At 37.8% G+C, this 66,644-nt stretch overlaps 9 protein-coding genes and 1 non-coding gene across 13 annotated transcripts; 3 read left to right on the forward strand and 7 right to left on the reverse strand.

The window, feature by feature from the left end:
• Positions 1-1,550: 1,550 nt before the first annotated feature.
• On the forward strand, positions 1,551-3,418 carry LOC120008886 (uncharacterized hydrolase YugF-like). Its single transcript, XM_038859258.1, has 4 exons — positions 1,551-2,460; positions 2,565-2,657; positions 2,990-3,057; positions 3,142-3,418. Exons 1-4 carry the CDS (start codon positions 1,831-1,833, stop codon positions 3,269-3,271), a joined length of 921 nt encoding a protein of 306 aa, XP_038715186.1. The 5' UTR covers positions 1,551-1,830; the 3' UTR covers positions 3,272-3,418.
• A 1,147-nt stretch (positions 3,419-4,565) lies between these two features.
• On the forward strand, positions 4,566-7,929 carry LOC120008654 (melanoma-associated antigen 1). The gene is made up of 7 exons (XM_038859046.1): positions 4,566-4,998; positions 5,151-5,199; positions 5,282-5,528; positions 6,155-6,307; positions 6,630-6,735; positions 6,846-6,960; positions 7,444-7,929. The coding sequence occupies exons 2-7, from the start codon at positions 5,152-5,154 to the stop codon at positions 7,480-7,482; spliced, it is 708 nt and encodes a 235-aa protein (XP_038714974.1). The 5' UTR covers positions 4,566-4,998; position 5,151; the 3' UTR covers positions 7,483-7,929.
• Positions 7,930-8,178: 249 nt separating this feature from the next.
• On the reverse strand, positions 8,179-11,438 carry LOC120008610 (5'-adenylylsulfate reductase-like 4). The gene is made up of 4 exons (XM_038858983.1): positions 10,780-11,438; positions 9,768-9,955; positions 9,548-9,672; positions 8,179-8,919 (listed from the first exon to the last, which is right to left on the reverse strand). The coding sequence occupies exons 1-4, from the start codon at positions 10,978-10,980 to the stop codon at positions 8,465-8,467; spliced, it is 969 nt and encodes a 322-aa protein (XP_038714911.1). The 5' UTR covers positions 10,981-11,438; the 3' UTR covers positions 8,179-8,464.
• Positions 11,439-12,626: 1,188 nt separating this feature from the next.
• Positions 12,627-18,787, reverse strand: LOC120009359. 2 transcript variants are annotated; one of them, XM_038859916.1, is made up of 4 exons: positions 17,651-18,786; positions 16,322-16,463; positions 13,837-16,245; positions 12,627-12,758 (listed from the first exon to the last, which is right to left on the reverse strand). In XM_038859916.1, exons 1-4 carry the CDS (start codon positions 18,691-18,693, stop codon positions 12,753-12,755), a joined length of 3,600 nt encoding a protein of 1,199 aa, XP_038715844.1. In that variant the 5' UTR covers positions 18,694-18,786; the 3' UTR covers positions 12,627-12,752. The 2 variants fall into 2 exon arrangements, with proteins under 2 accessions (XP_038715844.1, XP_038715845.1); XM_038859917.1 differs by lacking the exon at positions 12,627-12,758 and having other exon boundaries at positions 14,109-14,256; positions 14,466-16,245; positions 17,651-18,787.
• A 1,354-nt stretch (positions 18,788-20,141) lies between these two features.
• On the reverse strand, positions 20,142-21,848 carry LOC120008534 (protein WHAT'S THIS FACTOR 1 homolog, chloroplastic). Its single transcript, XM_038858890.1, has one exon. The coding sequence runs from the start codon at positions 21,831-21,833 to the stop codon at positions 20,628-20,630; it is 1,206 nt and encodes a 401-aa protein (XP_038714818.1). The 5' UTR covers positions 21,834-21,848; the 3' UTR covers positions 20,142-20,627.
• Positions 21,849-22,289: 441 nt separating this feature from the next.
• TRNAY-GUA lies at positions 22,290-22,384 on the reverse strand. Its single transcript has 2 exons — positions 22,348-22,384; positions 22,290-22,325 (listed from the first exon to the last, which is right to left on the reverse strand). It is a non-coding gene; the product is annotated as a tRNA-Tyr (tRNA).
• Positions 22,385-23,705: 1,321 nt separating this feature from the next.
• Positions 23,706-29,909, reverse strand: LOC120009315 (probable pectin methyltransferase QUA2). Of its 2 annotated transcripts, XM_038859851.1 has the most exons (10): positions 29,616-29,905; positions 28,935-29,010; positions 28,271-28,808; positions 28,046-28,178; positions 27,417-27,657; positions 26,029-26,254; positions 25,679-25,857; positions 25,228-25,531; positions 24,716-24,854; positions 23,706-24,197 (listed from the first exon to the last, which is right to left on the reverse strand). In XM_038859851.1, the coding sequence occupies exons 2-10, from the start codon at positions 28,978-28,980 to the stop codon at positions 24,045-24,047; spliced, it is 1,959 nt and encodes a 652-aa protein (XP_038715779.1). In that variant the 5' UTR covers positions 28,981-29,010; positions 29,616-29,905; the 3' UTR covers positions 23,706-24,044. The 2 variants fall into 2 exon arrangements, with proteins under 2 accessions (XP_038715779.1, XP_038715778.1); XM_038859850.1 differs by having other exon boundaries at positions 28,271-29,010; positions 29,616-29,909.
• A 9,477-nt stretch (positions 29,910-39,386) lies between these two features.
• Positions 39,387-43,077, forward strand: LOC120009803 (RNA-binding protein 24). Its single transcript, XM_038860510.1, has 6 exons — positions 39,387-39,800; positions 39,890-40,013; positions 40,100-40,217; positions 41,510-41,549; positions 41,648-41,969; positions 42,746-43,077. The coding sequence occupies exons 1-6, from the start codon at positions 39,615-39,617 to the stop codon at positions 42,820-42,822; spliced, it is 867 nt and encodes a 288-aa protein (XP_038716438.1). The 5' UTR covers positions 39,387-39,614; the 3' UTR covers positions 42,823-43,077.
• A 2,086-nt stretch (positions 43,078-45,163) lies between these two features.
• LOC120009373 (putative disease resistance RPP13-like protein 1) lies at positions 45,164-49,535 on the reverse strand. The gene has a single exon (XM_038859939.1). It carries the CDS (start codon positions 49,427-49,429, stop codon positions 45,887-45,889), a length of 3,543 nt encoding a protein of 1,180 aa, XP_038715867.1. The 5' UTR covers positions 49,430-49,535; the 3' UTR covers positions 45,164-45,886.
• A 1,863-nt stretch (positions 49,536-51,398) lies between these two features.
• On the reverse strand, positions 51,399-57,783 carry LOC120009567 (uncharacterized WD repeat-containing protein C2A9.03-like). 2 transcript variants are annotated; one of them, XM_038860206.1, is made up of 6 exons: positions 57,483-57,783; positions 56,925-57,072; positions 56,614-56,781; positions 55,984-56,070; positions 53,050-53,184; positions 51,399-52,959 (listed from the first exon to the last, which is right to left on the reverse strand). In XM_038860206.1, the coding sequence occupies exons 2-6, from the start codon at positions 57,066-57,068 to the stop codon at positions 52,144-52,146; spliced, it is 1,350 nt and encodes a 449-aa protein (XP_038716134.1). In that variant the 5' UTR covers positions 57,069-57,072; positions 57,483-57,783; the 3' UTR covers positions 51,399-52,143. The 2 variants fall into 2 exon arrangements, with proteins under 2 accessions (XP_038716134.1, XP_038716135.1); XM_038860207.1 differs by lacking the exons at positions 55,984-56,070; positions 56,614-56,781; positions 56,925-57,072; positions 57,483-57,783 and adding an exon at positions 54,358-55,923 and having other exon boundaries at positions 51,770-52,959.
• Between the last annotated feature and the right edge of the window lie 8,861 nt (positions 57,784-66,644).

Below are 66,644 nucleotides of genomic sequence, written 5' to 3' on the forward strand. Positions count from 1 at the left end.
ATTAAGAGTCCTATTCTTACCTACATAAATTTCACCCCAATCTTATTTATAGACTATAGCAATAATGATGTGGACTGTTTTGGCGGAACTCAATCATGAGCTCATACCAAGTTTATCACAAAACTTAGAAAGCTCTTAATGAATTTTGCTGGATTTTTTTTTTGTCTGGGAATTTTGCTGGACTTACTTTCCCCAAACACACTCTAAATGTCGGCCTGGTCATCTATAGTTAGACCGTGAGCCGGGCCTTATTCAATTTGGATTGTTAGCGTCATTCAACCTAAGCCCATGACGAGGCCCATGCCCGGCCAACTATTTGGCCTTGAGGTTATACTATTCTAGGGTTAAGGGTTTCATCTTCTCCTATTTATGCACCGCACACTTGCACATTACAATACAGAGCGTCCTCGCTCTCTTCTCCTTCTGATTGATCGTTTTTGTGTCTTAACTGCGGAAATATTCGTGATTTATGTCAATCTGTGACTAGTGTTGATTGATTGCTTGATATGTTGCTGCTAATGATTTTTTTGCCTCCCCTTTCGGCTGCAAGAGCTTGAGATCTGTGGATCGATTTCTTGCTGGCTTTGTTCTGGAGGCATAAATAAATTCTCTGGAGGGTATTTTATGTCCAGACTATGCTCTCTTTTGCAGCTTCTCTGGCTACCCTGTTTTTGTTACATTCTAAATCTTTCCCCTTTTCTGCATAAACTTCTCTGTTTTTTGCGTAATTGAATAATTTTCTTTTCGTTTTCCTCTCTTATTCTAGGAAAATATGTTCTCCTTCATGACTTGGGAAAAAAATCATGGAAAACAAACAAGGAATTATAATGGGCGAGCGAGTGCGTACATGAATATTTAGTCCTTGGTCTTGGTTACCACAAGAGTCCCCATACCCATTCTCTTTAATTATTCAGAATTCAGATCCTAAGTTTGATTTCTTTTTAGTGTTGTGAACTTCATCTACTGAACAGAACAAAGCAAAGTCGACAAGAATTTATGGGACTACCTGCTGAGAGATTAAAGAAAATGATTCCCATACTTGATTGTGGGCTTGTAGCTCTCATATAAATTAATAAATGGTCAATTTTGGTAGCAAAGGCATTGATCTGGCATCATATATCTGTCTGCCATAATGTTAATGTTGGTTTTGAAGATAAATGTTTTGACTGTCAGCCATTGAAGGGTTGGTGGTAGCTCACCAAATTTATTCAGAGATGTAGTTGAACTGACTAATTTTATGAGTAGTTAATCACGTGCCATTTCTATGTTAGAGAGTCAAAAAAGAGTCCATCCATAATATTAACCAAATTTAGGTATGAATGATATAGTGGCCAAAAATCATCTGAATAATCCTATTCAGCGGGTCACGACCTCTTAATGGGTATGACTGCTAGAATTGAATCCTTACTACATCTTGCAACGAATAATCAGATTTGCTAATGGTCCGATTCAAATTTTTTTAATTGTAGATTCGAACACCTATAATCGAATAAAATTACATGATTAGCCAAGTTGATTAGGATTCAATTTCGACTTTAATACAATTAGTAATTCGACACTCCCACAATTAAAAAAATAGCGTGATCATGTATTTAATTTGTTACCCAAAATAGAATAAACACATCCTGGGGCCCAGATGTCAAGAGTCACAAGTTCAAACCCTTATCAGCCTTTACCTTCAGCTTTAATGGCACAAATCAGATTCACATATTAGTAATGCAAATTCATTTCGTCCTCTTTCTTCTTCACCTCCCTCTCTCGCCATAAAAACCAAACTGTGACTTATTTCACGCCAGAGTTCTTCCAATTTCGTTGAACCGACCCAAAAACATGTCCAGGTGCTTCAGCTTGACGGAGACCAAAAACTGGTGCCATAGATCCGCTTTCTCCAGATCGGGGCTCCGTTCCACCCTCACGGACTTCAAAGACGGCACCGTAATGCATTGCTGGGCCCCCAAGGCCCGAAAAGAATCCAAGCCCAATCTACTCCTCATACACGGCCTCGGCGCCAACGCAATGTGGCAGTGGGCTGACGTCATTCCCCACCTAACCCCTCACTTCAACATCTACGTGCCGGACCTCGTATTCTTCGGCGACTCCTACACGACTCGGCCGGAGCGGTCCGAGTCGTTCCAGGCTCGGTGCGTGATGCGAGTCATGGAGGCCCTCTCAGTGAAGAGGATGAGCCTGGCGGGGCTCAGTTACGGCGGGTTCGTCGGGTACAGTATGGCGGCGCAGTTTAGCGAGGCGATAGAGAGGGTAGTGATATGCTGTGCTGGGGTGTACATGGAGGAGAAGGACTTGGTTGACGGTGTGTTTCGAGTCTCTGATTTGGAGGAGGCTTGCCGGATTTTGGTGCCGCAAACGCCGGAGAAGCTTAAAGAGCTGTTGAGTTATACCTTCTATAAGCCGCCTCCTCTGCGATTGTTGCCGTCGTGCTTTCTCGACGATTTCATTGACGTAATCAAAACCAAACTCTTCTTATCATTGCAATTGGAGTAACTAGATTCATTGAATTCTCATCTTCAAATTTTTTATCAAAAAAAATATGTGGGTGGTAACAGGCCATGTGTACGGAATACGTGGAAGAGAAGAGGGATCTTGTGCGAGCTATCCCAAAAGGCAGAAAGCTTTCAGACTTACCAAAGATCTTTCAGGTAACTCGTCTTTTTTTAGGCTCTATTTGGTAGGGCGTGTGGCCAGCGGTACGGGTAAAGCCGGCCATAGTTACTTTTGGGCTAGGTCGGCTTTGGGTATGGGAAACGCTGAGCCACGCCCTGCGCCCAAGCACTTCGTAAATGACAGCATGATGTCCTTATTGGTAAACTAAGAGCTTATACTCTCTATGTGTAATTTATTTCACCAAACACATGCACAATGTATTTTACAGCATATATATACTCTGTCAATCATTAACCGAACGAACCCTTGGTTCTTTCTGACAATTCGGAGCAAGAACAATTGAATATTTTTTGGTCTTTTTATGCAGCCAACATTGTTGATTTGGGGAGAGCATGATCAAGTATTCCCCTTGGAATTAGGTTACAGATTAAAAGGGTTGGTCTCTAATTACGTGCGATTGATTTTGATTTGATTTACATATATGCTTGTTTTTCTTTCTAAATTTTGGTGGATTTGAAGGTTTCTGGGGGAGAATGCTCATTTGGTTGTGATCAAAAATGCTGGGCATGCCTTCAATGTAGAGAAGCCCAAGGAATTCAACCTGCACTTGAAATCTTTTCTGGTTGATTTGAAGATGCCCCCAACTTGAAAACTAGAAAACTGCAAGTGATCGAATTGTTAATGACCAGTTTGATCAACTCCAGGGGTGAAATCATTTTGTTTCTCTTCAAAATCATGCCTTTTGAGAATTGAGAGGAATATCAATATTCCACACCATCACCATGCTTTCTGATAATTACTTTGTTGAGCATGAAATGCCACATTTAACACAACAAGTGCTCCATTATTCATTACAGGGTGTGATGCGTGGGCCTTTATCAAACAACACCAAACAATTGCTATAAAAAAGAAACACCGACTAAACACGTGGTAGAAAAATGTGGATTCATTTTGTTTGACAAAACATGCCTTGTCTGAATTGTAGGCCATAAAAGGTCAGTCGAGAATACAAATAAGCCAAGAGAAGCACCTGTTGTAAAGTTGGTACTTCATTTTTTTATGTTTTTAGAAGCAAAGTTGGTACTTCATAGCAGTCAAAGCATGCAACAAGAGGAAAAGTTGTGAATTAGAATAGTATAACTTGAGCATGATGAAGGTTTCTACTTTGGTGTGGAGACTTTCTTTCTCCAACACTTCCCTCACACCAAATTCACCATATGACATGCGGGACTGGGATATTTAGTGTGGAGGCTTTCTCCAACACGTCTCTCTTTCACTCTATAGGCTTCTGAATTGTCGAATTGGGTGTGAGCCCTTGGACCTAGGGATGGCAAGGTTACGGGTTGATGTCGGATCGACATCACATCTTTACGAATATTTATATGTCCGGATGGATTATACCCTAATCCGGTTTGGATTTGGGACATACTTAATTGATCACCCGGATTGATTTAAATTCAGAAAAGTAATCAAATAATAACTTAATTCGGATTAGGGTTCGGACAACTAAACCAAACAAAATTTATGTATTTACACCAGGACCCAGTTTTAAACTGGATAAACTTTTAGCATTTGGACCTAAATTTTGGACATATAACATATGTCCATACTTAGTTTATTCTAAATCGGACAAATTTGGTCATCCGGATCAGACAAAATTTTGTCACCCCCTAATTACACATGCAGTGTGACGTTGATTGATGCAGTGGGGTCCACTTCATGCGGAAATTTAGTCACTTTTCCGAAATTTGTTTTGAGTCTTTTGACAAGTCAGTTTTGCTTTCCTAAGTAAAAACGAGTTGATATAACTTTTTGTCACCGAAAGATTAGACATTTTTCAATTTGATCATGCAAAGTTTAAATGTTTCAAAATGATCACCTGAAATTGTTTTTTGTTTCAATATGATAACTCAGTCAAATTTCTCACATTTTGTTCAGTAAAATTGCTTCTCTCCCAGAATGGGGCTCGTTAGATCTTCTTCCACCATGTCTTTGCTGCTGTTGACCTAATTGCCCAATTGATTGCAAATTGCAGCCCTTCTTCGCGTTCCAGCTACACGAATGGGGTAAGGATCATGGTGAATCGTGCAGATTTGGCATGAGCATTGAGATTACCAGTGAAGAGAGAGAAGGCTGGTGCTGTGCCGGAATGGGTCTCAATTACGTTTACTAAGGAATATGGATCTTGATTTTGAATGGGGTAAGGATCCGAGTTTCCCGCCTTGCTCCCTCTCCCATTTTCCCTTCCCTCAAATTTCTCGTTTTCCAATCAACAATCATACACCAGCGAATTAGGGTTTATCAGTCGCATAATCCCCGAACGGCCAACAGAAACATCAAAGCGGCCTAATCTTTGTTTCCCGCTCCACTGCGCAGGTAAAAATTTGTGTATACGCTTGGATTACCAATTATTCTTTGTCATTTGCCGATGGAATTAGGGCTTTATACTTTCTGATTTTCTTGATTAGGGCGGTTTTGATTTGCTTCTTATTACATGAAATTGAAAACCATGTCTTGTTCTGATGCAGGATGGCTACTGGAATTGAAGATTTATCTCAAGTTGATCTGTCTACAGAGGTATCATTCGTTCTACAGTGGAAGATATTGTATGATTTAGTTCATAATTTGTTGAGGGCTTTTTTTCCCCTCTCTATAACAGGAGAAGGACAAGCTTGTGGCAGAAGTAATCCGTTATGTTCTTTTTAAGACCCACCAGAATTCGGGTTGTCCGATTAAAAGAGAGGAGCTTACTCAGATTGTTACTAAAAACTACCATCAACGGAGTCTTCCTGCTCTTGTGATAAATGAGGCCATAAAGAAACTCTCCAGCATCTTTGGCTATGAAATGAGGGAGCTTCAAAGGTCCCGCCCTTCCAATGCGGCTCAGGGTCGCTCTTCCCAACAAAGTGAGCAGTTGCTGCTTTTCAATTTGTGAAACTTTAATTTTGTTGTATAGTATGTCTTAACTGTGCTGACTAACACCAAATTGATCATGAACACTTTGGTTCATTTCTATTGTTTGAAGGATCAATGTTTTTCTTCTGTATTCTATTGTGATTAGCACAAGGAATAATAGAGCCTGTCATGCATAGGCTAGATCATCTATCTTCTGCCTTTGTTATGTCCATATCTACTTGTGCTCCTGACGCACAACTAATAAAATGCTTTGATTTCTGACATATTTGATGAAGCTTGTGAGCTTCAGACCATTTAGCTAAATTTCAAACTAGTGCTGATTGCTCCAATTTGTGGCTATTTGCACTTGGTTTTCACTTTGACTCACCTTTTATCCTGGCACATTAAACTATCTACTTCTCTGTCACCGCTACTTTCCATCCCACATCACTTGGTCACCATCCCAGTCACAACTTCGTAGCTATTCCCACATAAACCATTGAAGAAACTATTATTTCACTTGCTTTAACATAATATTTACACAAAATGTGGAAACGCATGTTGGAACTCATAGGTAGTTAGGTACTGATCTATTCTTTTTCTTTTGAGGTAACAGTAGTTCTTCTGACTTTTCCAGGTAATGCTGATGCAAAATCCTATGTTATCATAAGTCAACTCCCCGCTGAAATATACGGGAAATACGTTGAGGATGTAAATACAGCTCATCTGACTGGATTTGCTTTTGTCGTAATTAGTATTGTGCACCTTGCTGGTGGCAAAATCCCGGAAGGTACACTCCATAGTTGAATTGTTTAACAACTACAATTTAGTAATAATATGCAGAGTACCCGACAGATGGTAAAGGATTAAGATTGGAGCCAGAAAATAAACTTACTTGTTGTCAACTTCCATATTTTAACATGTTTTCTTTCTGCTCTTTCAACTCGTAATTTTAATTTTATTACAAAAAGAAATCTGTCTTATGACCACTGCAGAAGGTTGGCTTTTACATTAAATAAATTAAGGATATTCATGAGAGCTGATATTTATTTGAAGCCATACCATCTTGCCATGTCTTTTAATGTGGCTTAAATGATTCTTCCATTGAGCAGAAACTCTTTGGCGTCATCTGCATAGGATGGGATTGCATGAAACTGATGAAAGTCATCCAGTTCTAGGAAACATCAAGCAGGCATTGGAAACCCTGGTGCTGCAAAGGTTAGAGTTTTCTCTAGGATGTGTTCTATATAGTGCTCGGAGTTGTGCATATCAGTTGCTCTGTGCACGATTATTTTTTCTCATCCTCACTCTAAAATTTCCATATATAGATATTTACAGAAAGGCAAACTTAGTGGCCCTGAAGGCAATACTTCTGGTTATGAGCTAGCCGAGAGAGCTCTAGATGGGCCGGTTAGTGAGAGAATTAAAGATTACGTATCGAAGGTATTGTTTAGAACTTTCAGAGTCAATGGTTTTGTGTTTTTGTTTCCGTTTTATGGCTATATTTTCTCATGAAAGCTATTATATCTGTCTGCTTGATAAGAAAATATGTCAACAAAACTCTTGATATTTGGCTATTAAATGAACCCAACTGTTAGCGCAGTTACACTTTCTAGATTTTCAGCTCCTAGCCTAAGGAAGAATATTCATTTTGCTACATTCAACTGTTTGAAAATATCTTAATAGAAAGTTTTCATTTGAACCTTTTTGGTAGCAGACATTTAACCGGAAAAGCTAGCTCCCACTCCATCCCGTTCCCTTGTAAACTATAAAAAATTGTTACCTATCAGTGCTATTGGATTCAACTGTAAACTGTTACTGATATGTAACTCATTCTTTCCATATATGCATTGAATTGAAACTGATTAACAAATTCACATGAATACATGATGGCACCTGAGATGCGAAGGAATTTTTTATTGGCAGATTGTCAAGAAAGATGTTGCTGCTGTGGATATCGATTAGTGTTCAAATGTTCAATGGTGAACCAACCAAATGGCGGTGAGATTTGACAGTTTGTTAACCAATCCTAGTTGCTCAAAGAAAGTTGCATGATGATTCAAATGTTCAATGCACAACAGGATTTTGAGATTTTCTGTATTGGCTAAGGGAAAAAAGGGCCAGGACTGGTGAGCAGTATGTAAGCAAGGGAGTGGTGCTGTATGTGGTATATTATGCTGGAAGCAGATTGTGTAAGGCAATAATAGACATTGCCAACATCAGATCATGTAATCATTTTTGCAAGACAGCTAGCTACCCGTAGTAGATTGTGGTGTGTATCAATTGACTGGGTTGGTGGCTGTATTTGGACCTTTTGATCAGTGTAGTGTAACTATTAACATCAAGATAATGTGATTTTGAGTTTTCATGAACGAGTGTGCCCTGAGTTGCAGAGAGGGAGAGAGAACCTTATAAAGGAATATCAATTGCGCTTCAGCTTTCATAACATGCGCATATATATATATGTGCGTGTGTATGTGTGTATGTATATATCATCCTCCTTGTATGAATGCACTGATTCACTGGTATTTACCACTAGTTATTCACAAATGCCTTGATCATCCTGGCAATTAGAGTTACATGATGCAAAACAGTACCTGAATCCATAAGTAGCTCTGGAGTACTTTAAACTACTTGAACGAATGAAGGAAATCGAAAAGCTTGAACAAATTCAAATCGAGTCCATTTATGCATTCACAAAGTACAGTCCAGGTATGTATTCAGGGGCCAATAATTTTTTTGCTTTCTCCAACATATGATCAAGAAGGAAATGAATTACTACAGTTCAGAACAAAGTAACATTTTTCACTTTGCTACATAGAATGGAATTTCATGTTATACCTCAGATCAGATGATTCTGAAAGCAAAACTACATTGGAAAGAAAATATGCTTCAAAACCTTTCAAAGGAACATCTAAATAATTTGTTCCCAATTCCAGAAAGGTTGTCAAGAACATTCACCTACCGGTCCAGACCTACCAGCGCTTGCATCCCCAATAGAGACTGTTGCAAGTGATTTTGACGCCCATACTCTAGCATTCATTGCTCCACCCTGAAAGTTCCTTAGCTTGCATGGCTCCTTTGCGTAATTCAACAATTGTTTTGCTCTATTCAGATAAGCCAGTGAATGCTCCAACAAGCTCTCCAGTCTCTCAAATTGAATGCTCCGTCTCCAAACAAATTGGGCAAATAACAGGAGCCTAGGAGAGACTAGGTAAAGCAATCTAAGAACCACAAAAGCCGTGGCCAACACCAAATAGGCCTCCTGCCTAAGCAAATTCACTGGAGATCTTGCCCAAAAAAAGGGGCAGCTTTCGACCTCAACATTATCATGCTTCTCCTGATTTGATGCTTGTCCAATTTTATCAAGGGATATGCTATCCAGGGATAGGGGCTCAACACCTACATACATGCACTATGCCCATTAGGTGAATACTGAATAGATTCTATCACATAATACATACAGAGAACGAACACTATATTCTGTAAGACTATGACATGTAAAACTAATCATAAATTGTGGATGCCTTACTTTCCATGCCTATGTATAACATTGAAAACAACATTTTCTATATTCACAAATTAGGAGACAGGAGGAAGCGCACAGACTAACAAAAAATCCCACACCAATCACCCTCCCTTAGATGTGCGAAAACATTTTTGACAGATTTGACAAACATTGATGTCATAAGTTCAAGTAATGGGAATCATCTCTCTGCAATGTTGATGTTAGATCACGTACATCTACCCTCTATAATCTCCATATTGGCCACACCCTTGTATGTTCCATTTTCTATTATATTTTGCAAAATGGACATGAGGATGAGAGTATGCCGGATAGCATATTCTCCCAGGGAAGAGAAGGGCGTTTGGAATGTTATAGAGATGCCTCAACACAAAAAACTTACCACCATCCCAAAATTGAGGGAATTAGGAGAGATTTAATTTAATTAAATTAAATTTTTGCTTATACGTAGAGTCCCTAAAAACCAACAGAGCCCATAAGTAGAGTCCCTAAAAGAAATCTTACCAGTAACATCACTGTAGAAAGCAATAAGAGAACCAAGAGTCCGGGGGCCATGATAGCGCACACGCATTGTGGAGTTCAAAAGAAAAAGAGTAGGAAACCCATGAACTCCATACTTTGACAGTATGCTGCAAAAAGCAATCAGCATCATTCTCAACCATCTACAAAATAAGTTAAATAACAACTACATTACAAATCTGCAGAGATAGGTTAATTTGCAAACCTTGGTCTGACAGCTGATTCTTCAACTGTAAAATGGGGAATTGATGGGTACAAAGATGAAAGGATAGACAAGCTTGGCCTAAAGGTCTTCGAAAAAGGACACCAAGAAGCATAGAACAGCAGAGCTATGTATTCATGTCTGTGCTTGTGGACCATATTTAGTGCCTTTTGCAGTAAAACTTCATCGCCCTTCAAAGCAGAAAAGTCTTCAGTTAGAGACTTGATTATTGAAACAAACAGTAATAGAGTGTATAACTAAAATACGAAGTCCATCTCCACAAATGTCAGCGAAGGTCATAACCCTGATAAACCTAAAGGTCATCTACGACATTACCACAATGACCTTCCCTGTCAGTTCCTAACATATCTATCCACAATAAACAGAATGTCTAGTAGCAAGTGGCAAAAGTAGCCAAGCCTAAAAAACAATTGCGGGCTACCATTACAACTGTCTTTTTCCTTGAGAAATATCAAATATCAACAGACAACAAAGCACAATATTTATCCCTGAAAAGGAAATTACTTCAGAAGAAGTCACCTCAATTGTGCCCAAACAGTGTTAAACCTCAACCTTCAAGCATAACAACATAATAACATAAGAAGACAAAATCCAGCCAGCCTACAAAGGATTTCACAAGAACAGGATTTCTCCATGATACACCACCCTGGAGGTAGCTTTGTTTAACTTTAAACATTAATAAACAGATACTGAAAAGCAAAGCCAAACGGAAGTTCCAACTCCAGATATCATCAAATTTTTTAAATTCTACTACTTGCAAATAACAATGCTACCTTTGAGCAGTAGCTCTCTTGCCTAAGTTACTCTAGTTTGTTCCTTACACTATCCACAAAAACCACATGTTCCCAATTCTAATTCATAATATACAATATGAAACCAGAGAGCGAATTTCATCTCTTACAAAAAATTTCGATGAAGGATTAATGGAAATATAGAAACTTCGATTAAAAAATGAAACAAAGAACGAAAGAAATAAGAAACCCAGTCTGCCCACCTCAATAACACCAGTGATATGGGCGAAATCAGCACCACCGTTTAGGTAGCAGTATCCCTCTCGATGGCCCAACATTGAATCCATGAGCGACTCCACCGGGCAAACCGAATCCCTAACTGGTTCCGACCCAAAAACGTCACATGTTAACCTCCCCAAGACCACCAACATCAAGATCCCAGCTTCCCAGACCCTAGTCCCCATGAATGCCCAAATCGAAAATGCACCAAAGAAACCTAAAGAAAATCAATATGTGGAAAGTTGCAAGGACGATAGACGAAAGAGAAGGGACCGGACCACGCGCATTTTAGCCGAGCTGTGAGATTAAAACGTCTCTAAAGATGGGTCTAATGGTAGCAGAGGATGGCGACGGAGGGACGAGGACGAGCACGAGCACGAGCACAGAGATTGCTTTGGTTGGTCTTACGGCCGGTCAGGGTTGGTGGCCTGGCGCTCTCAAGCCCTCTCGTTCGGATGGGTGGGTGTCAATTTGAAGGATTTATGTTGGCCAACGATTCACAAGAGCGCATATATGACTCGCCAATTCCAACCGAACACACGGGCTCGATCAATGTTGGTAACTTTATGGCTTCTGCTGATTCGATGTTGGTTCCTTTATGAATTATGGCCTCTGCTGATAAAATCCTACACACAACATTTCATTCTTGTTACCAACCACTTCAGCAAAAAAAGGTTTGCTAATATATTTTATCATACTCAATAACATCCACACAACATGTATTTCAATAAATTTTATTCTCCTCAATAACATTATATCATTATGATTGTTCTTATCAAGTGATAGAAACACGTTGCAAAACACGTTTTTCAATCTATTTTATTATCCTCGATAACATCGACAAAACACGTATTTCAATACATTTTATTGTCATCAATAACATGATTGCTATTATCAAATCATAAAAACACTTCCTTTAATATATTTTATTGTCTTCAATAGATGGTGGAGTCCTCAATAGCATTCCACCATCGTAATTAGTATTATCAAGTCATAGCAGTCCTGTTGGGTATTGTCAATGATTATAGGTGTAGAATTGTAAATTAAGTTGGTGGAGAAATAAACATTATGAAATCATGTTCTATGCCATTTCAACCCAATTCACTGAACATATGGTTTAATTCAAAAACCACCCAAATAAAAATTATTATTATTTAGTTTTCAAACGTATAACAAAATTTATATTCTGACACAGGACAATTTTCTTTTTAATTTCCGAAAAAAGAAATCCACTTGAGAATGCAGGAAATTCTCTCAAAATAAGACCAAAACCTCACCTAAATCCTGATGATCAGCTAACAACAAAAATAATACAGTATAATAGAACTTTTAGAAAACTAAGAATAGACTACAAATCCACCAAAAAATAGAGATACCCTAAACCATTACCCAAAAAACGAAGAATATATGCAATCATGTCCCTTGACAACTTTCAAAGAAATTTGCTAAATGAATTGCACAAGAAGCATCAAGAGTAATTCTCCTAACAGGCATTTTTCCATGTTCCCACAAAACCAATTAAATCTAATACTCCCCAGATTATACGAAGAGCAAACACTTGATCTCTTTCTACTTTTGGAGGATAATATGGTCTTCAAAGATGAATGGCCAAAACAATGTCTTTTTAGGTAAATGCAACGAATAGCACCATCGCTGTTTGCTAAAATAATCCCGCAGCCAGAATAACTTCCACACATCAATTGCTCATCCAACAGATCATTGAATTCCAATCTTGCGACGAAATAATAGGACCTCACAAGATCATGGATCACCAAAAAATGGACAAACAAAAGTTTCCAACAGCAATTTCCTTCTAGTTAGGGTTTTTTTGGATGGCTGGAGTTGGGTGATAACAGCATGGGTCAAGTCAGGCCAGCACCAGAAGATAAACCTCCCGCTACAAGCATGCACTAACATGGTGAGCAGCTCAACACGTCTCTGGAGTCTTCCATCCCGTTCATGCCTGCAGATGGCAGCTATCAGATAATATCAACTTCTTGCTTTTCAACGATTACAAATTCTGAAATATTTGAGAAAATATATCTATCCACGAGCAGAAATGAGTCACACAACTAGCTCCTATTTGTTAAAAAAGCAGGGAACAGAAATGAACAGAACCTAAAGGAACAAATACTTCACATGCAAACACTGAAGTAAAGAATTCGACAGCATCCAATCCAAAGAGAACCTTTTAAATGCAGAAATTATCTCCTACATTTCATTATGGGTGGGTGAAAAGTTTATTAGAACAAGCCCTTCTAAAGAAACTTGAGTTGCCCAAAGAACATGACCTTACAGGCTGCACAAGCTACACCATTGAAGCTGTTCGTGCTTAAGACACAACATAATCAATAATCATGATGTAACTCATTACCGCACCCGACACTCACAGTTGCCACTTGATGCTGCCTTGAACCCCAGAACCACTTCTGCGGAAAGACCTTGGAACCCTTTGAACATGAACTTGTTAGGTCAGTCAGAAAATGATAATCCATATGCCCTATTCTACCTGTTTTCTGCCCGTCAACACCCTATAGGCTGTACACTTTCAAACATCCCACTAAAGGGTTCGTTTACCTTTCCATCAGAAGGAATTATTAATCAGGTGCAATGACGCTAATAACATTAAAAATCAACAATCTAAATTGAACTTCACCATCGTCTAAGTAACAATTCAAAATTCTTGTCACCAAAAAACTTCTTCCTTTTTTTTTTTGATTAAGTTTTCTGATTCATTTTTCATTGTTATTTGATTGTTTACCATTAAATAAAAACTCTGCACCCCCCCCCCCACCCCCAAGATTTGTAATTCCACCAATACAAACAAGACACATGAACAAAAAAAGGAAAGTTTAAACTGCAACTCAAAAACTTAAGTATTTAAGCTACCCTCTCGTGATGCTGAAAAGTTATGTGGGAAAAGAAGTACTACTGGCTGTCACAAAGAGAAAACCCCTTGCAGTGCATTCCATTTACAAAACACAGCCGCATCGTATACGGCATCAACATATGATAACGTTCATAAGAGTTGTGTCTCATACCTTCTCTGACATTATATGAGCGGGAAAATTGTCTGCTGATTGCACCTGTTGAGATGATGCACCAGCTAAGCTGCTTATCAAACCATTTTCTTCATTCCTTCCCCCCATCACCTCAGCCATGACATTGTCATTGGGTTCAGAACAGTTGCTGAAACCAGTCAGTGAATTGTTCTTCCCAGGATATTTCAAATGCTTTAACCCTGGCTCTTTCTGAACAGTGCTGGTAAAGGCCCCACTAAAATTAGTTCTGTCACCATCTACAAAATGAAAACCAGGGAGGGAGGCTATTGCCTCTAGAGAGCCCTTTTTCTGTTTCAGCTCATCCACGGAGCTGCTGCAAGCACCAATTTCATTAGTGTTACAAGGAATTGTTCGCTCATTCTCAGAAACAACCAGGGAACAATTGTCAGAGCAACTTTCCTGCACAGTGTTAGTAATTGCATTCAGTCTATCATCATTATTGCCAAAAGAATTACCTATGTCAGTATGGCCAGAGGTGCTAATTTCCTTATGTCCGGAATCATCTGATGTTACCTTACTTTCATTATTTCCATTACCACAGGTTTCTTCATCACTAAATGATCTATCTAATCCGAAATTTCTAACAACTTTAAGCTCTTTTAGCATACCACTGCAAGCCTCATAATTTTTTGAAGGCTCGACTGTGATTGGAACTAAATCACCTTCAGAACTTCTTTCCACCTCAAAACGGGACATGGTAGCTGCATGTGGTCCAGTATTATTGCCTGGCCCAATATTCCAAGAGTTTCTAGCTGCATCAAGCCTGGGCACCATAATTTTGCCACTCAAAAACTTATTCTCATTATTATCAACACACGGAGATTGATGCTCACCACCAGATAACTTGCATGATTCATTTTCAATATATGTTTCTTCCTGGGGTTTATTAGCTGTGCAACTTGAAGTCCCATGAATATAATGTTCAATAACTGAAGGTCTCTCATTCCTAGATGGAGTAGCTGAATAGCTGCCATAAATTCTCTCATGATCATTGTTTGCCACAGCCTCCTCATATGATGTAGCTCGATTCTTGCCAGAACCAGTTGGAGCTTCAACATTTTCCGACTCACGCACATCAACAAAGTTTGTCTTATCTGAAGTGCTGGTAAAAATGTTATTCAAATAAGCCCCTATAGTGGAGGAATTCTCATGTACCATAGATGAAGTTAAACTGCCTTCAAAAAATCTTTCCTGGACCACGTTGGAAGTCACAACCCCCTTCAAATTATTCAAGGACCGAAATCCTTGTCCATCACCAGATTGAACAACTGAACATCCTTCAGAATGCGGCTCCTCAATGCCAATTGCAGCATTCTCCTGTCCATGTGGCTTACTTCCAAAATCAGATATCAATTCATCTTTCCCACCTAAACCAGCATCCTCTGTATTCTGATTGCTGATTTCTTTCTCTTTACTCTTAAAAGCAAATAAATCGCTTCGGCAGCCTATTTCCTGCTGCTCTTCCTCTCCTGAGCTGGTGGGCACTCCATCAACATCATTGTCAATGATGCATGCTCCATCACTTCCAGATGCAGCAATGGAACAACGATGAGCTGTTATTTCCTTCACATCACAATTATTAATTCCATTGGTGTTGAACTTGAGAACGTATGTTTCATTAATCTCATTATTCAGCAAACTAGATTCAGCACCAACACAACTATTAGGTTTATCAGCAACAAGATTAGTACATTCATTCATCTCCTTTTCCTGATCTTTGATCATACTGCCAAATAAATTCTCCTTTTCACAACAGTCTTCAACAGAACTTTTACCATTTCTGTTAGGCTTCAGAGACTGCTCATCATGAAACAACAAACCACCACATTCAAAACTTAAATCAACAGAAGTATGTGAGTCACAACAAGAACTTGTTTTATCCCTGGTTTTGGCACTGGTAGTTGATGGAAAAGAATCCTTGTCCTTTCTGATTGAATCTTGCATCTTCAGAGCGTCAAGAGTACCTCCGACAAAAGCAGGTCCTGTGCTATTTTGCACATTTGCTGAAGCTTCAACTTTGTTCAAGTAATCCTTGACGTGTTTCCCTAGATGACCATAGTAGCGATGCCTTTCCTCGAAAAGTTTACGGCAAAACTGACATTCATATCGTCCATCTTTAATTATCACCTCTTCAGTGATGGAAAGATCTTGCTTCAACCTCTTCGGAGTCCTATGGTGATATGAACTTAGGTGGTGCAGCAAGTCCTCAGGCTCATCAAAAGCCATGGTGCACTTATGGCATTTAAAATTTTCCCTTCTCTCATACTCACCTGAACTTCTTAACTCTGATATAGTATGCTTCTCATGTTCACCGTAAGTAATTGACAGCTGAGAACGATGACCAGCATCACCCCATTTCCTGTCATCTTCAACAGCTTGAAGTGCAGCCTGTAACATTCTTTGTTAACAACGAATCACAAGATAAGCTGGGAGTGCTAATCAAATATAAGAAACATTGACTCACGTTTTGAGAGGTCATATTATCCACCAAACGAATGTCTTCATCATCCAGATCACAACTGAGCAGACTAGTATCTCGGAGGTGAAAATAGGAAAGCAAATATGAAGAAACTTCCTTGCAGGATACAAACTGCAGTCCATTAGGGCTGGATGTATTGGGTTTGAAAAGAGAGGTAAGACACCAAACGAAATAGTAAGAAAAACTAGAGGGAGATATGGAAAGAAAAAGACAAACAAAAAAGTACCTACAGCATGAAAAAACAAAATCATAAATAATGCAGCCTCTAGTGAAGGGGAGTAAATAGATTGAAGAAACGAAATGGTAAACAGGTAAAATATATATTTGAATCTGATCCCTTTCCAGCACAGGGGTAGAGAGTGTCTAGAGAGGGTCAAAAGGGGCAGAGCAAACAAAGACCACCAATTTTTAACAACAAAATGTAAAAGGGCGGGGATGAATAAGACATACCCATAAAATAAAACAAATGAAGAGCACAGCAACTAACAAATACATAGTAAGTTTCGAAAAAAAAACTTATAAAAAATTACAGGGACATTGCCGATATGTGTCATGTGTGGCAGTACAAAATGCCAGCGACTAATATACAACACATCCATGAGCTGTGTGTGTTTGGGAAGATGACTACTGCTGGCCACAAAACAAAGAGACAAAATAAAGAAAAGCATATCGCTCCCTTTGATGAAATTGTGAGATGAATTGGTTTGGTCACTTGCAACAAAGGAAGAACATCTTGCCTGAAAATAATTACATAGAATCATGGGAAAGGGAAAAAAGATGGGGCTAAGGTAAAAGAAACCACAGATAGCCTAACATATTCCAGCAACCGTCGAAAGTTAGCTAATAGCTAGAGCATTTATAGAGTTTATTTAAATTAAACATTGGCACCAAGCAATGAGACAAGAAATCAACGAGGCCATTATTTTCTTGAATGCAATAAAATACCATATGAGCTCCCCAAGACATTAATAAGACGAATATACACAGTCATGGGGTTGATTTATGAAAAATTAGCCATGAAATTATTGTGGTTAAGATATGCTCATACACAAGCTCTGATATGCAGCAGAGGTATACATCTAATATGGCATGCGCTGAATTCAATAATCTAATCCTATCTTTTATATTTGAAATAGATAGATGAAATACTATGTATTCTCTAATAATTATAATTTGAAACAAGTAGATGAAATAGTTTGTATTCAGTATTCTTCAGCTCCTGTAAATTATATATACTGTCAATCTCACAGACTGGTTAATAATATTTACACAATACAAAACAAAAACCATAAAGCAAAATGAAGCCAAGAATACCTAATGTATCTCCTGCAAGCCAACCAAACATGACCAGCTTTCTTCTTGATGCAAAGAATGAGCTTCCATCCTCTAGGCAAGAAGTCCCCAAGATCACTAGCATCCACAATCTTCCTCTTCTTCCTCCTGCTTCCCCACTCCCCCGACAAACCACTCAGAAACCCTAACAATCCTTCCTCTGTACCTATCCCCAGCGACCTCCTCCTCAACTCTTCCCCATAAGGATCCTCCGCCCTACTCAAGGCCGCCAAATCCACCATAGTACCGTTCCTATTAACCATCACCATTTCCTTATCCTCCGCACTTGAATTCATCACCATGGCCTTGCTCTCATTAATTCCACTGCTCTGGCTATGGATTGGCACATGCAGGCACTCGCTCTTAATAGCTAGGCTGTTAGTCATATTCACAACGTTCTCATTCTTACGAGGCCTCCCTCGCTTTCTCTTTCTTGTTCCGCCAGAATCGGGACCCACAGTGCTGGTAGAACCGTAATTATTCCCGCTAGAATCCACAATGCCAACAGGGATAGTCTGCAAATTAGCGCCTACTGATGTTGTCCTGGGTAATGTAAATTCTTCTTTGAATTCAATCGGGACGGTCACTAGGTTATTATCGCTGACATCGTTAGAGCCATTGTAATTAACATTAGTCTCAGCTAGAGAATTCTCGCCGCCGAAGAGGCGCCTGAGGAGGGCAACGATGCGGGAGTTCTCTTCATCACAGAGCGGCTGTTGTAGTTGCTGCCTGGAAACTGACGTTTCGCCAGCGGAAGTGGTGGACAGGGGGTGATATTGTTGATTCCGGGGGGCGAGGCGGAGGCGCGAGAATGTCTGTTTGCGACTGCCGGCGGATTCATTGAAAGCAGAACGGTCGATTTTGGGAGTGGAAACGTCGGTGTCGTCTTGAGAGGGAGGTGAAGGGGAGGAGGAACAGAGCGATAGCGAGAGTAGTTCCGCCTGGGAAAGGAGGCGAAGATCGATAAGAGTAAGAGACTCGGTGTGTAGGTGGTTGTGCTGCCGCTCCACGGTAGCGGAGGCCATGGCTTCGATCCGCAGGGATCGCAAGAGTCAGAGAGACTAGGAACTCGAAAAAGAATCTGTAAACCGCAAAAGGGTCCTTCAGTGTGGAATCAACTTTCAAGTTTCAACTAATAAGGACCAGAGTCCTTCCTTAGCCCATCTTGCAATTCATGGGCCAAGCAAGCTATTTCCATTTTGCAAATTTAAGGGAGTTTTGCATTGCAGCGATCCAGCGTTTAAAATGAACCTGGCCCATTACAATCCTTGGGCTTGGACGTTAGATCCTGTCCAGCGTTCAAAATGAGTCTGGCCCAAACGAAGCCTACATCAAATTCCGCAATGCTCGAGAGGTAACAGATTCACCAGTCGAAAAGAAAATAAAAGGAGATCAGGCACATTAATTACCTATCCTCTTCTAGGAAAAAACTCAGTAACTGTGGCAACTGTAAGCTTCCTCCATTGGATTTGGAGAGACAAGATCTCAAACTGGTACCAATTAGACATTAAGTTCAAAAATACAAGTACAAAGTAGACAAAATGAAGTTTATGAACGGATGAGGGCCAAGAATTTTTGAATTACAGTCAGAAAAACCACAATGAGAACATGATATCTTTTTGCAAGAAATCACTTTCTAAATTCTAATAGCATCTTGAACTTTTGTTTCTAATATGATAAAAGTAAGTACTAGGAGATTACAGAAAGTCAACACCACAGCAGCAAAATCTAGTGTGAAATTAAGTTTAGAATGGTAGGGAAGAGTTAATATTGCATCTCATCATCAATAGTACAAATTCCATGTCCAATATGAAATGAAAGAATTAACTGAATTTGTTGGCATTACAATTATTACCAGAGATTTGGAAAAGAATGTTAAAAAACTGACAGTACTGGTCAAACCAGCAGAGTCCTTAATCCCATTCTTAGAGAAGTAGTTCTCTTCAATAGGCCATCTACTGGCTCAGGAGATAGAATTAGTTCTGAATAACGCTATCTGAAAGCCAATGACGTACGCTGGTACACAGACAATGTCTTCTCGACTTGTCCATGAGATACATGCTGCTGATCTTTCCACGTACTGGCATCAGCCTTAAGAAGAGGAGCATACACAAACCAGAGACAGAGATGGATGATTACCCACCAAAACCCATCCCACCGCTCCTAGTTAACATGTCTTTAAAATCCACCTTATGCAACCAAAAAGATTTTAAAATATCTTACCATGACAAGAAAGTTTCAGAAGTACATATTATCCACTAGAACACATTTAATAAATTAAAGGCATATGTAGCTGATCCAAAATTGATCTACTATATGCATAAGTAGACACACACACACAATCAGGCATACACAAATGTTCATCAAGTTTATCAAATAAAGAGGTTCTTGATAGTTGATACGACATTTACTTTGCAGGCCGAAAAACAGAATAGCAACTTCCACCATAAGGAGGAACTTAAGGCACAAGACATTGTCAATCATCACCCAAACCTTAATCCCACATGTTTTGCCGTCCGCAACATGATTCCACAATGGAAAATACAATGTACCAATAGGAAACTTTATAATAACTTGACACTAAATTAGTAATTGATGTTGGTAAAGGAAACTAAAGAAGCGAGCACATATTCCTATTGGCATTCATTCCCGATATGCTTCTTACTACATACTCCAACGGCTCTTTGGATAGATATACAATACCAATTCAAAGGCAACTTTAACCACAGTTTATGACTTACACGTTTTATGTGACAAAAGGAATAAAGGATAAGGATAAATCTGACCCCTTCCCATGTTCCCGCCTACATAAATAAAACAAAGGGTCAATACAATATACCTTTGGCAAAAGAGTTATCTTCGTCTACTAAATCTTCCCTGTTGATCCCTCCAGCAAAGCAGCACGGTGCCTAAACATTGGTCAAGCATTGGTGAAACTCCTCCTAAACCACATCATTTATTAGATAAACGAAGACTTTCCTTCCAGTTCCCCTTCCCTCATTTCAGCGTACTTATACAACTTCTCATTCAAAACTACCTGTGGATCTTTGTTAATCAAAACACCATTCTCATCATAGGCATCCTTCAAAAACACAGCCCAGTTCATCTCGGTCCCTGCCAAATAAAAAGTCCTTGGCTGCTTCAAGAGCATGGAATAGGTGTGCTTGGTCAAACTATACTCCTCCTTAAACTCCACAATGTGATGTATAGAAGCTCTCTTCTCCAATGTCAAGTTGAGGAACTCGTGTATTACCCCAACCCTATACTTCTCTGCTTCCAAACTCCACAAATCAAACTTCCAGCCATCCGAGTAAGGGGAAACTAAGGGTAGGGTGTTCAACAAGTTCAACCTCCTTGTATCCTCCTCATCCAAATCCAAATCTTTTCCATGCTTCACCGGAAACTTAAAGGCCTTCTTAGCCCTGTCCTCATCGACCATAAATTGTCTCTCCAATTCACTCACAGCCAATGTCGGATCCCGATTCGCCAATTCAAGGTATCTGTTCCCATCATCACCCACTACAATTTTAAAATACTCTGGATATTTCAACACCCGGTCCCTAAAATCATCGGGAATCCCAAACAATAACCTGCAGTGATGAATCTTACTCAAACGAATCCGTTTATCCTTGGACATCATCAACAATTTTCGGACTTTATTAACTCTATCAGTCTCCATGGAGTCCATGATCGACTTCTCCTCCTCAAGAAGATCCTCCATTAAGTCCGTGAAGCCAAGCCAAATTTTATTATCATTATGACGGTAGGTCTGAAAGAGCAGCGGATGGCGAGCAACGGAGCGGGCGACCTTACGGCCGCGAGGAAAGCCGAGTTCGCGATAGAGTTTGCCGGCATCGTCGAGGCGGAGGACATGTTCATGCTGGGCGGAGAGGAATTGCTTGGACCTGTTGAGGAATCTGAAGTATGCGTCACGCTCGATGAAAGATTCGAATTGGGGATTTCGAGCGGATTCGTGCTGTACAGGCTTGGTTCGGGGAGAGTCGTGTTTTTTACGCTTCTTTTTGTGTTTCTTAGGGGTTTTGGTGACAAGGAAGGAGGTGGAGAATCGGGAAGTGAAGGGTAATTTTGGGGGCTTCGGATTTGGTGCACGAGACGAGAGAGGTTTGGTTAGGGTTTTAGCGAAGAAGAAGAGGCGCCAAGCCATTGGATTTTGGGTTGTAGTTTCGGTTTATATAGGTGAACCAGAATTTGCGTATAAAAAAAGAGTCACAAGCCCACGACCTAGAAGACTTCACAAGCCTTATGGCCTAAAAGAGTCCAATAAGGCCACGATCTGGGCATACACATCAGGCCCATGACCTCGGCATGCCCACATCTCCACTAGGCAATAGGCTAGCCTGGCCTAAAAGATTCCAATAAGCCCACTGTTTGGGCATAAGCGATTACGCTCACGTAGCAATAGACTTAACAGGCCCATGACCTCAGCATTTCAACAAGCCCACATCTCCAATGGGCTAGCCTTGTGCCTCAGGGTTTAAATATAGCTATTTCAAAATTCAGGGATTAATTGCAAGCTTGAAATTCAAAAAATCATGGGGTTAAAATACAGATATTTCAAATTCAGGGGCCTATCTGTAATTTTATAAAAAAATGACAAAAATCCGACCTGCCGGATTCGAACCAGCGACCTAAGGATAACTTGCAAGGTTCATCACCTACTACAGTCCTCCGCTCTACCAACTGAGCTAAGGTCGGTTTGTTATTCCCGTTGAGAACATGTTTTAAATATTAAGAGCTTTTGTGACGTTCAGGCAAAGTCAAAATCCTTTGAATTGTGTAATCATCATTTACTAATATTGGTAAACGACCCAATATCAGTAAATTAGTTGATCTCAATAAGCTAATAACGTGCTTAATCGAGTATTCAAAAGAAAAGATACATCTATATAGTGGTCTTCCGTCAATGTTAACAACATATAATACCACATCGGTAAGATATAAGTCGTCCAATGGTATATATGATTAAACCCACTTTTAAACAATAACAAGGTCTTTTCATAGACTTAGTGAGTTGAGTTTATCCGACTTGTTTTGAGCAACGAGTCATCCTCCTTAGTTAAGTTCGACCGACTTGAGTCTCGAATGAGGTACTCCGAGCACACCCTCAGGACCTTACTGTAGTTTATGTTTTACTCCATGTACATGAAAATACTTACCGCAAGGATGGTATTCTGCTACTCCAGTTTGATCTGACTTGACTGATTCGTCTGTTTATGTTTTACTCCCTATGCATGAAAATACTTACCGCAAGGATGGAATTCAGCTACTCCAACTCGGTCTGACTTGGTTGATTCGTCTGATAGGTCCGTCCTATTTACGACATCATCACTCGCTTGAGAGGAACAAACTCATGAGGATAATATGATATATTCACGAGAATCGGAACCGAGAGCAGATAATATAATTGGTTGTTATGGGCATGGATTTGTGATATAGAAGGAAAAAAATCCTATTGATGCATTTAACATCTGGTAGGAAAGAAATTAATGTTCATGGACTTTTATCAACTACCCAAAACTAAGCACAACTCAGGGCATCGACAGGGAGTTGCAATGTTCAGTGCTTTCTGCATAGTTTGGCACCTGCCTGATTTTGAGTGCAGTTAATGTTCTTGTACTAAATTAGGCACATTTCTGGTTGCTTTATCATAGTATTCTGTCCTATCAATCACTTTTAGGCCTATGATTTTAGCAGAGTATATGTGGAGGCCAGAAAGGTTGGACGCTTGGACCGACTCTATGAGTCCATTAAGTAATATGTATTAATTGATATCTCAGTTATCCCAATTACTAAGTTGTGCGCACGAGATTTTATGTGCATCATGTGAGACATGTTGAGCCCACGAATTCAATTAGATCCTTGTGCATCCAACTCATCAGCTGATGTGATAACTGGGATCATAAAACCATGCTTTTGGACATTTCAAGAGAGCACCCCCCATCTAAGATATAAACAACATGGAGAACCATGAAAAGCAGTAAAATTGAATAAATAGCTGCTCCATAAAAATCAAGACTGCCAAGCTTCTCTATATGCTGAAGCAAAAGATCACTTTATTTTGTAATCATGTGGTTGTATAGTTATAAAAACATTGCAGAGAAAATACAATTTAATCCCCTATACTTCTCTTTTTCTCAGAACTTCAATTGAGTAATTACATGGCCCTATGTCCGCCTTGCGGCTCGATAGGAGTTGTGGTTGATTACACCCCAGATTCATTTGTTTCCTCACCAGTGTTTTCAGGCATCTTCTTTCTGTTCAAAATTTATATCCTCTTTGCTATGGTGGAGTTTCTGATTAACGTCCACCTAAAATAAATATGAATACTGTGAATTGATTTCTTTGGCTCCATCAATTAGCTGGCTTGTCTCTTAAATATAGGTTTCTGGCAGATAAGCAGTCTTTCATCACTATCAAGTTCTATAACTCGCGCATCCCACCTCAGCTGCGTTGTCAGAGCTCTAGCTGATTCAACCAGACGAGTGGCATCGCGTATTATTACCCAACCCTGCACCAACCACCAGCATATTACTTAACCATGCCAACAGAAAGTAAAGTATGATGGAAACCATTGAGAGACTATCACGCCTGTTCGCTGTAAACATGAAACGTTAACACCCAGCAAGATATATACCATCCTCCAACACTAGCAGTAGCTAATTACCAAATTGTATGATTAAAATAAACCCTAATAATGCTTGTTCTCATATGACACACTATATAGTTCCTTTCATAGTTCTAAAAGATTTCACAAACTATTATTCTATCTTTTTTCCTTTTCCCAATCTCTACAGTGGGGAGGCTTCGCCCTTTTGCATGTGAGTTTATGCTTTGATTATTCTATCACTTTCTATGATCTGTCAGTCACTACACAGACAAGAATCAATTGCAGGCCTTTTTCAACTTCGAATATACCAATGACCTGGCACAAATCAGAATGTTCATGCTTATCTACCCAGTAGCACATAAAAAAAAAAACCGTCATAACTTCAAGAGTATAAAGAGAGGACCAGGTGATTTTAGTACCTCGGGACGCAGTAATCGGTCAATTTCTGTGAATATATCAAGCATGGTGCACCTGTGTTTCAGTCCAGCTTCAAAAGAAAGAAGCCCTGCTGCATGCACCATATCATATGTTCTCGGGTACGTCGGAAAAGCTTCGCACCTAACAAGGAGAAATCTGTGTAATTAATATAGAAACTATGACAAAAGCTAGAGTTTTTGTAAATAGTAATGAGTTAAAGCAAAGGATAAAGAGAAATATCTCATATCCAGAAAGTATCATAAAGCACTAACTTCATCAAACAAACTAGAAGAAAATTTATTCCATCATTCATTGATTTCAGTCACAGGCCAACATTCACACGTCCTATTCTCTGTGAAATCCCTGAATTTTAACCGTATATCCATGCATTATTCTCATCCAAAGGATATCGAATTGTAGAACTAGTGCAAACTGCACTATCAATGCAGAAATGGGAATTGTAAGAAAGGACATGCTAAATAACTAAATAAGTTAGGTGAAGTAATCAAATTACCAGTCATGTAATACACCAACAAAGCCCCTGTCAAGGATCAAGGGAAGGTAGTTGGGTCCAGTAGTTGGAACCACATTCATAACCCACACAGACTTCCCACTTTCCAATAATGCATTGTTGAAACCACCAAAATGCGCATTCATATCTAGCACATTTCGGACCATGTTATAAGGAGGTGAAGGATCCTCATCACCAGGTCTCTTTGGGTGATCTGAGAATATTAGTGGCGACAGAAGAGACCAATAATTTGCTACAGCTCTTTTCCAGTTTTCTGCATCCTCGGCAAATTCTTCTGAACGCAGACCTGGTAAAACATAAAAACCTTGGGATGAAATGAAGCATTGAATACACAAAACTCTAATCCTTAGCTCCTATAGTATGGGGTTACTTTCAATTAAATTTTTCTCAAAACCAGGTAAACAAAAAAGAGGGAAAACAAGAAAAACATTACCATAAATTGCAAGTTCACTCTTATTCAAGTTAGACCTTGAAGGCCATGTTGACTTTGCTTGAAGAGGAATCCATCTACGGCTGCGAGTTCCAGCTATACAAGCCTCAAGTGGTCGATAATATGGAGATTCAACTTCCTGACCTTTACCACAGATAGTGGGGGGGATTGAACCTGCCTTCCTAGAAAGACAAGCAATATATAGCATAAATAACGAATTCACTATCAATTAATGCATGTAAGCATTAAAACATGCATGTTCACATGTCTTTATTCCTCTAGGATATTTAGTATCAATAAACAAAGTTATTTTATGTTGAACAAGTATAAAATAGCCACCCTGGTTTCCTTACCTCGAACTATAACAATTCTTATTGATAGTCTTTCTCCATAAAACGGTATCATCTTGTTGTGACAACATCTCCCAGCATAAGTTTTCTGCAAAATTTTGAACAAGGTTCCACCTTTTCTGATTTTCTTTGTTGCGAAGAAACCCCTGAGTATTGGTAAGTGGTGAGGTCCAGACAAAGTATCCACCAGGCTTTAAAACTCTATCAACTTCAACTAAGAAAATACCATCTGTAACATGGGCCACGGAATGCAGTGAGCCATAGTGTCTTTACTGGAGGAAAAACAACAATACTCTAGCTATAGGGTGCCAAGAATCAATGATAAACTCTTTAATTAAAAGAGCCGTACTTGATGCATAACATGGAGTAGTTTATAATCATTGGCCAACAATGGGAAAGAACCTATGTAAACAATTTAAATATTCATGCGAACAAAGGTTGAAACAACATACATCAAAAACATGGTACATAGAATAAATCTGCAATCCAGAAAAAAAATTTCTGACATCTTAGATTGGAAGCATATTATGTGGGGGTAAGGTTGGGGTACATCCTAATTGTCCTCAACCCTACCCACTGCAAGAGCCTTATGCACGGCAGTTGTTTACTTTTTACCTTAGACTAGATTGAAAGTGTCACCAGATAAAATGTACAAAAAAGAAAGGATTCAGAGTTGAACAAGATTTTCTTGCTTTAGTTATTCAGATATATTCTGTTAGCAAGGCATCACAAATGCAGTATCTGCCTGGCTCACTGAACAGAAAGAGTGCTATCCACTATATTTCAGAATGTTCATTGATGTTGGTATGGACATCATAAACAACAAATCATTCTCTCTCAGGTCCCACTGTAACATTCAATGCATCAAGAACAATTAACAACTATTCTGGGTATAAATCCTCAATAGTTAAATGAGGTAAAAGTTCTATGGACTATTGTTAACATGAACATGGGACATCACATCCAAAAACCTGAGTGCTTATATCATTGGTGAAGGAATAAAAGGTAACATGACAGAGCAGCCGTCACCAAAAAAACTTCAAGCATTTGTTACTGTCAACAAGATAGAAGGTATATTCTAATTTTGTAGATACACCAGCCAAAGTTGAGGAAAGTTAGAAGTCTAATAGCAAAGCCAAATTCTGCACCAAATATAAACAAGGAACTTTCCAGCACAAAATGAGCAAAAGATTATTCATCATTAACCTCTTGAAAGTTGAAACTTAATTTTCTCGTAAATTATCATTATTATCCCCAAGAAAGCATCAGATTCAGTAAACCAAAAAAAGGGTAAAATTATTCTAGTAGATTGAGAAATGTTCACAGGTTCATTTACATAGATCCTAGTTCCCATATGAAAGAATCTCTTTTCACTGTCTCAGAACTGTTACCTTTTTTGTCCCAATCAATGTTGCATCGTGCGCAATGCAGCATATCAAAGGAGAGAGACGGATATGGCAACTGTTTTGAAGTAAAAGAACCAATCATTGCAGGAAGACCTCTTTCAAGAGTTAGTTGAACTTGACTGCCAGAAGCCTCATAGTTTGCAATACACATGGTTAACAGCTGTTTTGAAAAGAGGTGTGCTCCAAAGCTACCATAACCACATCCTATATCCAAAATAGTTCTAACCTGAAAAATGTAGGAGGCCAGCATAAGAGGAGAGGAATATTATCAGATGACAAAAGAAACATGTAATGGAATTATTTTTCACAACTGTTGTTGCTAATCTCAATAAAAAAAAAAAAAGGGATTGGGAGTGTCCCCCTAACCCAATTGAACTTCTTAAGTCTAATCATATGTTCAATGAAGTTCAGAATGCAAATCGGCAAAGAAACATCTTTCAAAACATAGGTGGCAATTCAGTCGAGTATATGATTTCAAGTATGTGAACCACTATATCGAAAGAGGTAATATAGGACTAGAAGATAACAATTCAACAAGAAAGCCAAGAGCAACAGTGAAAAAATATATGTTTCAATGGCTGGATTCAAGGGAAAAAAATCATATATTGACTTACTCCAGCTTGTATCAACTGAGAATCATTTATCAGCCCCATCATTCTTGCAATTTGATGTGAGTAATCTTCTACACCATCAAACATTGGAGAGGCTGAACGAAAGGAAATCTGATCATCCTCCAACATCATCATCCTGCACCACATGATTGAGAATGGATGACAAGTCAGCAGCAAAATGAAAGCTGATACAAGATTGTTGGCTACACAAAATAAATTTCCACATACCTCTTCGTCAAGCTACCAGAGGAACGTACCTCCTGGGCAGTTATTTTGACATTATTAGACCAGATGACATCCTTCCCAGTTGGCCACCTAAGAGGAATCCTATAATTTACAGGCGGAAGGACTAAACAATTTTGCCTGGAACCTTGACCACACTGACGATCAAACATTTCACCATCGGAAGAATCTAAAGCAAGGTTTTCCGACATGTTGAAGCAAGGCACAGAGTTTTCTGACTCTTGAGAACAAAATTCCAATTCTCTTAACCTTGAAGTACCAAGGGAGATCTCACCAATATCCCACAAATCTGAAACCAATTGCTCCTGGAGTCGCCTATACCCATGGACAATGTGGCGTTGTGATGATGTTGATATGGAGATTGTCCACCAAAAAGATCCAGTAAGAGCGAGAAATACTATCACCACTAAACTGATCTTCAATGAGAGCAATATTAGTTTGTGCCGACTCCTTGGAGTACCAATGCTGAAGGGATCAGATGCAAAACCATTCTCCCCAACTCCATATTTTGACGGAGAATTATCTGGAAAAAGTAATCCAAAAGGAAACCTTAGGGCTAAGTAACTGTTATCAGATGAAAATGTTCTAACCAAATCTTCCTTTTCAGGTTTAGTTTTCATTTGAGAGTCCCATAGGTCTTGACTGTTACCCGATAACCGCATCCCTGATATACCTCGATGTAGAGGCCTGGCCATTTCCTATACCTTGGAAACCCACGGGAAGCGCTGCAGAAAAATGGCAAAGAATATATATATTTGAAACCTTAGGCATAGACAAACTGAGTAAAGCTAAAAATTGTAGAGGATTTAGCAAGCTGGAAATGTTTCAAACGCAAATACAATACGTTCGTCACAAAAATGAATCAAGGAATAGTTAGATGAGAGAAACTGCTCTAATAAACAAGAACACGAGATCTCTTCCCCAGTTAATTAGATTCACAATCTGGTGCAGAGTTTAATTACTAAAGGAAGAAATCTTCTTCTTGTTTTTTTTGAATGGGGCGAAGAAATCTTCTTGGTAATCCTAAGATTAGAATCCAGAAAAGACAACTCATTAAGGTCTAAAATGGAAGGCAAGTAAATCAGATTCATTTCTAGACAGCAAGACAATCGAATCACTTCCACTTAATTCCCAAATCTAGAAGTCACAGGTGCAAGTTCATTTCAACCAAAATTCACACTAGTAACACTAAACGAAACCCAGAAGAGAAATGAGCAAAACCCATTATTGTAGATCAACCTAACCGGATAACTAAACGCATATCGTTTGATAGTGTTATCAAATCAAATCAAACAAGCAGAACAGAAAGCCAAAGCAAACAAGGAGTAACCTTTGTAGGGGCAGAGCTGTATACAAATTGGCAGATTGAAATACTGACAAAGCAAGCCAAAAAGACCCGCAAATCAGCCCGAATTCATGAATAGTTTGACAATGACACCACAAAAACACATTCAATTTTGTTGTGTTCTTGAGCTGCGATAATCCCTCGTCTCTCTCTCTCTCAAACTTTGATACTTGGGTATAGTATATCGAGAAATGTGAATTCTGGGTGGGATTGAGTCCAGAGAAAGCCGGTGACGAGTGTGAAGAACTGCCCCATTTATATATATCCCGCAGATTTGAAGATAAAGATATAAAAAACCAACCCATGAACACAAATAGTAATTAAACCACTCCACTCTGTAGTAATTCACGCGCTTTGGCTGAACAGGGGTTGACTCTTAACTGTAAATCCTTGATTATTAAATTAACACTGAATTATACTATTAATTACCCAAAATCGAAGGCTGATTGAAGAGATCTACCGACTATTGTTAGGCTCATTAATTACAGTAAGTAATTAAGAGATGGGTGTTCACTCTCCAAGACTCGATCTTTGTATTGAGCGACGTAGATGGGAGAGTGAGTGAGGAAGAGACAATATTGAAATCCGAATTCATAACGGCACTGTGTTTTTGCCCTTTTTGTGTTAGTGAGATCACGTTTGACTTACGCCTGAATTGCCGAATTCTCGCCACTCTATGTGCAAGTAAAATGTGTACAATACGTTTCACTTCCCATGGAGAAGTATGCTCTAATTAGGGGCTGCAGAAATGAGTTTAGCCTTGCCTTGTTCAAGTTCGTTCGTTAAAGGTTTTTAGTGAACCGAGTTTTAGGCGAGCTTGAAATTTTTATGTTCAAGCTCGTCTCATTTAATTCAAATGCGAGCTCGAGCTTTGACCAAATTTGATTCGATTAATGTAAATGAGCTTGTTCACGAATTTTTGTTGACCTAGTAACGAGTATGTTCATATGTTTGTTTTACTGAACTTGTTTATGAACATAAGTTTAATAAACGTATTTATTTGGAGTTAAACAAGTTTGTTGACCAACGTTAAATGAGTATTTTTCGAGCACTTAACCCGAACTTGTTCGCATACCACGAACAAATAATTCAAAAACATAACTGAGGCGAACACGCTCTTGTTTAAAGCTCATTCAGCTACCGAACTTAAAATAGCCCTAATAGACCCATCACATTTAGCATCCATGTAGATAAACATTCCATTGGTGATAGCAACGAAGAAATTGAGATAACGAATAAGGTAGCCAAATTTGATATTCAAATTTAAGTTCACCAAGTTGTGTTTGAGTGAACGAGAAAAACGATAGAAATTGATTTTGAATTGTTGATTTTTTTGAAATGGGGAGTCGGATTCAAACCCTGATGATACATATTATTTTTATCATTTCAATTAATGATTCGGGTGTATAATTGATGTTTGCAATTGTAGTGATTAGAGCTATAATCGTTCAACAAAATGGAACATGGGTTTGTAATGATGATATTTGATTTGCTTTTGAGGTTGACAAAATTATTGATTACCTGAGACAGATTTTTCAAAATGTAATTACTGAAGGTAATCATTCCCTGGTTCAAAGGGCACTCCTCGCCAAATTTATTATCCTTTTTGAATATAAAAGCAAATCACAATAAAAAAAAGGGTGCAAAGCATTAAAGAGAGAGTACAAATGTACAATGCAATCACCTTAGTGATACTGTGAATCTCTTTCGGTCAAATCGTATAAACTCAGAATGTCCTGAATTCAATTTTCATTGGGAAAATACTCTTGTGACCAAGTATCAGTTTTTGACTCTACTTATACAATATTATCCGGTAAGAAACTTCTACACTCACACTCGAGTTTAAGCCTATATCTAAATGGTAAATTTGTATAATTTTGTTAACGGTTGCAAAAACTACATTCCGCGAGTATCTTTTGTGTGTGTGGAGTGTGGACCTACACCCTTATTGCGTGTGTGTCTTGTGTGTGTCGAGTGTGGACCTACTACAGCCTTATTGGCAGATATGGACGAGAAAGGATGAATTTGGTCACATGATCAGAAAACTGAATCAGCTAATAAATGGTGCATGCCATACTTCCTTCCTTGTTATTGCGCACACTCCACAAAAGATAAGCTTGGAGGGTAGTTTAGTAATTCAAGGTCATGATTTTTAGGATGCGGTGGAGTTTCATTCGTCAAAGGAAAAATGTTGCTCATTGTAACTCTCCTTTTATTGCGCATTATTTATTTTTACCAATAATGGGAAGCCCACAGACTCCGCAGAGATATAAAATAATCATTTATTATAGTAAATTTAGACACGGGTGACAAAAATTCACTCCCGACTCAAGACAATATCACTTATTTACGAAATATTTACATGTTCGGACTCTAATCCGGATTGGATTTCGGACGCATTTAACTAACCAAACCCAGATTGATTTAAATCCGAACAAGTAAACTGATCAATAATCTAATTCGGGTCAAGGTCCGGACAAGTAAATCAGACAAAATTTATGTGTTTGGACCCATATTCGGTTTTAAACTAAACAAAAAATTTGTGTTTGAACCCAGATTTCGAAAATATAACTTATGTCCAAATTTTGTTTAATCGGGGTTGAACAAATTCGATCATCCAGACTGAACATAGTTTTGTCACTCCTAAATTTAAACTTTAAAGGCAAATAAAATAAAATAAAATAATTCATCTAATAAGGGGCCCACTGAGCCGCTTTCCTTTTGCCGGGACCATGGTTGGTGTGCATGCCTATTGTAAAGTGAACACGTTACAGAGCATCAAGCGTTGTTCTTCTTTCTTTTCTTTTTCTTTTTTTTTTTTTTCAAATTGAAGATTAGTGGCGTTGGTACTGACGCGCACATTGGGATGAGAAGACAATTTGAAAAGAAGAAGAAGAGGAAGAGGAAAGAATGGGTATTTCTAGTTTTCATTAGTTTTATTTGGTGGCATACAAAAGTTTATTAACAAGAGAAGCTTCCAAGTCAAGAGTGATATTGATATAAACGTGAAGGCATTCATTATTCAAAGACTAGTCCTCTTTATTTCACTCTATTGCGGTGGCATTCCAATTGATGTCTTTCATGCTTGTCTCCACCTCATAAACAATACTTATACACAATTTAATTGTCATTTCAGTATGAATTTAGGGTTTCATAATCCCTAAAATCTACGATTTCAATCTAATAGTGGAGAAAAACAATAATATGGTGTGATGTGACACACCTCTCAAATCATTATATTCAAATCGTAAAATATACAATTTTAAATGAATTGCGAAACCCGTAAATTCAGTATGGATATACCAATTCCTCCTACTCATAGTTAATTAATTAGGCCATACGTTTTGATAAACTAATTTATAAGCAATTTTAAGGGACAAGAAAAAATAGCTAGCTTGTGGAATGGGCCTACTAATGCAGGGAAAAAAAATTTAATTGATGCATGGGCCCACTGGCAGGCCAAGATTATCTGGCCTCGCCAGGCCCCTCCATACGTGATGAAATTCGTTTTGCATGTACTTACAAAAGCTGCAATTGCGGGACTTTTTCCTTGCTTTAGTGTTTTTTTATACTATGTTTCATAAAATTTATTATTCTATTAAGTTACGAGGATTCCCAATTGGTCAGTACAATGTGAAAAGTTCAGTTAAACAATATTAGCATAATTAATTTTAAAGCAAGTGTGGCTAATTGAATGCACATATAGAGAATAGAGATTGAGATGTGTTAGAAAATACACTACAACCCAATATTATCCGCTTTGAGTCAAAATCCAGCACGACTTTTGTTGTTATTAGATTATCGCCATTGGTTCTTAAACGCATTGGTTGGTGATCGGAATGCACAACTATGACACTAGGGTCATACAATAAATATTGTCATCTTTGGTCCAACATATGACCCCTACTTCTCAACGAGTACCTAACTTTTTGCTTAAGGTTTTGTTAGCTCTTTGACACATGCGTTTGTTGTGTGAGAGGGACTGGACTTTTACTTATATATTACTCGATTAGGTTACGTGAATCCAGATAAAGTCTTAACAACATCCTTCCACATTTACTACAACTTGTTTGATCTAGCATTTACCCTAATCAACATTAAAAAAAGAGAGAGAGAAAGAGTAGGTGTGGTTCACTAGAAATGGAAGTGCAAAGGAGAGGGACCATACAATTGACAAGTTGTCTGTTTCAAAGACCTAATCATTTTCTCTTTCTTTCTCTTTTGTTATAAAGAAGTAAGTTTGCTTTTAATAGAGGAGTAATAGGATGTATACATAAATCATGAGATCATTAGAAAGATAAATTAAGAAACGTATTGGGGATTCTGTTCATACAAATATGGTGATGATTCAATGCCCTCCCTGGAGGAGGCTTTTTGGGTCTTCACTTGTTTATCTGTATCGCACAAACCCAGCAGTTATCCTTGCCAAATAATTGCATGTACACGGCTAGAAAACGTCAATAGATTCTCTTGTCCAAATTTTACTATTATTGTAAGATATTGTTTGTTTTTCCAAGCTCAACCTATCGCAGGATTTTTAGGTCATCACGGCTTTAAAACGCATCTTACTAAGTTAAGGAAACTCTTGTGCTTATATAACATGTCTATTATATCTTTAAGTGGGACTTTTCTCAACATACCCAACATATGATTATTGATTAGATGCAAATTCTGGATTTGATAAGAGGAACAAAAGAATTCTTTTTCTTCAAGTATTTTATTGTATTGTTTGGTGCGTTGGGAAGGATGACACTATTTATGAAGTTTATTATGTGGTTGATGAATAAAGAACAAACCATTCACACTCTCATGCAATTGTCTGTGTGAGTGTGAGTGTGAGGTGTGGTGTGGTGTCTGTCTCTAGGTCCAGATTGGGAGAAGTGTACCCAAAACCAAAGAAAGGGAGGACAGGGTCCAATCTCAAAAAGGAAAGAGTACAAGCCCATTGGGCCCAGATGTGGATCACTAAACATGTGATGTGAAGAAGGGGAATTCCCTTCTCTGTTTTGTCTCATCTGTATTTGGGAAGCGTAGTGATCACTAATGAGTAATGACTCCCACCCGGCCACCCCATCTGAAGACGCATCAACATCATTTGAAACAAAATTGGCATCTTCTACAGGGCGAACAAAACAAAAGCTGGCATATAATATAACGCAGTCGAATAGCTTATAAGTAAAGTCTACCTCCTCTCATATTATATATGTGTTTTTTTCGGCCTAAATACTATCGTCGATTGTCCATAAAGAATAAATCCGTGCGGACCTATGGCCTTGAAAGACAATATATTCAATGTGTTTAGACCGAGAATTTACACAAATTTTAGGAAAAATGTAGGCATGTAAGAGACCACTGAACAGAATTCTGGGTGGGCTGTCCAGGATCAATATGATGTTAGAGAGTGAACTAATTGAACAAACAGAGTGTAAAGCTATCTAGTATTGAGGTGACGAGTGAGACTGACTCTTGCAATTATCATTGATTGCAATTGTATTGTCAGTTGGCTAAACCTAAGCTGCCAAAGTCCAATCCAGAACCGATAGTGATTAATAGTGCTACCATGTCACGTTACCTAGAAGGCCCACGCACGCAATATATGGTGCGCAAGCTCCCGCATTGCATGTGGTGTTTGCAAATGTGGGCGCTGAATTATGTGTATTCCTTTTGATGTAACCAAACAAATCATGTGGTAGTGTGCATGTGAGGCCTTCACATCACGCAACTCTCTCTTATTTAGTTGCATGGCAATTCCACCTAAATATGGTTCAACGTTCGCACATTTAAAACTAATAGGTAAGGGGAAAATAAATTGTGAAAGAGCAAAATTTCATGGGAAGAGAGAGAGGCTCAAAATCTCGACCTTAGGATAACCGAGAAGCTACGACACCAATCTCGAGGTTGAAATCCTACATCCATATGGCTTAACCCAACCGAGTGGTTTATAAGTAAAGTTCAATTATTCTCATATTGTAGACGTGTTTTCATGGACTTAACGGAGCATTTGGCTGCTAATCCAATGAGTATGAGTGTGAGGCGAGCTTGAGACGAGTGTGAGGTGAGTGTGAGATGAATATTATCATGTTTGGTATGAAATGAAGAGTGAACATGAGTGTTACAATTTTAATTGTACAATTTTCATACTACCCAATTTTTTGTACATAAAAATAAGAATAAATTAATTTAACGGTTGTGATTACTTCTTAATAAGGGGTATAATATTCTTTTGAGTATCAAACTCATTCTCCCTTGTGGAAATTAGTCAATCTCACCATTTTAGTGAGCTTGACTAATCTCCATAAAGAGGGAATGAGGGTGAGATGAGTTTGGAATTCCACCCTCCGAAACTCAACCAAATGAGAGAATGAGTGATTCTCACCCTCGGCTCGTCTCATTCCCTCCTTAAAATGTCAACCAAATGTCCCGTAAACACCAATGACGATTGTCCTTGAAGAACAAACTCATATGGGTTGTGCATTATAGTTGAAAACCATATCGATACATTATGTCTCTTCGTGGGTTTTACGGTCAAATGCCTGGATGTTTTTGAGAAAAGCCCAAAGTTAAGACTTTTCGTTAAGGGCTCAAATTCTACGCCCCTTCACTGGTCCTAGCCCATTGGATTGATCAGCCCTAACTATCTTTACGATCAAACCAGGTCCACTAGTGAAAAATTAATAACTAATGACCTCAACGAGTCAACGGTTCAACCATCTCTATTCTTCTCCATAGAAAGCCCAAGGTGTCAGCCCAAGCACTTAAATGAATTAAAACAGCCCAAGTTAACGTCTCTTGTGTTGTGTACCTTGCACCACAAGGACAACTCTGATTAAAAGTGGTTTGAACTCTGAAGAAGTGAAAATCAGTTTTGAAGAGAGCTCCTGCCATAACTGGATAGAGATCCTCCCATCATCCTTCGTTTGTTTGTTGCCAGTTTTTTTTTTTTGAATAAACTATCATTTGGCTGCTCTGTTCAGACTTGTGGTTGTGAGATGAATTTATCGGCCTGTGACGTGGTGTATGTTAGTGTAGCTTGTGAACTGATTCTTGCTTATTGGGTTTATATTTTTTATTCGGAGATTGATTTGTGTTGCGACTCTGCAATCTGGATTCATTTGAACGCACATATGCTGCACATAAAGTAGTCGACGAAAGTCCTCACAGTCTCACACAATCTGCATTTTTAACCCATACTTTCAGAACCAGGGGCCCTCCCCATTACACTGTATATGCACATGAAGGGAGAATGAAACACGTACACTGAATACCATAAGTGGGTGACTCTACGGAATACTATATCGAGAATAAAAAGCTGCTTTCCTTATCTGGTGAAAGCGCACGGAGAACTTGCAGCCATCGATGGGTTGGTGTTGCTTTGACGGAGAGCGATAAGAGTTAGTGGGTATAAGTCAGCCACAACCAACACCAGCATATGATCAATACACAGAGAGATCTAGAGAGAGAGAGAGAGAGAGAGAGTCCCAACAATGTCGTAAAAACAAGTAGATGAAATCCAGCTCATGTGCTCAAAGGAGTCATAATATGACCCCACGTGGACAGGAGGTCCTGCCAGTTCACGGACCAATTTTTCATGAGGTCCGTATAATAGCTGTCTCCTCGTCCCTAATGCTGGCACCAAGCTAGATAATGACTTCTTCTCCCTCTCCCTCTCTCTCTCTCTCTCTGTTCTGTGCTTCTGTGCCCACACAACCAACAAAAAGAGTCATATATACATTGTCAAGACAGGTGAAAATAGAGTTAAAGACAAAGATCTGTAAACCCAATTGATTAATGGAGGGGAGAAGTAATTTATGCTCTTAAAATCAACTTTTAGACTTTTGGGATATGGACAGTATAATGGTCCTCCATTAAGCTAATTGAATGCAAGGGATCTTTGTTTATTACATTATTATGTTGATTGACTAGAGAATGATTCGATTTTGGAAGTGGATATCATTCTCTGATCTCAGTTTTATAATTTCCTGCTCGTCCTATGCTCTTATACTGATGCATCTACCTGTATATGATAGAACAAACCAATACGTCTTATGATTATGTTGGGTTAAAGAACATGGGGACATGTGAGAGTAAGTGATCAGCATGTTATAAAGGATCAAGCGATTACATTTCAACAAATAAATCAAAATTTCATACAACTAATCATTAGCTTTTAATGCTACCACAACCATTTGGCGATAATCTAGTTGGTTATCTCCCCAAGGTCAGGAGTTTGAACCAACCAGATGTGATATTTTTTTGCAAAATCCTGGTGGGCTCGTTCCACTTCTGGACCCCTAACCGCATGACTTCGATGGTTAGTAGTACGGATTGTTTTGACGGCCTGAGGTTTACCCCCGCTAAGCAGTCCAAAAAACATTTTGGACTCGGTGGTTTCTTGGCTACCAAAAAAAATTTACTACTGCCACTTCTGTTTTTTTTAGGGGCATGAGTGAATTCATTAAGAGATGGAGGAACTACAATCATAAAAGGACATCAATAATACATACTCCATCTGCCCGTATTCACCACCTCTGTAGTTGTACAGAGTAAAAACAGAGAGACATGATTCACAATCCCACATAGCATGTGTAGCAGACACAGCAATAACAGAGAGATGTTATTGAAGCAAGATATGGATCGGATGTGTATCCAACAAATAAAAAATATTGTTGGAAATTAAAGACTTGATGACTTGAAGGAGGAAGGTTTGTGGTCGTCTGTGGTGGAATTAGGATCCAAACTTATTGGGGGCATAATCCCGGAACTATCTCGGAATTTTTTTTAGAATAATTTATATGACACGTAGATAATCACTATAATCGTTTCAAGTAATAAAACATTATATCTTTATTTCTCACAATCATTCCCTATGAATTTTCATATTTTACGAACACTCTATTATAATATCATTAGTAATGATTGTAAACAATAAAACATTAACTATTTATTTATCATAATTATTCTCTACGAGCTTTCATATTTTTTAAACTCTCTGGTACAAGAACATTAAACTTGGATAGTTGGACTGAAATGGGTTGATTAGGGATTGAGGTATTAAGACTTGGAAGTTGGGTTTGGGCAATGGATAGTTGGACTAGATGCATGAGGGGTACGAAAAAGATTTTGTCGGGTGCCCTTATACCTAAGTCTATACCCTATTTTGGTTGGATCGCCTCTAGCGGTGGTTGGAGAGGGTTCACATAGAAATTTACATTTTTTTTCTATGAGAACTTTCTCGTTCCCTCACTCGGACTCCTCAACCACCGCAAACCCTCATTCCAAACTTAGTTTTTAGTACAGTAAGTTTATAAGTTCGGATGCATCAATGTTGGCTAATTGAACGTAATTTTAGCTATCTAGGTAGAAAACAATTTATGGTATCTTCAACCACGTTGATCGCCGAATAGATCCATTACTGACCCCAACAACGTGTGTACAAATGTTGGTACAACTAAGATTGATTAGCACTCGTTGTGACCTCCATTAATTAGTAAGAATTAGTCAAATAATTAGTTCTTAATTACCAAAAGCTAGGGAGGCCAAACCTTAAAGACGACAGACAGAGGAAGAACAGAAAAACAACTAATGAAAAGCTTGAGATAGCCAGCCTTAGCCTTGTATTATATTTGATTGGATTGTTTATTAATGCACACAGACAGTGAGGATAAGAGTCAAATCCGTTAGTCACGCAGCTGTCATCTTTTATTAAATTACAAAACCACCCCTTTCTCCCTCCTCTCTTTCTCTGTTAAGACAGCAAATTAGCGTTTGCAGCTGTCGGATCCTCCACATTTTCTTTTCTTTTCTTTTCTTTCCCCCACTCTCTGTTTCAAAACAGGGTGAAACAGAGTGTCTGTGAGAAGGTACTGGCAGTCACAAGAGAAGAGAAGAGAATGATGAGGTGGAAGAGAAGATGAGAGTTCACTATCAGGGAACAGGGGGTGGTTTCAATTATATTTCTCGTTTTTTTTTGATGATTTAGATGCCATGGCGGCGTACTCACATTTCCGATCACAGTTCGGGGACACCACATATACCAAAGTATTTGTCGGAGGGCTAGCATGGGAGACACCAACGGAAGACATGCGAAGATATTTCGAGCAGTTCGGGGAGATTCTTGAAGCTGTTATTATTAATGACAAAAATACAGGAAAATCTAAAGGATACGGATTTGTAAGTTCCAATTCTTATTACCATCTCTTCCTTCCTCTGTTATATTTTCAATACGTTTGTTGATTACAGTTTCTGATTACGATTAATAGGTCACATTTCGTGATCCGGATTCGGCACGAAGGGCTTGCGCTAATCCAAATCCTATGATCGACGGTCGGAGAGCCAATTGTAATATCGCTGCATTGGGACGGCCTCGGCCTTCACCACCCCGAGGTCCGTCCATACTACGTTCATTTGCCATTGTTTATTTTATACACTGCCAAAATAAATCAAATTGAATGAATGTTTGCGTTATACAGGAAGAAACCAAGGCGCTGGTGGCAGTCCATTTCAGGGTGGTGCACCGCCGCATACTGGAGTCGCAGGGCAATTACCTTTGCCTCCGCCACCACCTGCTGTCATTTATCCACAGTACGGGTTAGTAGCACTTTTTTTTCTCTTTCAAATTTTTTATTGAAATCGAATCTTGAGCACATATACATCTAACTCAATCAATTGTTAACCAAGTCAATTCTGGTGGGTTCTCCTTCAAATTTCAAGCTTGTTATTAATAATGTATAGCAGTATAGGTTCATGATCGATGCAACAAAATTTTTTGAAAAAATCAAGATATTTAAGATTTTTCCAAAATTTTTTGATGCACAAGTTATAGAAATTAGAAACTGTGGATAATGTACAGGTCCTCTCCGGAAGTCCGGATACGTTATTGTCAGTATCAAAATATATAGCGCGTAGAAATGGTCCCTGGCCTCAAAATGGCATACCCTTGGTGCCATAAGTGTTTTCATATATATATATATTTTCTTCTGGCCTGCAAAGTTGGTGGAGAAATTGAGAATTGAATGAATGAACAAATAAATAATTAAGACCTGAGCTTTCTTTATACTAGTGGTGTATAATGTGTATTGACCCGCTCCACCTGCCTGTGGTGCGTGGCTGTCCTACGTGTCTATTGAAAAAATAAATTTTAAAAAAATAAAATTATTGGATTTAAACCAATTGGCATTCTTAACAACTAACAAATAACTAACTACTTCACCTACCTCTGTCTCCTTCATGGTCGGGTAGGCATGAGAAAATTAACCAAAAAAAGAAATAGAGGATTAAGATCTTTCTAATTCTCCTATAAGTTTAAATTAGTGTGTTCTTTTTTTAACAAACATATTTTCCAAATAGTTTTTAGCATTTTTGTTTTAATTTTTTTTGGAGGTATACGCAGTTGAACGTATGAATCACACTTAGTTGTTTGTGGGTTAGTGCACACAAATTTTCTATGAGAATATCGGACATAAATAGTTTTTAATTAACGAAAGTTAGGGTTAACGGTGTAGGGAGAATTAAAATCACTTGAATGATAGCCTAGTTGACTGAATCTCTATGGGACCAAACCGTATGGACTCAGGAGATCTTGAGTTCGATTATTATTGAGAACAATATCCTTGTGGCCATACACTGGGCTTCAACCCAACTTACCTTGTCATCAGATAGGCGCGCGAGCTTGACCGTTCAAGTTTATACCCATATCAAATATCCAAAAGAGAGAGTTTGTAACTTTATATGATGTTGTTCTCTCGGTTACCCAAAAAAAAAGTGTAGGGAGAATTAATTGAACTTAGTTGGGTATGACATTAATGATAAAATAAAAGCAAAGTAAATATGAATTCAAGTAATCTTGCTGTTCTCACTCATTTGTCATTAACTTGTTGCAGGTATCCAACCTACAGTCCTGATCAATATGGGTATCAACAGGTAATTAATTAGTGATACATCTTCCTCTCAATTAGAATGAATCATTACATTATATATATGTTTTAGTTAATGTAACATAAATATATATAATGATGCAGGCTTTGTATTATAACCAACAAGCTGCTCAACAACAGCAATACTATCAACAAATGTATGGAACATCATCAACAGTATCTCCCACAATGGGATCTCCATATTATTATGGTGGGGGTCTTGGTCCTGGTACTGGTGGTGGTGGCTACCCTTTGCAATCTCCAAGGGGAACATTTTCTGCACCCCATCAACGTATGGCACCAACCGGACCCTCCTATTTTTATTATCCTACTACACAGCTGGATCAACCTTCCTTCTCCCCAACGTTTCCTCCTCCACCATCATTTCATCCCACAATAAGGTCTCTTCCTTCCTCTTCTCCAACTGGTAATTACTTCTCTTATCTTTCTTTAATTACCCAGTAATTCTTGTATACATATTCTCATGCATACGGCTTATCAAATCCGACCTAATTCGGATGCAAACAGACGATTATCCTATTGGTTCTAGAGTACTATATCAACGGATAACCTAAACCTAATTAGTGGTTTCATGATCTGCTCAATAATTTAGCCGATAATAAGAAAACAACAGTCTTATAGATCTCAGTGTTTTTTGTATCAATTATTTCAAATGCTGAGATGAACGCACATGATTTCACATATGCGTTGATCATCTTAGCATCTGAAAAAACTGGGATAACAAACACTGATATACTTAGCATTTTCGAAAGAAGATTGAATGCACCTGATAAGTGGGGCCCACAAGGGAGCCCTCAACCATGTGGGTGAGCTGTCTGTGTGGTTATTGGGTGTGTGACCCAAAATAATGGGTCAATCAGAAAACCAGGACAGAGGAGTAAACAAATAGTGAGTGAGTGAGTGACTGACTGAGTGCATGTGGGTTTGGGGATATCAAAGATGATAGTGTTATTGCAGAAGCTACTCCAAGTGGCCCTCGCACATTCAGAGCCCCACTACACTCCTCTCCACTCCTCTCCACTCCTATATATTGGTAAAACTAGTACGAATCATCATCGATGGTAGCTGTCGTGTCATAGGTCGTAAAAACAACATATATACATATATATGTGTGTGTGTGTGTGTATATACTTCCATTGTCGTTGATACATATAATATTCTGATGTTTTTGATTGGCCTCAGAATTACAGATTCCACAACATACAACAACAGCGGTAACAGAAGCTGGAGTTGCGACCACAGAAAGTTCAAGCTCCTAAACAGGAGAAAGAGATCAGAGACAAAAATTCTGCCAAAATAATTGATTTGTATAATCTTGACAACTCCATGTTCTTCATCTCACTTCATCTCTCTCATCAGTCATCTCCTTACCAGTCAATTATTCTTTTTTTTTTTTTTTCAGTATTAAAGGCTGTAGGATTGGATGAATTTGATTCAGGAACGGAGTGTTCCCCTGCTACAGCAGGAAACAAAAAAAAAAAAAAAAAAAAGAGAGACTAATCAACCATTTCATTTGTCTTTCTTTCTTTCTTTAAAAAAAGGAAAAAATTTATCCTACTATTCTTTTGAGTTATTTGATCTTCCAATTTGAACATTGTGGGACTTCCACTCCCTCAATAAATATTCTTTTTTCTGATGATCTACTAGTCTCCTACATTTTTTTAATATCTGATGAATGACAGACATGTTGGAGAAAAATCTTTCCTAGATTTGCACATCCTCAATAAGAAACTATATATTGTCATTCGAGAATGACACCGTACAAATTTACCCTTTGAAGTTTTGATATGGGCTCAAACTCGAGCCGTCAAGCCCACACACAGAGAAATTTCTCACCTGAAAACCTCAGAGGTTTGCACATCCTCACTTAGAAGCTATATATTGTCATCCTCAATTAGAAGCTATATATTGTCATTCGAGAATGCACCACATTAGCTTGTCCTTTGAACATCTGATATGAACATATATTCGGACCAATATACCTGCGCGCAAAGGAGTTTCTCACCTAAAAAACAGATAAGTTGCGCCAAAGTGCAACGCGTGGGTATTGCTTCCCGTGATAATCGAACTCATAACATCTCAACTCCAAACGGTTTGGCCCCATTATTCACATGCTATCACCCAAGTGGTTGTCATGTTAGCACACACTCTAACAATACCTATATTGAATTCCCTTTGTCTTTAAATAAATAATCAACATCAAATGTGTCTACACACGCGAGCTTATACCATTTTTCTTTCTCTCTTGGTATGTTGTAACGTCAATGTGAAATCAAAAAAGTTAGGCCGACTGTCGTGAGTTGATGTTTAACCAGCCTATAAAACACATTGCCTTGTGAACTCTCTTGAGTGCAATTCTTGCCCGATTCAGCATAGATATATGATCCACAGAATTTAAGGTAGTACCTTTCCATCCCAAATGTGAATGGGCAAATGGAACACAAGTGAATTATGAGAGCCCTTAACAAAGTTTGTTTTCATTTAACCAAAATATTCTCCGGCCACCCTAAACCCTAAATTCTTTTTTCATTAAAATTCTCTAATCACCCTCAAAATTTGTTCATTGACTTTGATAATACCAAAATACCCCTCTAATGAGACACTTAACACGTCACCGTACAAGATGAAGGAGAAGAGATAGTTCTAAATGGTGGTCAACCACAGTTTGACCCAAATTTAATGACTAATGAATGAGAGTCATAGAATAATAATTGATGAGTCTTAATCTTCAATATGAAGAGAAGAGTTTGGAGTTTAATTTGGTTTAAAACTATTTTTCGGTTGAATGGAAATCGACTCCAAAATAGTCATGTTAATCATGAAGAACAAAGTGCAATAAATGTATGTAAGGGAATCCCACATTAGAGAAATTCAATGTGGATGTTGTGTTTATAAATCTAATGTTTGTAGTAAAGCTTTGGGCCCAAGGGCACACAAGCTTTTGTAGGAGACAGACACTCCACTATGAGCTTGGATTGAACAACACACATACGCCCGCTGGTCAGGCGTGGCGAGGCGGGCTAACCAACCAGGCCCAATGTGTGGACTTGGGCTTTCTGCGGCCCAACTCTCCACTATGAGTTTGGATTTAACCGACAAAACCGACCGTTTAGTCAGTTATTTTCATGTCAAAAAAATCCCCAAAAATCGATTGAAACCGATCGCGAACACCCCTACTAGAATCTCTCTGATGAATGCTCTTTGCACACTGGATCCCAAGTCCTGAACAGATGCTCATTGGGTGCATACATTTTTCATGTCATCTCTGCTTCAAGACCTTCAACCGCTACAACAATCTCCAGGCCCATTTAATAATCCTCTGCATTACCAAAACTACAGAGTACTCTGTTTTTTCTGTTTTCTTTTAAATATCACACGATGCCGTTTTGGCGGAGATCCATATGTGGGTACACGGGTCCGAGACTCCCAGTACCGTGAGGGACTAGAATCGCTAAAAGGCGCACAACCGCGAGCAATGTCGGAGATTCCATGCTACTGCTGCGGAGAAGAATGCAAGAACAACATAGAGCAGCCGAGAGCGAAGCCATTAAAGAATTTATGAACCCTTTGTCCCTTCAAACGCATTACAAGACGAAGAAGCACGGTTTGAATACTACAAAAGTAGCGATAATGCATATGCAATGTACTGATTCAAGCCTCAACTTTAAAACAGTACAAGTGGTACAGCATAGTAGTATGTAGTATGAGTAATAAACTATAGATGGATTGGTGAGGAATTTCGACAAACACTTAAGAGTGCAACCACGATACAACCAGGTACTGATATTGACAAGTCTCAAAAGAGCCAACACCACAACGACGACAGACTACAACAATAAGAACAACAGAGAATCATTCCCAGAAATGAGAATCACTGTTACCTACAAGCAAAGCTGCGATTCACTCTCAGCCACAGTACAGAACAAAGCAGTAACACAAAAGTAAATGTCTTCTCACAATCTCCAAAAGGGTCACCTCTCACGCAGACCCATTATGTATAATTGTATATGACCACAAATCAGAAGCGGGGTAGACTTCAAGAGTCATGGCCCGTTGGATTTGGTTCTTGGGTCGAGTCTTGCACCATGGACTTCACCAAATTTGTTGAGTACTCACTCAGTCCCCTTAGAGATCATCGATGGGAAGTTCAATAACAATATAAGGTGTAAGAACAAGAACAACATACCCAAAAAAAAAAAGAAATTTCCTTTGGCTGATAGCCTGATATCTGTTCTAATGGACTTTCTGACGAAGTAACTTTTCAGCAACAAAACACCCAACTCTGACGGATGATCCCATTTTCTTCCCTCCCCGAGCAGTTTTCTAATCAAGGAGCGGACAACCGGAGATACTCATTTCAAGAGAGAGAGGCAGGGCGTCCTTTGGCAGGGATCGGAGTTCAGGGCAGTGTTCGATAGATAAAAATTCAAGAGAAGTGAGCATTTGGAGTCTCATTGACACAGATTCCAGACTCACGAAATCTCCTATATCGAGATCTTTCAAAGAGGTGGGAAGCCAACGACAATTATCGTCTGGAAAAGACACCACATCTGCAGTAGCAGGACATTTACCTCTAACTGAAAGTATTTTAAGAGAGGATAGCATCCCCAATCCCCACTCTGCTATTGGCTGTTTCAGATTCCCACAGCACTCGATTCTGAGTTCAGTAAGGTTTTGAGGCAAACCACCATCTTCTTCAATCAAAGACACCACATTAGGCCAATTGCAAATTTCAAGAGTTTTAAGAGCAGCAGGAAATTTTCCGGTCGGAAGGGAGGCAAGCCGCTCACATCTCTTGATCTTCAAATGCTCCAGATGAGACTGAGGCTGGTTCTCATTGTCATTTTCCATCATCAGTCCATCAGGTAAAGACAATAGATTTCCGCAATCTTGGATTGTCAATTTCCTTAACGAGGTAGGCAACTTGAAGTTTCTGTCAAAGTACTCGAGGGAAGCGCATTCAAGAATCTGTAAGTATTCAAGAAGACTCTGCTCGCCATCGCCGGAGTAAATTACTGGGAAACATTGCAGAGCGTCACAACAGTTAACACGAATGTGTTTCAGACAACATGGCAAACCCATTGGAGGAAAAGATACCAAATTCCGACATCCGATGACTTCCACTTCAGAGAGATGTCTAAGTCTGGACAACCCACTTGGCAAACTCCCCATCAATTTAGGACAATTATATAGCCTAAGCTTATGAAGATTAGGGAAGGATTCCCCACCCATATTCCCATGAGACCATTCAATCCACCCTAACATATTACCGATATCCAACCTCTCTAATGATGGAAATGGCACTACGCCATTCCCATAAAACTCACCACCTATTGTTTTCACTGCACCCAACCCATATATGCTTAGCTCTTTGAGTAAGCAAAGTTGCCCAAGTGGTGGTAAGAGAGTGATTTCGCCACAATGCTTCAGATGCAAGGAAACCAATTTAGAAAACAAAGGAATGAAAGATGAGAATTCTGCACCGCCGTAGGATGAAATGGTAAGGCTCTTCAAGTTTTGATGAGGTTCAAGTGATTCGAGTACCGACATGTCATTCCTTCCAAATTCATCCCATTCTAATACCAATTCTTCAAGCCCTTGCTTCCCCTTTAAGTTCGCTAACTTTGCATCTTGTACATTTTGAAGCCCAAGAATGAATAAACTGCCGCGAAGATTGTTCAAGTTCTTGAGTTCAGCGATTGTGGTTCCGTCGCCTTCTTTCACAATAAACTTGGATAAAGTCTGAAGATTTGTCAACATACCTATTCTGGATGGCAATTTTTGTAACCCAGGTGTCTTAGAAATATCAAGATGCTGCAAGTTCACCAGATTTCTAATTTTATCCGGTAACTTCTCGAGTATCGGACAACAACACAATAGCAAAGTTTGCAAATTAAAGAGAGTGCTCACTGATTCTGGAAGCTGTCGAATATATGTATAAGATAAGTTCATGTATCGTAGGTGTATCAAATCTCCAATTGAATCCGGCAGCTTTCTTATCGAGGAATTAGTAAGAGATAGCACCCTTAAGCATTTTTTTTCTGGTAATAACTTGTACATCATCTTGTATCCATAGACTCCCCACCAGTCGAGAAAATAACCACTGCTTCGCCCAATTGGAAAATCCACCATTGTTCTCAACCTCTTCATTCGAGTAAAGATTTCATACTCATTATCTCTGAGACAAGTAAAAGATGCATGACGGACATTTTGATATTTCAAACTTGACACATCATCCTCGAACTTAGTCTCATAATTATAGCAAATTTCTGTTGCAATGGTTTGAGCAAGATCACATACAAGATCATGCATCACAAATCTTGGCGTCGTACTCCTTGATAACTGAAAAGATGATCCTGCTTGAAAGAATCGACTTACTTGATTATAGCTCGACGATTGAAAGAATGACCTTGATACCAAATCGTCAAAGTATTGAATTCCCAAGTCCTCCATTAGCTTCCCTCCCTGGGGATGGTGCAAGAAGCCTTCTGCCATCCATAGTGAAATCAACTCATCTCTGTCAAATTCATAATCCTTGGGGAATATTGCACAATAAACAAAGCATCGTTTTAAATGGGAAGAGAGATCATTGTAGCTCAGTTTTAGAGTCGGACGGACACTGTTGCTCGTTTCTGATGAGTTCCACAATTTGTTTCTCAATACACGTTCCCATTCTCCACGACTTCGTTTATTACGCAAGAGACCTCCTAATACTTTTGCAGCCAATGGAAGCCCATTACACCTTTTCACCAACTCGTAGCCAATATCCTTTAGATCTAAGAGTGCTTCGAAGCTTTGTCCCGCCAAAGCATGGCGAGCCAGTAAGAACAAGCACTCATCATCCGACAACTCCTTCACACAATAGGCATAAACATCACCTGTGATCGGTGCAGCATTATTCTTACGAGTGGTGACAATTATTTTGCTACTGAATAGTGCGGAAACAAAAGGTCTACGTAGTAGATCCCATTGATTGTGATCCTCTTCCCAAACATCATCTAGGATGAGAAGAAATTTCTTTTGAGACAATCTCTCTTTCAATGTTTCTTGAAGTGAATTCAAATCTAGATCCTTCAAATCGTGGATCTCTGGAGCAATATACCGCAGAATTTTTCTCGTTAAGATCGTAACATCAAAATTTTCAGAAATACATACCCATACCTTGATGTCAAAATAGTCATTTATTGTAGAATCGTTGTAGACTAGCTGTGCTAAGGTAGTCTTACCAATTCCTCCCATTCCCAATATAGGGATCACAGAAATGGAATTGTTACCACCTTCTTCATTCCTCAACAACATCTTAACAATAGCTTCCTTGTCATCATTCCTGCCGTAAATATGCGATTCATCTACCAAAGAAGTTGTTGGTGGCCTTTCCTTCATCTGGTTGGATCTCGCCCCATTAGCAATCCTTCTCAAATTGAGAGTCTGCGCTTGCCACACATTAATATGTTGTAATCTATTAGTAATGTCTTTTATCCTGGATGCCATCTTGTTATTGAACGCAAAAGATGTGAAACGAGTGGGGATGAACTTTCGTAGCTTGTTTGTGCTTGCCTGAGAATCATCCATCACCTTGCGTTTCAAAGCTTCAGTGTTGAACTCATCCAATAAATCTTCTATGTCATAGGTCAGGTCTCGAAACTCATCAAGCCATTTTTTCACTGCAGAATTTGTCATTTGCGTGTCCTCAGCATCATCGAGCAGAGTGTTGATTTCTGCCAGCATCGTCTCCCAGTCCTTGAGGTCGGCATGGATTTTCTCCCGTCGAGCAAAGATGTTCAGTTGATGAGAGGTCAACCTTTCAATCAATGGTTGAACGGAAGCCGAGAGGAGTGCTCCTCCAAAAGCAGTAGCGAATTCCATTTTAACAGGAAAAACTCAAGAAATCAAAAGAAAAATCTCACAAAATAAGCTCCTCCTGTATGTCTTAGATGTTTTTTTTTTTTTCTTTTTTCGTTTCTTTCGTGTCGTTTGTATGGGAAAAAGGACTAGGGACTTATTCTTACATTGTTTTGGTGAGGTTCCGGGAAATTGCGGCAAAAGCCAGCAAAGTCTCCCACGATGAGAGAATTTTCAAATGACGCCTCTTTTTCTTTGGATTGATTTCACAATCCTATACAACATGTTAGGTAAGGAGTCACATCCCATTGAAATATAGCAATTGTAAAAGAACTAAACGCGTGATATGATAGAAAAGCGACAATAATACATAGGTGTAAGTCCATGGTCTTTGGTTTGTTTTCAATGGGTTTTCTATTAGCAGCACTAGACATACCCATACAAATTTTAAAATTATGAAACTCTCTTAGTCAACATATGGGTTAATACAACTTTTAATCACTGAAAGGTTAAGCATTTTTCAATTTGATCACTCAAAGTTTAAATGTTTCAAGATGGTCACCTAAAGTTTTTATTTGTTTCATTATAATAACTCGGTTAGAATTCTCACATTTCGGTCAATCTAAATGCCTATGTGGCATTTTGACCGTCAACTCCAATTGACTTCTTGTTTGCGTGGCTTGACACTTGCCCACATGTGGGAAAAAAATTTGCAATACAAATTTATTAATCAAAAAATGTTTTAAACAAAATAAAAACTAGAAAAATTAAAAAAATCTCCCATCAATGCCGTTACCCCCTTCTCCAATCTCCATAGCGCCATGTATGATCTTGAAGCCAAACAGCCACCACTTCACCAAGGGCACGACACTCACTTTGCTCGACTACTATGACCCAACCAAGCTCCAGATCTCCAAGGACAAAGTGTACCGAATCAGACACAAACCAGTGTTCGACCTTAAATTGTGTGTTGACGAAAAAATGGGTTTTAATAGGTTAGGTGTTGAGGTGTTCCGCACTGAAAGATGCCATCGTGCGCTGAGGACTTGTGGTCCATTAAGAGGCTCAGAGAGAGGACTATAGTGAAGGGTCTTTCGGTGAATGGACAAAATCACCTCTTGCCATGTTGGTGAATGGACAATCTAGAGTTGAGGGTGATTGTTGTAGCTTTTGCACAAAAACAAACCCATCTCTCCGGTCATTTGAAATTGGCACCCATTGAAGATGAAGGAAACTCAATACCCAGATCGACTAGAAAGTTCTAAAGTGTTTTAAAGGAAGCAACTTTAATTCATTGGAGATGGATTTCAAGGGAGAGATTCACGAAAGGACGGGTAGGGTTTCTTATTTGAGGTGATTGTGGCCACATCATCCACGTTTGTCCAGTCATCACGTCGTCTAGCACATAGTCACAAATTAACGTTGGTCTTGACGGTCAAAGCGCCACATAGGCGCATAGACTGATGGAAATGCGAGATTTTTGACCGAATAACCATATTGAAACAAATAAAAACTTTAGGTAAGCATCTAGAAATATTTGAACTTTGAGTGATCAAATTGAAAAATGCTTAATCTTTCAGTGATCAAAAGTTGTATTAACCCGTCAACATATACTAAAAGCCACCGTAGAATATGCACGACAAAGCTGCGAGCTATTTGTGTTTAGCACATGCCTGCATTATTCTCCAAGTCCATTAATGATGGCCAGATATGCACCACCATATCTGCAATGGCACATCCAAACTAAAGATTCAACAAGAACATAGCAAAAGGAGCTGAATTAACAAAATAGAAGATATACTCTGGCCTCCTTGGTCATTCTCAGGTCATTAAAGCTCCGAAACAAATGCATATTTCATGACAAGATATATTTGTTTGCATAATAACTCCAACCATCTTTCCCTGAACCAGCTCAACAATAAGTACAGCCAGAGCACTTGACTAGCTTAATCGACAACCCCAGCGCTTTGGCTCAACGATAGAGAGACTAGTATTTAGAAGCTAAAACAAACTACTTGTATTCTCAATGCATTCAGAACAAAGATCCGGAGACATGTAATAGGTATTAGCAAGAATATTCTGGACAGCAAAGCTTCAACGTATAGTTACCTTAGTTCAACCGAATGGCACAGCATAGTACCTCTGGCAGACATGAATCTGCAGTGGCCAGCAGAAGAAAATTTGTTATGAAACAAAAAACACAGATCAAGATAACCAATCAAGCTCTGTTTATCAGCCCAAGGAGTAAAGACGTTAAAAAATATATTACTTTGCATAAGTAACAAAACTGATCTCACTGATGCGTCCGATAACGACTGAAAGTAAACTCGGACCTTAGGACATTTTCAAGATCAAGCTCATCTTATCTGTTTGAGAATTCCTTCAAAGGGCATCGTCACCTTTCACGAGCTCTCAGCAAATCAATAATTACATTCAAAAAACATATGTTCAGAATCAAATGAATGATTACCATTCAAATAACAAATGAATGATCACATTCAGAAAAACAATCACATTCACATTTACAAAGAAAAAATTTATGTTCAGTAAAACCAAAAGCAAAAAAAGGTCAAAAAAAATCACACCAAGAAAAATATAACATCTGAAAACCCAGAAACCTCAATCAGCTTTGCTTCTAAAATGTCCGCAACCCAACAACCCGGGCATCAACTTTTAAGTTAAAACTAGGTTTCATGCGAGCCAACGAACCCTTTGTTTACTATGCACATCTAACCATCTTAAAATATAGAGTCCAAATACTGGTTGTGGTGCTTCCTCTTAAACTCTAACAAACTACCATAAGTGCGGTCGGCAACACCAACAAATAGAGCCTCCGCATCAGGGCTGAATGATATCCCAGCAATCTCCCCAAACAGATCAATCTCCTGGGACTTGACATACCCAGCTTCTGTATCAAAGACATGAACGAAGTCGGCAGGCTCAGCCATGGCCAAAAATCTGCCATCAGAGGTGAACTTCAAAGCTCTAATTGCCCCCATATTACCCTTCAACACAGCAAATGATTTGGACAAATTCCTTATGTCCCATAATCTACATGTTGTGTCTTGACTTCCAGTTGCCAAAATTCTGCCATCTGGGTGCCAAGCTGAAGAAAAACAATAGTCCAAGTGCCCCTTAAGGTTCCCAGTAACTTTTCCAGACTGGGCATCGGCAATCAAGCAGTCTGCACTGTCACCAAGCACTGCAAGCAGTTTTCCGTCGGGGCTAACAGAAGCATTGTTCACTGACCATTCAAATGAGAAACAATTTGCACAAGCAAATTTCGCAGTATCAAAGATCCTGACTTGAGCATCGTTGTTTGCAGTCATAACCCTCAATGCACCGTTGGAGTTGTGGAACACATCTACAGCATTTGTTATGGCATTTTCATCCGTAGTTATCTTACAACAGAATGCAACTCCTGGCTGATTCACATACTTGCAGATAAGCTCTCCCTGGAAACCACCAGCCACCATTAGATTCCCTCTGACAGCCATGGTGCTTATCTGTACTCTGGAAAGTGAAGGGGGTTGGGACAACAAACCAGGCTGTTTCTGCACAAAATACCGCATAACCATTAATACATCCTCATAGGCGATTGGCAAAGAGTCCCACATAGATCATGTTTCCGATAAGGTAATTACCAGTGTGGGAATGATTGGTTTAGCCACATTGAGTACTTCTTCGCCTCTCCTAAGTATGGAGGACCAATGCATCACAGAGAAGTTTTGCATGAGGTAGACATCATGCTTTGATGTAGCCCATAAAAGATTCCGCAGCTACAGAGAAAGACAACCAAATAATTGGCCCATCAAAAACAGCAGTCAACAATTCAAAAGGGCAGGCTGTATAAATGCTGTTCATCTTGAAAGAAAATGATAAAATTTATGCATATGCATCAATCTTCAAATGCAGAGACAAATTTCCAATATACAGAAAATCATTAGAAGATGAAAATCTGTAAAATGTTCTGATCTTCCCAAATTGAAAATTGTCGTTTCAGAAAATTTCAGAACCAGATTCCAAAACAGTTTTATTTCAAAACCAACTACAATTATAGAGCATCAAACCAACCCCAAACAACTAAGAAAAATGCTTATTTTTCTTATAGGATTCAGATGAAATATTAAACAAGAGGATTCACAAATAAAAGCGCCAATGCTACAACTAATCCATGAGTTGTTAAAGCTTCCATAAAAGCTAGACTAATCAATAAGGTCCCTTGCATTTTTTCCTCTGCCTTGGGCTCTCGCAATGCCTTCTGCAGGTTGACCAGCAGCATTCCCTTGACCAATCCCGTGTCCTAGTGTGCATACACCATAAATAAAACACCAGTAGAAAATCATAGATTTGGAGTGAAACTTGTTAATGGATTCATGTTCTTGCATTACTCCAAGGAATGCCACAACCACCGACGAACTATGAATATAACAATTGGCGACCAGAAAAGGCACCAACCTTATCAGGGGTTGCATAAATCTAATCCTATTGCTGATTTGTATGTTACAGACCTTGGAAACTACACGTGCAGTCACCAACCAAAGATTCTAGAGATTGAAAGAGCGATTAAAAATACACCTCATGGCTCCCTCAGGATTAAAAAAGAAGGGAAAGAAAAGCAAAACAAAATGAGCAGAAAATGAAATATACTTCCAATGGTCCCACTAAAAAAAATGAAATACAAAGACAACTTAAACACACAAATGAAGAGCAAAGCACAAATGCAATGGCCAAGAAATGGAAATAGAAACGCAGATAATATAAATGAGTGAATTTCAAAAGCCACAAAAGACAGTATCTAAATCATCTTATAATGTGCTTGTTGTATCAAGCATGCAGAAATGTAAATTTCTATTTTAAACTAGGTCTCCTATGAGCAGGAGATATCTACACTAAGCAACAGGAACTGCTAACAGAAACCTCTAAAATGTTCAGATTTCTCCCTATCATACCATATTAAACGTGGCGCCAGCATCTCAGGCAACTTCCACCTGCTTAAGACGGAAATAAAAAGAGATGGCAATCCTAAACGCCACAGAGGGTTAAAGTGATAAATATCAAATATCTAACAATCAGCACACCCCATAAAGTTGCAACATAAAAACACAATTGAATAAAAATCACCCTGGTAAATACTTTACCTCAAATAGCAATAGCAGATTTTCGCTTGCTCAATACAACAAGTAAAAAAAATCACGTTCACTAAAAACTCAACTCTCTTTTATGGCAAAACATGAAGAAAGATTTATGCAGTTAGCTCTAAACTGAATCTAACTTCTCCGGCTCATCCAATATCCTAATGATCAAAATGATAAATGTGCATGCTATAATGGAGGAATGCAAAACATAGAGCTCTAGACTGTAGAACCGTATAGCTATACAGCAAGTGCATAACTACAAAGCTCTACATATAGAAGGTTGACTAGGATCACACTACAGGAGCATGCCATGCCCATATATGTATATATCTAATTCATGCAAAGGATATCCGTGCCCAAGTGAGTGCATGTTTCTGTGCGTGATGCCACAAACATTGTGCTTATACATAATGGCTGTTACTGAGAACTTTTATTCACATAATCATGCATATATCTAAAGAATGCCAAGTCATACCATCGTCCATGATGCATCAATATCCATTACTTGTCAACAAATCCTGTTCATAAGAAGACTCTGGCACCAATTCAAGATTGTACCTTTGTAAAATTAATATTTCAATTATTATAAAAATTTGAATAAGAAGCATCCTTCACAAATCTGCAAAAAAGGATCCAATAAACATAAACCCACCACTTGATGACATTAGGAACATCAGCATACTTAAAATGAGTATAAAGAAAGCCAAATCCAAACACGGGAGGGCATAATCTAAAATTATAAATATTTGAAAAATGAGATATTCAGGGACAAAATTTTCATCATAAAACAGATTGCAAAACTACGCCCCTCAACTTTGAAAGGTCATCCTAATTTTTTAGGCCAGAAGCCTTGATAGAAAATTTTAGAACTTGGAAAAATCAATTCAGATGCTATCTTTGTTTGGCAAATAATTAAGAAAAAGCCGTCTTACACCTAATCTAAATGCACAGCTTCAAAAGTTCATACCTTTGAATGAAGGACACTACAACAATCACACAAAAATATATCCATAAAGGTAGCAAAATTATCACAAGACCTGCAAAACTATGAAACTACACATAAATGGGCTGAAAGAACATGAAAATGAGGGCTACTAATACAGTGACCAAAAACGCCATCACCGAACCTTATATGGTCTAGCAATTGGCATTACAAAAGAAGAAGGTATGAAGCAAAGATCTTAGAAGTTGAAAAATACATTTTATAAAGTTGTGTTAATTCTAAATAAGTATGTATCATACAATTTTTGTCCTATGAAGCAGAAAATTTGAAAGAACCTGTGCAAGATTGATGCATGATAAAATACGTAGTCAAAATATCAAACAAATGTTATCGTATGGTACAACTCAAAAAAATATAGAGCTTGTGAGAAAAAAAAAGTATCAGAAAACAGTGATGGCTGATGACAGAACAATAAAGAATCCGTGCAAAGTCTCTACCTGGAAATGAACAATTGTTGATTTCACAATCCTTGTGTTGAACTGGAAGTCATAGAAGGTCTCCCCCTTCTCTACTTGCAAGCACTCCTGTTATCAGCAGATACTTAGCATTCCCTTTTGAAAATAACAAATCTCACAAAGAAATATTCAAGTGTTCCACTTGTGAACATGACTGTCCATAGATAATTTAGTAACAAGTTAATAACCAATCATATGATCAAGTGTTACTTATTTCACTAGGAGGAGTAGATTTCATGCCTTCAAATCTCTAGGCAACAATAAGACATTCGTCAGTGGAAAATTGTGTCATTATGGGATGGAAATCTCACGACTAAATCCAAAAGCTAAGTGAAAAAACCCAAAAATGAGGACAAAGACATTTACCACCCATTGATATTCCCAAGAGTAGAGATACTTAAGAAGTTCATTTAAAAATATAACATATCTTGTATCAAACTTGAAGAGTCTTCTTCCCTTAATCAATATTGATCTTTGATTAAATAAATAAGTACCATGCGCAATGACTACCAAATCCATACAAAAATTCCATGAACAAACCTATTGATCTTTGACAGTAAAAAGTCAGGATAACAAAAGTTGGTGAATCCACCTTGGGTATAATAAACTAACCTTATTCAGCTCCGTACGAGAGTGGGAAAGGCTCTCGTAATTCTTGTACTGCTTCAATCTTGTCTCACGGTACTTATCTCTGGAAAAATTAAGCCTCTCCCAAGGAATTCCCTGAATATCCTTTCCATTTCTAGCCTCTAGAGCGGATGTATCAGACTTTTGCTTACTCTTTAAAGGCCAGACATAACAGGACCAACTTCAGTACTAAGTACTAACAGGAAACTTCAAGCATAACATAGTAACATACTGAGCTAAACTCCAATGAAAAGTAAACTAATACAAGTCTTAACTTTGACAAAAGAGGAAGTTACCTGCTCAAAATCATCTTCAAAGTCGGAGTCAAAACCGCTGTCTCTTTGAATTTCTGTATCCCCAACGGGTTCATCATCGGATTCGACCATATCATAATAATCATCAACAATGTATTCAAGATCGTCGTTATAGAAATGAGCCATTATCCTGCAATTTTTAAACTCAATTTCAGTCTCACGATGGTCTATCAAACAAAAAAAGTCCCAAACTAGTTTTAAAACGACGAAATGGTATATGATTACTAAAACAACATTGTACAGTTAACAAAAGCATAAACAGAATGGGAATAAAGAATACCAATAAACAACTACATAAAACAACCAAACAGGATCACAGTGGATGAACAGAGTCTCCCTGAATGGAAAACAGTAGCTTCATAACATACATATATAGCGACTAAAAACAGTATGCATACTCTTTTACGTTCAACACGTAAAGAATATTCAATTGCAACTAGGGGAAAAAAAAAAGCACCAGCCTATAACAATATACAACCTGCTCTAACAATAGGCCTAAAACACGACGATTAAGGAAACGACATCGAAATCCAAAATTACCTCCGAATTTTGAGATGCGAAGACGTTGAATAGCAAATAAAACAAGAAAGTATGTAGCAAAAGCTCAGGCCAAAATGGCACTACAGCGCCAGAGAACAATCAATCTCCAACGATTTCTCGGGAAACAAACGGAAATAGAGAAACAATATTATCGCTTCTCCAAGAGCGGGTTAGGCCTGAGAATTTTTCCGGTTGTAAAGTAATCAAAAAGAGTAACCGACGTTGATGAGTCTCTCCGGAAAGACAAAACGGAAGAGAAATATCTAGAGCGAGGTTTGCTAAAAGAGCACAGAAGGCATAGCTCCTGGTGTGCTACTTATAATGCGAGGCCAGAGCGGCTGAGAGTGATTGTGGGTCCTACACATAGGCTGGGGGCTCCACTCAAACCGACCCCGGTATCACAGTATCAGGACCCATTTTCAGTTTTCACGGCCTTTAATGCCCCGGGCTTTGATTGGTACATCTATCATGTAATTACAGTTTGATATTTTTGGAATAAATCAGGAAAATTAAATCTTAAAGAATATTTTCATTGTTTTGGAATAATAATATGATTCCGATATTTATAGTGTTATCAAAAGTTATAGCGTTACTATTGCAAAAATAGATTCCAATACCATGTATTATATGACACAAGTAGTAAGAAATATTTGCCTTTACAATTTACATCCACTTGAAAAAGTAATATCAAAGAATTTTCTCTCTTTTATTTCACACATGTTATAGAATTTTTTTTAATTATTTATAAGCCAACATTCCACATATATAAAAATATTAATGGTTTGTTTTTTTTTACTCATGGACTTTGCATGATTTTCAAAAGTGAAAAAGATATGAGTTGGGACGGTTACAATTCTTTTAATTATAATTGGCTATAATTATCTCAAAATCATGTTAAATCGTGGATTTTTTCTTTTTACAAATAACACATTAGGATTTAACGTTTAGAATTTAAGATTTAAGATTTAAGACTTACTAAGTACGTTACAGAGTAATAACATAGTTGGTTATATCTTTACATTTAAGGCGGATGATACTAAGATTGGGAGTTCGAACCAGCTACGAGTATTTCTATGTGGTTTTCCTGATTTTGTGAGTTTGCCCATTTCCGAAGAGAGATTAGGAGCCCCATTTTTTCTTGCATGTGCTTCGCCCCAGTCTTATATATTGTCAGTGTGGTGCGGACTATTATAGTTGTCTAAGATTTACGCTCAATTAACGATCTGAAGGGCATGCAGGGCAGAGTGCTCGATCACTAAAAAAAATTTTAGGACTTACCAAACAAAAATTAAGATTTTCCTTCTAAATCTACTATACTCTAACATTAGAAACACTAAAATTCACAATCACACATTTTAAACCATAATTTAACCCACTACATTCTAACATTATAAACACTAAAATTCTCAAGCACACATTTTAAACCATAATTTAACATGTTTTTAAGGTAGAATTGTGACCAATTCTAACTAAAAGAATTGCAGCATCTTAAAATCATTGGATTCTTCCTCTTTTAGGAATGCTATCCTTTTATTTTAGGAACTGCTATCTTTTTATGATTCTTTGAAGGATTTACTTCAATGAGAATAGTTTCTTGTTGATTCTACTACTTCTAAAACAGGCAAACTAAAACATTGATGGATTGTTTATCTTTTATTTAAGGCATGCTATCTATTTATGATTCTTTTTCTATATACTTGTTCAACGAAATTTGTTAAATCTACGTCGTTTTTTATACATGGAAGAATACTAATTGGACTATACATATATAAGTATAATATCAGTCATAAAAATGAACTAATATTTTGAAAAATTAATTAATATTTTTGAAATATTGAGGCGATTTATATATGAAATATACATGGTAAAGACTAATAATTCTACGCCACAAAAAAATAACAATTATGCAAAAAAATGGTGGGGCTTTTGATCCATTGAAGCCGGCTTAGGGTATAATTGTAATAACAATGACAAATATCTCAATCTTCTCGCGCTCATTTCCTTGACTTTGGAGTTTGGAGTTTGGCCGGTCGCGGTTTGACTACGGCCTACCGGTACACTATGTAGACTCGACAACAGAGAAAAAGAAGAAGAAGAATATACTTGACAGCTGTCAGTTGCAAGCCCGTAACATAATTAACAATTAAAACACACAGTGATCTTCACAAGCGCTCACGTGCAGGTCCACGTGGTTGGCTAAAAAGCACTCACTTCAAAATCTTGTCACTCTCTCCTTCCACCACGTGGCTTAAAAGAAGATGACTGGCGGTCTGTCTCGATTTTCCCGTCTTTAACAACATGGCGACTCTGACGGCGTTAACTTAACACAAAAAAGCCGTTACGGTAACCATGGTTAGCTTTCTCTTATTGGATTGAGGAGAGATCCAGTGTCAAAAAACACGTAACTCTTCCGGTGGACACCTCCTAACCTTCAGATTAATCTGATGGCTAAAATAATAATTTCATTTATTTTACAGCACATATTACAACTAAAAAAAATCTAAGTGAATCTCCTCTCTCATCCCCTTCTCTTCCACGCCATCTCTCACTTTAATTCTTCTTTCTCAAATCTGATTCTCGAGTTTTTTAAGCCGTCATACTAATCTGATGGCTTAGGCTTAACACAGGAGGGGTCCAGTGTTAAAAAACATTGGACCTCCCCCAGATCTAGGGATGACAATGGGTCGGGTACCATTCCAATTAGGAAATATCAAAACCGTTTCCATTTAAGATACTCTATACCAAAACCGTTTCAAAACCATTTAAATTTCCAAACCCGGAACCGTTACATAACCGTTTACCATCGGGTATCCATTTACCATTTAACTTTTAATATTTTTATTTTTTTCTTTGATGATTATGTTAATATAAATTAATATTGAGTATGATTTATATTAATTATGATTTTATAATTCAAATTAGTCTAATTTATAGTTTTATTAGTATGTTTCTATAAATATATATGTTTTAATATGCTTTATCATGTTATAATTTAGTATCCTAGTAGTATACCTTTATAGATGATTTATAATATTATTACTATAATGAATCTTTTTATTAAACGGTTCGGGTACCCTAAACCCGGCATCAAAAACCAAACCCGACCCTAAACCATGACGGGTTTGAAAACCAAAACCAAAACCGTTTCCAAAACCTATAGGATCGATTTTCGGGTTTTAAATGGATCAGATACCCTATGAATAGTGCTCGGATCGGTTTTTTTTACCATCCCTACCCGGATCCCTCTCCCTCTCTTTTGATCTATTGAAGACGGCTTAGGGTATAATTGTAATAATAATGACAAATACCTCAATCTTTTCGCGTTCATTTCCTTGACTTTGGATTTTGACCGGTCGTGGCTTGACTATTGGTACACTAGGGTTGCATTTGGTAAGCAATTTTGTCGAGCATTTATGCTAGTCTTTAACATAAATCTTATGTTGCTGCCAAACAACGATATTTCGACACCAAGTCTGAGACAATTTTTGTAGCATATTAGTGTCTTTTTGAAATACTCTCCAAGAGGACCATTTTATTAGCATTTTCCAATAAAGTCTAATTTTGTCCTTATCTTTTTATTGTTATCCTCAAACTACCCTTAAATTATTTGTATTTTATAAGTTAATTAATAAATTATCTGTATTTTAGAAATTAATTAATAATTTATTTTAATTTTATAAATTAATTAATTATCTTTATTTTAATTAATTATCATTATTTTATTAATTAATTTTATTTATTTTTACATTTATATGCCCCTTATAATTCAAATGCATAATACTCTTGTATGTAATTTGTCACAAAATGTTACACAACATAAATATTATCAATAAAAATTGAATTAAACATTATCAACTATTCATATAACATATCTACAACTAAAATTATCAAACATTTTTGTTAGCATATTTGCTACTTCTAATATTTTTTACCAGACGGATCATAATTAGACTCGACGCCAGACAAAAGAAGAAGAAGAGTATACTTGACAGTTGTCAGTTGCAAGCCCGTAAATAATTAACAATTAAAATACACAGTTGTCTTCACAAGCTCTGACGTGCAGGTCCACGTGGTTGGCTAAAAGCACTCCCTTCAAAATCTTGTCACTCTCTCCTTCCACCACGTGGCTTAAAAGAACATATGACTGGCGATCTGTCTCGATTTTCCCGTCTTTTTTAACTGGCGACTTTGACGGCGTTAACTTAACATAAAAAGGCCGTTACGGTAACCATGGTTAGCTTTCTCTTTTTAGGTTGGTAGAGGGTCACCACCCATAGTCCTTTAAAAGGATAGATCCGTGACGGAACATGGGCCCCAGTCGAGCCCACTTGAGGGGCTTCAATTGTCGTTTTGTACAAATTTGAGAAAGTACAAGAAATGACAAAATAGATTTTGCCATGGACTTTGCTGGCTGAGGTTTGACTACACTAAACCTTACATTTGCGTTCACACATATTTTTCATGTGCTTATGATATGCGTAGTTTGTGAATTAATACGCAGTTTGATAGGTTTATTTAGTGCATGCTAGAAGGACATTGACAGCGGTCTCAACGTACCCAAAAACACAAAATAGAGGAGAAAACAAAACACCTTAATCAATATTCAACATCATTGCATTGTCGCTAACTCTGTAGCAATTTTTAGTTCTCAATTGTGGTTTGATTACGCTATCCTCTAAAATTGAGTTCACACATCTTCCATATACTTTTCTGATATGGGTAGTTTGTGAATTAATACGCAACTCGATGAGTTTACCTAATACACACTTGAAGATATTGATAACAGGTCTCATTGTATCCAAAAAAAACACAAAATAGAAGGTTAAACAAAGCGCCTTAATTAATCAGTTCCCAACATCATTGCATTGTCGCTAGCTCTACAGCAATTTTTAGTTCTCAGCTGCGGTTTGACAGCACTAAACCCTAAATTTAAGTTCACAAGAGTTTTTCATGTGTTTTTTTGGGTATGATTAGTTTGTGAACTAGAACATAACTTGAAGAGTTTATTTAGTGCACACTCGAAGGATATTCACAGCTGATCTCACAGTGCCCAAAAAAAAACAAATAAAATAGAAAACAAAGCGCCGTAATCAGTATCCAACATCATTATTGCCACTAGCTCTGCCGCAATTTCTAGTTCATGTCATGGTTTTCAACGTTTCTGAAACCAGGGAAGGCTGCGAATGGGTGCCAAAGGTAGAAGGAGACAAAGGTAGACGTGCTTACAGCATTACGTTGCAGTTAATATATATGTCACATCAGGTTGTATTATTATATATATAGCTCTTTCACTTTGATATATTATTGTCTTGTCTCATGTGTATGTATATTATGAGGTAGTGTTTGGCTTTTCTTTGGGATGCTTGTTCCTTGTTATTCAGTCTTCTTCGTAACTATTACTAAATTATTGCCTTTTAAAAAAGAGAAGAAAAAAGAACTTCTTTTAATTACTTTAGATTATTTATATAGCTTGATAGTGGATCTTTTTCATTTTAATTAAGAAGAAATAATTTGAATTTTATATTCATTGATCAATTTATTTAGTTTAATGATTATCTATGATTAAATCAACAAGATCATGCACCAACTCCTTAGTTAACCAAAAAAAATCAAAATTAATTAATTAATGATTTAAACAGGAAGACAAAGGCACGTGAAATGCATGCGTTAAGGCAAAAATATGCAGACAATTATAATATGTCCTTTTGTTCTATACTTTACAAGTTCCATCTTGCAGATTAAAGAAAATGAATAATAAATCAATTCCAATAACCAATGTTTTCTTTGGACTGTAGAATATCTTTTTTAACTTTTTGTTCCAAGGTAGCACTCAAGATACTATTCCTGGGTTAATTATACTTTTCATCACTGAAAGATAGGGATCGTTCAGATTTGCTACAGTATTGGACAAGGTCAAAACTGATTTGGCATTTGGTCAACTATTGTAACATTGGATGTGCTGATGTGTATGATGACTTGGCGTCCAACTCAGCAAATGTTGATGTGCCATTTAAAAAATTAAAAAAAAAACTTATCTGAAATAATATCTCCCTCTCTCTCATCTCCCTCTGCAACTTTACTCTCTCTAACCTCTCCTCTCTCTCTTTCTTATTTCTCTCCCCAGCTTTCTTAGTAGCTGCATAGAGACTCGCAGCCCCTGTAACCAAAACAAAGATCCGATTTTGCGATCGGATTTGGGCGGAGGCCTGGATCCACTTCTCCCATGAGCCCCCGCCCCGCCCCGCCCCAATTGTAGATCCGCAAAGAGCGACGAGATGGATCCGCCGAAATGTGAACAAGAGGAGATTTGTCGATCTTGAACTTAGCTGTTTTTCGTTGTTGTTTTTGCTTGTCGGTCTATTTGTGGGAACAAAGGAATCTTTTGGTTTCTTGAGAGATGGGTTTTCCTTCTTTGTGAGTGGGTTTGCAGGTTTAATGGATAAAAGAAGAAGAAGATTTGATCCTCTTTGAAATGGTGGGATACAAGAAGAGTCAAAGAACTGTAAATTGTAATGTTCGCATTGAGGGATAGATTCCAATCGATAAACCTCCGCCCAGAAGAACACTAGAGAAGGGAAGGAGAAAAAATAGACAAGTATTTTATTTTTATTTTAAAAAAGAGAAAAATATTAAATGGTGCCATATAAACCTATATTGATTATAGATTATTTATTTAATGCCACATCAGCTGTAAGCCTGACCGAAACTGTTCAAAATCTGCCCGGGTTAGTAGTTTGTCTCATTTTGAAAAATGGGTGATGACATTGTAATAAAAAATCTTTGGATGTTAAAAATGAACGACCGTTATCTTTCGATGATGAAAAGTATAATTAACCCTATTATTCATTCTTAATGCCCATTTCCCCATGCTTTTTTAATTATAATTATAATTTTTGACCTAATAAATTATCATTTTTCTTTCATTATAATATAATATAATATTTGGTAAGAAGAACTGTATATATAGTGTATATTAGAGAATAATTCATGTCATGTCATGTCGCTATTAAGATTGATTTACTCAATCCTTACTTTTGTTTGTATGATTTAGTTTATTCAATTCATTTCCATTAAAAAATAATTAGTAAACTTGATTTACTCAATTTGAATTTATTTAATCTCAAATTGCAGCAAATTCATTGTAAAATTTCAATAGAAAAGCTATTCTAATATATATGCAGCCATGATGGGTAATTTGAGCCTTCAATTGTCTGTGACCGACCAATAAGTCAATTTGTGGAATAAAGTGACAAAAGTAAATCTCTTTAAGAATAATAAAAAGAAAAAAAGAAAAGAGCGGAACAGGTGGGAATAAAGGGGAAAAAAAAACATGATAAGATGTCTTAAGAGAGACTATGGACAGAGAATCAAAGGGGCAGATTGCAGAAGCAGCCCTAATTAATAATAAATAAATAAATAAGTAAAAAAGAGTTCTCTAGATGCATGTTAGAAGATTGAGGGTTTCATGTGTTATGACTGAACCGCATCGGTTGGGACAAAGCTCATCCTCGATATGCATGTGATATATTAGACTTTTTCTTAATTCAAGTGAGTTAGGCTTTGTCCTATGAGTTGGGGAGAAACAAAGTCGTCCGGCCCGTGCGAGTCCGAAGTATTTTTAGAAATCGAATAATCTAAAGTGAACAACATTATTGATATGTATGGAGGTGTGAATTTCTGATATCATGTGTGGTAATTAGTACATGACAACACTAAACGCACAATAAAATGATTCCTTAGCTTAAATTGTAAGAGTACTCGATGCCTTCACTTTCAATCTTTCCACTTGCAAAACAACTTTTTATTTTATTTTATTCCTCATCTTGACTTTCAGGTTTCAAGGTTTCTCACCTTCTTTCGTAAGCATAAAATGCTAACAAATTAATATTTTAAAATATTAAAAAACTATATATGTACGAAATCAAAATTTTTTTTTTTGCAATAAGCATAAAATGTACAATTTTTTTTATACCAGTAGTGATAAAATTATAATTAATTTAGTAATACCAGAGTTCAAATACAATTACAATAAAAATTTTCAAAAATATTGTTTATTTTCAATAAAAAAATTCTTATTGGACTACCACTTGGTGGCATATAAGCTCTAAATTAATGTTTATATTTTAAAGATTCAGTTATTGTGTTTATGAGAGCTACCATTAATGTTTTGAAAAAGTATAAATCGAACACTGGGACCTTTATACAAAATATTCAAATCCCATGGATCAGATTTATCAGTGCAGAGTAGTAAATAATAAATGATATCGAAACAAAAATAATTTTACCTAAGGATTTTCTCATGCAATGTATTTCCATTTGTATGGAATCTGTATCCTATCATCTAGGGTGGTAAAATTCCATTTTATTCGACCCAATTAATTAATTAAGTTTGAACGTAAGTTATACGTTGGAAATATGGATCTAAATACAAAATTTTTATAATCGGGTCCAAATACAGAAATTTTATCCTATTTATTTATCTTGACCCTAATTCGGATTAGAATATTGTCTGATTTAAACTAATTCAGACATGATCAATTAAGTAAATTCAATCTGAATTATGATCGTAAACACGTGTTATCGTTGGACTTGAAATCCATTTTTTTTCCACACCCATTATTATCCTATAGGTTTCACGTATTTTGATTCTTTCATTTTCTTATCCTAAACTTACATGCATGACTAATAAACTCGCATAGAGACTTAAAAGTCAAACAATCTATCAAAAGCTTACCTACCAATACTGTCAATCTACGTGAAAGAAACTCTGATTGATTGATCAAAGAAAAAGAAACACAGGAGCCATTTTAGGATCAGTATCATTCATGACCTATATTAATATATATCTCTCATTTTCTCGGAAAATGATTTCCAGTGAGGATGGATGGTGACTGCAGAAAACAGAGAATTAATTCAATTATTAGATTAGATATCACAATCCTAGAAACAGTTTAATTAATGTCATAGCATATTTCAATATTCCTCCACTAGATTCCAATAAATTAAACAAGATATTTATGCATATAAAGTTATAAAAAAAATTAAAACATTATTATAATTTCTTAACATTTTCAGAACTTTTGAGCAATCTTAATTAGCCAGTTGGAATAAGATGATTGCGACCCATAATTCTAAAATATATTAATTAAAAAGAGTGCATAT

The sequence above is a fragment of the Tripterygium wilfordii genome, chromosome 11 (genome assembly GCF_013401445.1).
Source record: "Tripterygium wilfordii isolate XIE 37 chromosome 11, ASM1340144v1, whole genome shotgun sequence".
NCBI classification, from domain to species: domain Eukaryota; kingdom Viridiplantae; phylum Streptophyta; class Magnoliopsida; order Celastrales; family Celastraceae; genus Tripterygium; species Tripterygium wilfordii.

Coding starts and splice junctions, on each gene's coding strand:
- LOC120008886 (XM_038859258.1), top strand. CDS start 1,831: ATGTCCAGGTGCTTCAGCTTGACGGAGACCAAAAACTGGTGCCATAGA. Junction 2,461..2,564: donor TTCTCGACGATTTCATTGAC/GTAATCAAAACC, acceptor GGGTGGTAACAG/GCCATGTGTACGGAATACGT. Junction 2,658..2,989: donor ACTTACCAAAGATCTTTCAG/GTAACTCGTCTT, acceptor CTTTTTATGCAG/CCAACATTGTTGATTTGGGG.
- LOC120008654 (XM_038859046.1), top strand. CDS start 5,152: ATGGCTACTGGAATTGAAGATTTATCTCAAGTTGATCTGTCTACAGAG. Junction 5,200..5,281: donor AAGTTGATCTGTCTACAGAG/GTATCATTCGTT, acceptor TCTCTATAACAG/GAGAAGGACAAGCTTGTGGC. Junction 6,961..7,443: donor TTAAAGATTACGTATCGAAG/GTATTGTTTAGA, acceptor TTTTATTGGCAG/ATTGTCAAGAAAGATGTTGC.
- LOC120008610 (XM_038858983.1), bottom strand. CDS start 10,980: ATGGGGACTAGGGTCTGGGAAGCTGGGATCTTGATGTTGGTGGTCTTG. Junction 9,956..10,779: donor ATATCACTGGTGTTATTGAG/GTGGGCAGACTG, acceptor TCTGCTTTGAAG/GGCGATGAAGTTTTACTGCA. Junction 8,920..9,547: donor TTTCTACAGTGATGTTACTG/GTAAGATTTCTT, acceptor GCATGTATGTAG/GTGTTGAGCCCCTATCCCTG.
- LOC120009359 (XM_038859916.1), bottom strand. CDS start 18,693: ATGGCCTCCGCTACCGTGGAGCGGCAGCACAACCACCTACACACCGAG. Junction 16,464..17,650: donor GCTTGCAGGAGATACATTAG/GTATTCTTGGCT, acceptor CAATACATCCAG/CCCTAATGGACTGCAGTTTG. Junction 16,246..16,321: donor ATAATATGACCTCTCAAAAC/GTGAGTCAATGT, acceptor AGAATGTTACAG/GCTGCACTTCAAGCTGTTGA.
- LOC120008534 (XM_038858890.1), bottom strand. CDS start 21,833: ATGGCTTGGCGCCTCTTCTTCTTCGCTAAAACCCTAACCAAACCTCTC.
- LOC120009315 (XM_038859850.1), bottom strand. CDS start 28,980: ATGGCCAGGCCTCTACATCGAGGTATATCAGGGATGCGGTTATCGGGT. Junction 27,658..28,045: donor CTCAGTTGATACAAGCTGGA/GTAAGTCAATAT, acceptor TACATTTTTCAG/GTTAGAACTATTTTGGATAT. Junction 24,855..25,227: donor GTTGGTGTATTACATGACTG/GTAATTTGATTA, acceptor TCTCCTTGTTAG/GTGCGAAGCTTTTCCGACGT.
- LOC120009803 (XM_038860510.1), top strand. CDS start 39,615: ATGGCGGCGTACTCACATTTCCGATCACAGTTCGGGGACACCACATAT. Junction 39,801..39,889: donor AATCTAAAGGATACGGATTT/GTAAGTTCCAAT, acceptor TACGATTAATAG/GTCACATTTCGTGATCCGGA. Junction 40,014..40,099: donor TCGGCCTTCACCACCCCGAG/GTCCGTCCATAC, acceptor TGCGTTATACAG/GAAGAAACCAAGGCGCTGGT.
- LOC120009373 (XM_038859939.1), bottom strand. CDS start 49,429: ATGGAATTCGCTACTGCTTTTGGAGGAGCACTCCTCTCGGCTTCCGTT.
- LOC120009567 (XM_038860206.1), bottom strand. CDS start 57,068: ATGGCTCATTTCTATAACGACGATCTTGAATACATTGTTGATGATTAT. Junction 56,782..56,924: donor TTGAAGATGATTTTGAGCAG/GTAACTTCCTCT, acceptor TGGCCTTTAAAG/AGTAAGCAAAAGTCTGATAC. Junction 53,185..55,983: donor CAACAATTGTTCATTTCCAG/GTAGAGACTTTG, acceptor CTTTCTCTGTAG/CTGCGGAATCTTTTATGGGC.